General features: G+C 41.6%; 1 protein-coding gene across 1 annotated transcript; it reads left to right on the forward strand.

The window, feature by feature from the left end:
- The first annotated feature begins 24009 nt into the window (after positions 1–24009).
- On the forward strand, positions 24010–50958 carry LOC306902219 (glutamate receptor ionotropic, kainate 3-like). The gene is made up of 11 exons (XM_079470606.1): positions 24010–24083; positions 25332–25505; positions 26247–26504; positions 28071–28252; positions 31298–31351; positions 33990–34160; positions 36760–36903; positions 38855–38962; positions 40993–41106; positions 43958–44161; positions 50648–50958. The coding sequence occupies exons 3-11, from the start codon at positions 26378–26380 to the stop codon at positions 50717–50719; spliced, it is 1176 nt and encodes a 391-aa protein (XP_079326732.1). The 5' UTR covers positions 24010–24083; positions 25332–25505; positions 26247–26377; the 3' UTR covers positions 50720–50958.
- Positions 50959–68032: the final 17074 nt, after the last annotated feature.

Raw genomic sequence — 68032 nt, forward strand, 5'->3', positions numbered from 1 at the left:
ACAGTGTTAAACAATGTTTGTTTAATTGATAGACACCCAACATCGGAAAGAACTGAGGGAACAGAGAAGTGATTCACAGGAAAACAGCCTTTGGGTGTTTTTATGCGCATCCATCCAACGTTTGGCTGACTTGCATTTTAAATATTAGAAATAAGGAAAAACACATTTGTTAATGAAGGAGCCAGACGAATCTTATCGATGTGCTTTGTGGAGAATTACTGCGGCATTGCGGCATACAGAGGAAGATGTTTTCTTTCTGTTATGTTCTTAGTCTGAACAACAACATTTTCACAGCTGAAGGCTGAAACCTGCAGCCCGGGGACCTGCCTGAACCGCCGGCACGTTTAATGAAAATGTGTTTAGTCAGGAAGCAAGATATTTACCTGTTCTGTCGAAAAATAGGTCGGTGCATGCCTGCGTGACTGCGGGGCGATCGGGGTGGTTGGTGTCGACTTGCTAATGTGTTTTCATCAGTGTAAAGTTGAAGGTCTTTTTTCGTTACGGTCTGCTGTATCGACGGCGCGTTCGGAGGTTTATTAGGTCTGACACCCAACCCATCCGTGCCGTGATGCGGGGGGAGGGCAAGGGGACACTGCTGTCATGTCGGTACTCCCCGCGGCAGAGGGGCGGGCAGTAATTAATTTTCACATTTAACTGGGAGGCAAAACGCTGGTGTCCTGGGACGTGGCGCACGCCACCAACTCACATCCTGGATTCCGGGGATTAGGATAATGAGCCCCCGGAAGATCGTGTAGACAGATGGACCCATCCCTCCCTCCCTCCCTCTCTCGCGCTTTGTTTCTACTTCTTTCTGCTAAACGCGGGAGATTGCGCAGCATGCGGGAAGCGCAGCACGTGTCTCCTGCACTGCCACTGTTTCTTCATACTGGATGAAAAGATTCACTCGTGTATTGATTGTGTGATATACTGAAGCTCTTTGCTTGGAAGCTTCATATCTGGATCTCTGCTGGCCTTTCATCTACAGTGTGTGTGTGTGTGTGTGTGCGCACGTGCCGCTCCGTGTGTGTTGAAGTGATCAAGCCCATCAGACAATAAAATAAAGAATTCAAATGGAATTAAAAACATGCAACATTGCATGCAGTTAGTGTATATGTCATACATTATGAAAATGATTTACAGAAAAGATCATTGTCTTATTCTTCCTATTCATCCGTTATAACATATACATTGTTGAATTCTGGTACATTTTCCAGCATTATTTGTTTTTAAATGCAGTTATTTCAAATGTATTGATATAGGCCTTCTCATAATTGATGCAAAACAATATATTGAATAAATATTATTATTAAACAAACAGCATAACAATTATATAAATTACATTGTATTAAGTTACACATTACTGTATATATACTGTTCTTTACAGATGTGAAACTTCATATAATGTCATTTTCAATTTCAAATGTAGAACTATAGTGCTCCTCACAATTTTGCACAAAACACACACGCATGCACGCACGTACGTATGTGAACACACACACACACACACACACACATTATTTTGTGAAGTAAACAGTGTAGATACAGTATGAGAAAAAAATTATAAAAATAAAAAGGAAATTAAAAAGTAAACAACATGAATTATAATCTTAACGGACATAAAAATGAACATTATTGACTATATGAATATTTATTTGTAGGAATTTAATTGTGCCGTTATGTTAGCCTTATTACGTATGTGTGGTAGGATTTACATTAGTGACAGAAAGTGTACAAATATTTGTCTGTTGGATTGAAGAGGTCATGTATCAAAACTGTTAATAACATAAATGTTTAATGAGGATAAGAGCTGTTTTTAGGGTGCAAATATAATGAAAAACAAACAAATAACCAAAGGCTTACATAAACTGATTGCCATGACAACAGTAATGTCTGAGCTTCGCTGCACAATCTAAACAAAAGTCCATCCTCCACCAATCACAACATGTGCCTTTATACAGTATGTGTGCGTGTGTCTTCACTGGACGAGTGTTTGTAAACTGCGGTGTAAACGTGTGTGTGTTCACTGGACGAGTGTTTGTACATTGCGGTGTAAAGGTGTGCGTGTGTATTCACTGGACGAGTGTTTGTAAATTGCAGTGTAAACGTGTGTGTGTGTGTTCACTGGACGAGTGTTTGTAAACTGCGGCGTAAACGTGTGTGTGTTCACTGGACGAGTGTTTGTAAATTGCGGTGTAAAGGTTTGTTTGTGTTCACTGGACGGGTGTTTGTAAACTGTGGTGTAAAGGTGTGCGTGTGTGTTCACTGGACAAGTGTTTGTAAACGTGTGCGTGTGTGTTCACTGGACGAGTGTTTGTAAACGTGTGGGTGTGTGTTCACTGGACGAGTGTTTGTAAACGTGTGCGTGTGTGTTCACTGGACGAATGTTTGTAAACGTGTGCGTGTGTGTTCACTGGACAAGTGTTTGTAAACGTGTGCATGTGTGTTCACTGGACGAATGTTTGTAAACTGCGGTGTAAACGTGTGCGTGTGTGTTCACTGGACGAGTGTTTGTAAACGTGTGCGTGTGTGTTCACTGGACGAGTGTTTGTAAACGTGTGCGTGTGTGTTCACTGGACGAGTGTTTGTAAACGTGTGCGTGTGTGTTCACTGGACGAGTGTTTGTAAACGTGTGCGTGTGTGTTCACTGGACGAGTGTTTGTAAACGTGTGCATGTGTGTTCACTGGACGAGTGTTTGTAAACGTGTGCATGTGTTCACTGGACGAGTGTTTGTAAACGTGTGCGTGTGTGTTCACTGGACGAGTGTTTGTAAACGTGTGCGTGTGTGTTCACTGGACGAGTGTTTGTAAACGTGTGCATGTGTGTTCACTGGACGAGTGTTTGTAAACGTGTGCATGTGTTCACTGGACGAGTGTTTGTAAACGTGTGCGTGTGTGTTCACTAGACAAGTGTTTGTAAACGTGTGCATGTGTGTTCACTGGACGAGTGTTTGTAAACGTGTGCGTGTGTGTTCACTGGACGAGTGTTTGTAAACGTGTGCGTGTGTGTTCACTGGACGAGTGTTTGTAAACGTGTGCATGTGTGTTCACTGGACGAGTGTTTGTAAACGTGTGCATGTGTTCACTGGACGAGTGTTTGTAAACGTGTGCGTGTGTGTTCACTGGACGAGTGTTTGTAAACGTGTGCGTGTGTGTTCACTGGACGAATGTTTGTAAACGTGTGCGTGTGTGTTCACTGGACAAGTGTTTGTAAACGTGTGCATGTGTGTTCACTGGACAAGTGTTTGTAAACGTGTGCGTGTGTGTTCACTGGACGAATGTTTGTAAACTGTGGTGTAAAGGTTTGCTTGTGTTCACTGGACGAGTGTTTGTAAACGTGTGCGTGTGTGTTCACTGGACGAGTGTTTGTAAACGTGTGCGTGTGTGTTCACTGGACGAGTGTTTGTAAACGTGTGCGTGTGTGTTCACTGGACGAGTGTTTGTAAACGAGTGCGTGTGTGTTCACTGGACGAGTGTTTGTAAACGCGTGCATGTGTGTTCACTGGACGAGTGTTTGTAAACGCGTGCGTGTGTGTTCACTGGACGAGTGTTTGTAAACGTGTGCATGTGTGTTCACTGGACGAGTGTTTGTAAACGTGTGCGTGTGTGTTCACTGGACAAGTGTTTGTAAACGTGTGCGTGTGTGTTCACTGGACAAGTGTTTGTAAACGTGTGCATGTGTTCACTGGACGAGTGTTTGTAAACGTGTGCGTGTGTGTTCACTGGACGAGTGTTTGTAAACGTGTGCGTGTGTGTTCACTGGACGAGTGTTTTTAAACGTGTGCGTGTGTGTTCACTGGACGAGTGTTTGTAAACGTGTGCGTGTGTGTTCACTGGACGAGTGTTTGTAAACATGTGCGTGTGTGTTCACTGGACGGGTGTTTGTAAACTGTGGTGTAAAGGTGTGCGTGTGTGTTCACTGGACAAGTGTTTGTAAACGTGTGCGTGTGTGTTCACTGGACGAATGTTTGTAAACTGCGGTGTAAACGTGTGCGTGTGTGTTCACTGGACGAGTGTTTGTAAACGCGTGCGTGTATGTTCACTGGACGAGTGTTTGTAAACGTGTGCGTGTGTGTTCACTGGACGAGTGTTTGTAAACATGTGCGTGTGTGTTCACTGGACGAGATTTTTTAAACGTGTGCGTGTGTGTTCACTGGACGAGTGTTTTTAAACGTGTACGTGTGTGTTCACTGGACGAGTGTTTGTAAACGTGTGCGTGTGTGTTCACTGGACGAGTGTTTGTAAACTGCGGTGTAAACGTGTGCGTGTGTGTTCACTGGACGAGTGTTTGTAAACGTGTGTGTTCACTAGACAAGTGTTTGTAAACGTGTGCATGTGTGTTCACTGGACGAGTGTTTGTAAACGTGTGCGTGTGTGTTCACTGGACGAGTGTTTATAAACGTGTGCGTGTGTGTTCACTGGACGAGTGTTTGTAAACGTGTGCGTGTGTGTTCACTGGACGAGTGTTTGTAAACGTGTGCGTGTGTGTTCACTGGACGAGTGTTTGTAAACGTGTGCGTGTGTGTTCACTGGACGAGTGTTTGTAAACGTGTGCGTGTGTGTTCACTAGACAAGTGTTTGTAAACGTGTGCATGTGTGTTCACTGGACGAGTGTTTGTAAACGTGTGCATGTGTTCACTGGACGAGTGTTTGTAAACGTGTGCGTGTGTGTTCACTGGACGAGTGTTTGTAAACTGCGGTGTAAACGTGTGCGTGTGTGTTCACTGGACGAGTGTTTGTAAACGTGTGCGTGTGTGTTCACTAGACGAGTGTTTGTAAACGTGTGCGTGTGTGTTCACTGGACGAGTGTTTGTAAACTGCGGTGTAAACGTGTGCGTGTGTGTTCACTGGACGAGTGTTTGTAAACGTGTGCGTGTGTGTTCACTGGACGAGTGTTTGTAAACGTGTGCGTGTGTGTTCACTGGACGAGTGTTTGTAAACGCGTGCATGTGTGTTCACTGGACGAGTGTTTGTAAACGTGTGCGTGTGTGTTCACTGGACGAGTGTTTGTAAACGTGTGCGTGTGTGTTCACTGGACGAGTGTTTGTAAACGTGTGCGTGTGTGTTCACTGGACGAGTGTTTTTAAACGTGTGCGTGTGTGTTCACTGGACGAGTGTTTGTAAACTGCGGCTTAAACGTGTGTGTGTTCACTGGACGAGTGTTTGTAAATTGCGGTGTAAAGGTTTGTTTGTGTTCACTGGACGGGTGTTTGTAAACTGTGGTGTAAAGGTGTGCGTGTGTGTTCACTGGACAAGTGTTTGTAAACGTGTGCGTGTGTGTTCACTGGACGAGTGTTTGTAAACTGCGGTGTAAACATGTGCGTGTGTGTTCACTGGACGAGTGTTTGTAAACGTGTGCGTGTGTGTTCACTAGACAAGTGTTTGTAAACGTGTGCGTGTGTGTTCACTGGACGAGTGTTTGTAAACGTGTGCGTGTGTGTTCACTGGACGAGTGTTTGTAAACGAGTGTTTGTAAACGTGTGCGTGTGTGTTCACTGGACGAGTGTTTGTAAACGTGTGCGTGTGTGTTCACTGGACGAGTGTTTGTAAACGTGTGCGTGTGTGTTCACTGGACGAGTGTTTGTAAACGAGTGCGTGTGTGTTCACTGGACGAGTGTTTGTAAACGTGTGCGTGTGTGTTCACTGGACGAGTGTTTGTAAACGTGTGCGTGTGTGTTCACTGGACAAGTGTTTGTAAACGTGTGCGTGTGTGTTCACTGGACGAGTGTTTGTAAACGTGTGCGTGTGTGTTCACTGGACGAGTGTTTGTAAACGTGTGCGTGTGTGTTCACTGGACAAGTGTTTGTAAACGTGTGCGTGTGTGTTCACTGGACGAGTGTTTGTAAACTGCGGTGTAAACGTGTGCGTGTGTGTTCACTGGACGAGTGTTTGTAAACGTGTGCGTGTGTGTTCACTGGACGAGTGTTTGTAAACGTGTGCGTGTGTGTTCACTGGACGAGTGTTTGTAAACGCGTGCATGTGTGTTCACTGGACGAGTGTTTGTAAACGTGTGCGTGTGTGTTCACTGGACGAGTGTTTGTAAACGTGTGCGTGTGTGTTCACTGGACGAGTGTTTGTAAACGTGTGCGTGTGTGTTCACTGGACGAGTGTTTTTAAACGTGTGCGTGTGTGTTCACTGGACGAGTGTTTGTAAACTGCGGCTTAAACGTGTGTGTGTTCACTGGACGAGTGTTTGTAAATTGCGGTGTAAAGGTTTGTTTGTGTTCACTGGACGGGTGTTTGTAAACTGTGGTGTAAAGGTGTGCGTGTGTGTTCACTGGACAAGTGTTTGTAAACGTGTGCGTGTGTGTTCACTGGACGAGTGTTTGTAAACTGCGGTGTAAACATGTGCGTGTGTGTTCACTGGACGAGTGTTTGTAAACGTGTGCGTGTGTGTTCACTAGACAAGTGTTTGTAAACGTGTGCGTGTGTGTTCACTGGACGAGTGTTTGTAAACGTGTGCGTGTGTGTTCACTGGACGAGTGTTTGTAAACGAGTGTTTGTAAACGTGTGCGTGTGTGTTCACTGGACGAGTGTTTGTAAACGTGTGCGTGTGTGTTCACTGGACGAGTGTTTGTAAACGTGTGCGTGTGTGTTCACTGGACGAGTGTTTGTAAACGAGTGCGTGTGTGTTCACTGGACGAGTGTTTGTAAACGTGTGCGTGTGTGTTCACTGGACGAGTGTTTGTAAACGTGTGCGTGTGTGTTCACTGGACAAGTGTTTGTAAACGTGTGCGTGTGTGTTCACTGGACGAGTGTTTGTAAACGTGTGCGTGTGTGTTCACTGGACGAGTGTTTGTAAACGTGTGCGTGTGTGTTCACTGGACAAGTGTTTGTAAACGTGTGCGTGTGTGTTCACTGGACAAGTGTTTGTAAACGTGTGCGTGTGTGTTCACTGGACGAGTGTTTGTAAACGTGTGCGTGTGTGTTCACTGGACGAGTGTTTGTAAACGTGTGCATGTGTGTTCACTGGACGAGTGTTTGTAAACGTGTGCGTGTGTGTTCACTGGACGAGTGTTTGTAAACGTGTGCGTGTGTGTTCACTGGACGAGTGTTTGTAAACGCGTGCATGTGTGTTCACTGGACGAGTGTTTGTAAACGTGTGCGTGTGTGTTCACTGGACGAGTGTTTGTAAACGTGTGCGTGTGTGTTCACTGGACGAATGTTTGTAAACTGCGGTGTAAACGTGTGCATGTGTGTTCACTGGACGAGTGTTTGTAAACGTGTGCGTGTGTGTTCACTGGACGAGTGTTTGTAAACGAGTGCGTGTGTGTTCACTGGACGAGTGTTTGTAAACTGTGTTGTAAAGGTTTGCTTGTGTTCACTGGACGAGTGTTTGTAAACTGCGGTGTAAACGTTTGTGTTTTCAGGCAGACTTTGTGATGGACGGCTGTAGTTTTGCTCTCCCCTCAGACTTTGTCAGGCTCTTAATGAAACGGAGATTGGACTGCTTTCAGAGCGCTGATGAAGTCACTGTGAGAGTGTGTACACAACACATTCACCTTCTGTGTGTTTGTGTACACAGACATCTCTGAGATGCAGAGTGTAGGGACGAACCTACTGGAGTTTGACCTATTGGAATTGTTGAAAGAAAATGATCTAAATATTGTCAGTAGATATGGTTCACATGAACACGTTTCATATCGTCACTTTCCTACAGTTTTTCAGGAAATGGATAAAATGTTCTTTAAATTTCCTTCAGGAGTCTCATATTGATTCAAAGTCTATTTAAAGCATAGGTTGTTATGGTCAAGTCCTTGCTATTGCCTGTTGTCTTTTCCTATAATAAAACTTAAATTATGTTAAAACAACTGGAGGATCCTGTGATCTTTATGACAGAGCATCATAATCCCTTTTCACTCACGAGACAGCGTTTCTCAAAATGGAGGTGCGTGTGACAGCAAGTAACAGTTAACACCGCGAGTCTTTAATGTATCTGTGTCAGAGACAGATTTTCATCATTCACCAAGACAAATTGAATTTCCAGCCTAAACTCATCCCTACATCCTCCTATATTGTGCTTGTAGTGATAATTCGTTGTGCTGAACTTTGTTCGGAGTGAAGAATGAAGAGAGACATGTTCTGTTTTAAGAGGTTTGAGCTGGTCTGCATGAGTAATGTGGACCCTATGTCTTTTCATGAGGTCATCGAGGCAGGATGTCACAACTATGTCTTGTACACCACATTCAGTTGGTGGGATCATCTCTGGATTTTGTGTCTGTCGAGCTCGTCCAGGATGCCCCTCTCGCTGCATAACACAGCTCACTGGAGTGTTGAGAATGACTACACGACACACAGACAACCAGCGACCAGGTGTAGACTGTATTTCATCAAGCGCTGTCAGGTGACTCTCTCTCTCTCTCTCTCTCTCTCTGGAGAAAGCAATAATGGATGTCCATCCCGAAAGCATCCTTTACAAACCCAACACGTGTCACCCATGAAGACGATACAGAAACTTGAGAAGACAGATGGCGGGCTTCAGTTTGTTTAGAGTGTTTTTCAGCAGAAAAGCCTGCGAATGAAACGTGCATGTCATTATGTCTGTGCCTGCTGACGCACGGTTCGCTTCAGAGTCTTCTGTGAAAAGTTATTTTTAAAGATCATTATTATTTATTGAGTATGCCTTTGAGATGATAAGATCTTTTCTAGAAAGACAAGAACATGCAATTGATGCGTTTAAAGGTCATCTTGGGTTGTTTTGATCACCACTGTTCATTTCAAACATTGAGTTAGAGGTGAAAATGATCCATTTTGGATTAAAACAAGTCAGCGCTGCAGAATCTATAACACGGATGTATTGATTTTATGTCACAAACTGTGAAGAAAATCAAGTGTTTACAAATTTGAAACCAAACCGTAGAGTTCGTAGATTGTTAATTTGCAATAAAATCTACTGCGCTTTTCACATTACTGCTTTGCTTTACATTAAACACAAAAATTGAAACATAGACTGTAATACGTTCTTATTAATACGTATTACTTCAAATCACTCATAACTGATGATAACTTTATGTTCCGTTTTATTCAGAGTTCAAATACGCACGTGTGCGTATCCAGTGCAGACGACTAGTTTCACTCAGTTTCAAAATAGAGAGATGACCGAATAGACGAAAGCTACATTAAATCCAAAGCATATTAAGAAAGAGGCGGGCATTAAAACTATCATCTGAAGGCTCTTAGCTACCACCAGACAAAAAGAAAGCACTCCAAGAAGCAGCAGCAAAACGACTGACCAAGGTCAGTTTCAGCTGTAGTTTGGTCTTTGTGTGACCTTGAACTGCTTGTCACACCGGTCATCACACAAAATACAGCACACTAAAGGACATTGATATTATTTCTTGTAAAGTTACATGAGTCATTGAGGAGAGAATCCTTCACATTCATGTACATGTGTAGAGGTAGATAGAAAACAGACACAGTGAAATAACCTTTTATTAGGATTGCTTTAAATGTAGATACAGTATTACTGTACTGACTGTAACGTTTAGAAGATGATGTCGGACCACGTGTGTGGTTAAAATTCATGTGAAGGTATAGGCAGTGAATCTAGCAATAATTCTGCTTCAGTGAATGTTGATTGTTTAGCCTTTATTGTATAGGCCGGAGGAAACGCTGTTAAACTTTGCTGTCGAAAAAACTTACATAGTTCTCATATTTTTTTTCATAAAACAACACTAAATATCTAAGGTCATCTTTTCTTGTTATGTTAATTTCGCATAATTTTAAATCGTTTTACTAGAAATCAAGACAAAAATGCTTTTGGAAGAATGTCATTTTTTGCAGTGTTGTTGTGCTAATGCCAGTCATAATACAAAATACACCAAATATGATGTTGTACATTAGCATTACTAAGTGATACAAAAATGTATAGAAACAATCTAAACACAGTCTAGATTATAGGAGACATAGTCAACTTTCTGTTAGAGTAAAGCACTGTATGAGGCCAATAGAGAGCAATGTGTTAAAGGTTTCAGTCTGTCATGCTCCGGGAATCATTGATGTGATGAGGTCAGCAGATGTGTTGATCTGTGGTTTGGGTCAGTGATATTAATGTGTGTTACACTTTCATGACTTATTTCAAGAGGAGCGAACATAGAACGCATTAGAACCCATTATAATTGTACAGTTTGTCCACATTTGATCACGCACAGTTGAAATGTCATAGAGACCTGATGCTTGCCATATAACAACACCCAGCCACCAAATCCATAGAGACCACAGACAACACCCAACAAGTTATTCAATGAGGAGGTCATTTATATGCCTGGATGGATTTCAGGATGAATTATCGAACAGACCGAGTCTCATGCAGATATGTTTATGGTGAACAGCCGGTTGTGAACATAGCTGTGAAAACACTACATAACATCAACATCGTGTCAGGCGCTCTCAGCAGACCACTCAACACGGTCGGAATTGGGCCAAAAAGGCCACTAAACTCAATTTAGTGTAAAGTCATCAGCGTAACATTCAATTGACATTACAGAAATGACAGAGGGAGTTATTATTAGAGGTTTCGCAAACACTTGCGTTGTCAAACCATCACAAACACACTTGGATCATGTCAAATGATTGGCTTATTCTATGGAAATATGAAGAATATGAATATCCGCCAACATCCATTGGAAAGGGGTAATGTGCGATATATGGGCTGTGACACGTGTGTCGGCAAGGCAGGTGAGGCGTGGAATCTAGAGCAGGCAGTGTGCGGGAACAAAGAGCGGCGAGAAAAGCGAGCGACGGACCACTTCGCCTTCCATTCAGCTGGAAAATTGTAGGCATCCAAATGGCTCATAATTTCAATTGCAAGGCGCACCCTAATCTTCCCTGATTCAAACATAGATTTCTGATGCTTTTGTGCGATTCATTTCATCCCACTGTATATTTCAACCTGTGCTGCCACAAACCAACAAAGAGCCCTGATTGTTCAGCATAATAGCAGGCTTTGTAAAGGTGTTTTTCTTGCCTTTTTCCCCGTTGAATACGTCAATTTATACAGCAGCCTTTCATGCTATACATCAGTGTTATATGAAGGTCTGAGACCAGATATCTCTGGATCTGAGTGCCATGTACACCTGTCCTTTACCAGTGGCAAGGCTTGTCCACACCGGGATGATAATCGCCTGCCTCATGACTAAACAAAGGGTGCCAATTTGAGTGTGCACACAGACGCACAAAACGGCAGGTGTGAAAGCGTAATTTTTATTTTGGAGTCGTTTTTATTTTGTTTGATGCGACACGTTAAAAACTGGCTGACCGATGAGATTGCTGCTTTTTTTCACGTGCCTGCCGCTGCTGAAGTTACAGTAAAACACGACTTGGTGGCTTAAGCACAAAACTGTCTTGCCGAGCACACATTGACGAGGAGGAAGCAAGATGAAGCGGGTGACAGAAGCATAAAGTTGCGCAGCGCCACCTTGTGTACCGGGGTATTTCTGTTTTACATTAAGCGCCATCTATGTCAGGGAGTAAATTTGGTTGTCACTAGGCTCACACATGGGATTATCGTCCCGGTGCGTACAAGTCTTGAGATTTAAAACCCCTCCTGATGATGTGAAAGTAGCGATCTTAGCCAATGAAAACGAAATGAAATGGATCCTGATTAAGAAAGGAACTATTACACTTTACTTGTGTTCATCACTGTGGACTGCAGTGACACTGACATTCAGTCAGTGGACAGTTGGAGGTTTCTACCCTTCTGTCCAGAGACGTGCACAGGGGGGTTGCTCAGGTTGCCCGGGCAACTGCCCATATGCCCTTCTCGACTCACGTTGCCCTTCCGAGGTGGAAAATAAATAAATAAATCATACAATGGATGCAGAATTTCACATAGGTCTAGATAAAAAAAAACACAAAGCCTCATCCACTTCCATATTCGGGCAACAAAACTGAAAGTCAGAAGAGGAAGGGCAAACTCGGTTTACATGGGTGCAGCGCTGCATGCGACCGGCACCTGAGCTGGGCCTGCATGAGCGGCCCTAGAAGGAGTTTGTCGCGGTTGTCGGGTGATACGACTCAACGTTGTCTAGGGCGTCCGAGGCAGCCTCAAACCGGACACTCATTTGTCCTCCTTTTTTGAGTTGTGCTGAATTGGCCTAAACAAAACCCGCTTTAGAACATTTATTGGGACGCAGCAGCATAGCGTCTGACGCCGTAAGATCTCCGGTCAAACAAATGATTGGCTGAAAGAGGTGTCAAATAAATACCTGATATATCATTGGTTAAAAACGTTAACAAGCCTCCACGACGTGGAAGTGGAGTCCACTTGCTAGCTTCGTCACATCATAACGGTAACTTGCTGAAACGTCAGACTTCATTTAATCCGGAATGGACAAAAGAGCACAACTTTATATAAAAAAGCAGTAGAGGCACTTTTCATGGAGGTCGCTGTGAAGTGGACGTTTGTAGTCAAGGGACATGCTACATGCCAGCACAGAAAAACCAAAGTAACCAATGAGCTGCAGGTACATCTTCAGGTCAAATATTTTTTCAAAAAATTGTCTGGCAATGAATAGAGTAGGCTGTTTCAGAATCACTGTATCATGATATCATCAATATGATGCACACAATTGTATTGTAGTTGCCAGTACACCAGAGTCCTATGCAATAATTCTTGCCTCACTAAATGCTGAGTGTCCTCCTTTTTGGTGTTATGGAAATGGCCACCATTACGTTGTCAGAAAAGGTGAGTTTGTGACGTATATCAAACGAACGATCATCATCATCAAGTTTTATGAAATGAATTAAAATCTTCATAAATCCAGGCTGAGTTTGCCACGTTTAGCCTAAATAATAAGACAGATAGCTTGCAGACAAGCAGCCTAGGCTACAATTGTTTTGGTAGGAAGGCATTAGGCAAAACTAAGCTACATGTCTGCTGAAATCCTAAATCCTATCACTATTTTGGGAATTGTTTGAAGCCAAGATGGCCACTGAAAAGAGGCGGATTCAGGAGAGACAATTCAGGAGGCATTTTGATAGGGACATTGATGTAGGGATTTTCATGACTCAAGTCATGTTTTTCTGTGTTATTATTAGTACTAGTTAAGGTGATTGAGTGCTGTATTTCAGTGTTTCACTTCTTTATATATATATTTTAATAAAGACCCTGTTATTCTAAGTCCTTCATATAGCCTGTGAGTTGGGTTTTTGGGGGGGGATGCCCTTTTGCAGGTCAGAGCAACTGCCCCTCAAAATTCCTGTGCACGTCCCTGCTTCTGTCTATTTCCAGGATTTCCTGTCACTGTCTTCTAATGTTATCTCGGTTCAGTAAAGCCAAAGCTCGGCGAATCAGTGAAAACCTTGCCCAACTCAAAGAGGTCTTAAATACCTGGAGAAAGCTAAACCCTTAGCATCTCAAGTCAGCTGCTCTGCTAACAGCTAACTCCCCAATGCTGAATTTTGTACATTTTTAATTGGGAGCTGTTAATATTTATGAAATGATTGCATTAATATTCTTAAAATCAGAATTGTTTTTATTCTGTGTGTTAAAGACGGTGGACTGTATGATTATTACCAAACATAACTCTGAACTCTGGCTATAGAGAGATGTTACAAAAGCCAAATATTAACAATGGCATTGACTTAATAAATGTGAAATGACAACCGTGTAACTGTCACAGTATTCATAAACTATAAAAATACTTGACAAATGGTTGTAACCTAAACCTGTTCGCTTAACGCTACAGTTTTCCATAGATGTAAATATATATTAAATGAAAGTAGCAGTAGCAAGATGCCTTGGGTTTGGTTATTTATTATAGACGCGAATGTCAACCCCCGTCAGCTAATGACCAAGAGAGAGAGACATCTTAAAGTCAATTGTGGATAAAAGGCATTTTATAAATTGCTAAAAATATCTTAAATTTGCAATGATTTTGGGTTATTAATATGCAATCAATAATAGTTTATATTGTTTCTGACCAACACCAAATAGTGTCTTGAATTGCTACCAGATCGGAAATATGCTATTTAATTGTGATTTTTGCCAACGCTTTTAGAAATATCAGTCATTTTCAAGAAGAAATGGTGTTTAATGCATAACAGAACAATGTATTGGAGGTGTATTTTGTTCTGGGGCTGCTGGGGTTATTGGGCTAGTTTTGATCGGCCATCGGGCTGGTCAAACATTATCGGCTTGTGCTCTCTGTGTCGTTGGAAACGTGACCATATCTTTCCACATTTCTCACCGATGTCTTAGGCGCGTGTGTGGTTGCACGCAGAGCAATTTCAAGGGATAAAAATGCAGTAATGGTGTTCCATCAAAAATCCTCCAGCAGGCGACTTCCAGCGGTAATGAACTTGTCAGCCTGGTGCCTGTAGAGTTCTGAGTCTGATGTGGCTGTTATTATTCAATTCGGCGTTGCGTTCAGCCTCCATTCCCACCAGCCATTTCTCAAATGCCACAGCAGGCCTCTTGTTTTCCAGCAATCCCTGTTTTCTGCTTACTCCCTATAGACCCCAGGTATTTTATTGGCCCTTGTTTAAAACAAATAATGTTTGCTGTTTGCAGCACCTTGGTGAATTACCTCAAATGCTAAAGCTCCACAAAAAATGTTGGAGCAAAATCATAGTCGCAGGCGCTTTGGAAAATGATTTACAGTGTCAAAGCTCATAGGTTTTTTCTTCGCCGTGCGATTTCAGAGCATCAGTCATGAGATTTACACTGATATTACTCTCTTTCAACCCCAAAATATGGGAGGATGGTTTGTAAATTGTTCTAGCAGTTACGTGTTGTTCGTGATGATAAGTGTGATGTACTATCTCAGGCTCTGTTTTTACCTTCGGTACGTCCGCCAAGCCTACAGCGCAAATTCCCTCATTATTACCTCAGATCTCAGAGGGAAATAAACACACGTGGTATAGACTACAAATAACTTTCTTATGGCAAGAATATGTGATTGACTGTCTGTTTTTTAGTGGCCTAAAACAATGCATGTGTGCTACGCAGAGATCCTGAACCCTTCCAACAAAGCACTGCTGCGCCGGAGCTGTCAGTTCAGAAGCCGCCGTACATCTGAGATCACAGAGAACAAACCCAACTATTTGTGCTGTGCAATGAGCGTGACCGCTGCTTCTGAGAAACCGATAGAAGCTGTCGGGTTTATATGATGCAGACATTCTAAATCATTTCCCACAATAACATTTCATTACGACTCTGATCTGGTCAGATGTTCAGAATATTCACCTTTCGCTTGGTTCTGGTGGCATAGGTTGCAGAAAAGCAAGGCTGTATATTCGCTATGTTGTATTAAACACCAGACAATAACAACAAAAGTCCAGTGTACACTGGGAATGACAGTAAACACAGGTCTGTATAGTGTCCATGTTAAATATTGTGAAGCAATACGCTATTTTGAGAAAGGAAAAATATGACTGGAAAGGTTTCGAATATTTAATCAGAATGATCATTAACCATTCTTCTTCTTCTTCTTCTTCTTCATCTCATTGCAGTTATTGTTATTACTCTTTTGTGTGTGTGTTTTTCCTCTCTTAAGTGAAGAAAAAAGGCTTTGGTTTGAACAAAATACCAAGTTAATGGATGCGTCTCCTCAAAGCGCCTAATGGTGTTCCTGGTTGCCGTCCAAAGTCCGTTCAGTGAGGCATACAAAAATTATTTCAACGTTTAATGTTGGACTATATTTTACAGCAAGGGCAAGGGTCTATTAGTATTACCCTCATAGGATGCGGGCGGGGGGAGAACGAGGGTGTCCCTTGTAATCTTGCTATATTTTCGTGACTCGTTTCTCTCTGGTTTCCTCTTGAAGAGTGTTGAGAGCAGATAAGTAATACACTTGTTCAAATTGACCTCAACAGGTAATGAAACGTGTCCCTGAGGACTCGTGTGTGAAAATCCCTTTAAAAATAAATATTAAATCATGTCAATTCAAATTCATTCTGCATAGTGCATGCCTAAACGACTAGAGAAAAAAAAACTTTAATACTTAAGATGGCAAACATTTCAACTACTTAACAATCGAGTTTGCACATAACAAGTCGAGTCGAGGTCCTGCCATCCTTGCTGTATATGACTGCTGAACCCAAATAAAGATCATTTTGATGTAGGTCTGTAAAGTAGAAGCAAACAGGTGTAATCCAGTTGGTGGTCGGAAGCATTGTCAAAATCACAGCATCTTGGAACAACATGAGGGTGAATAATGATTGGTCCAATTTTTGAGATCATTATTATTATTCGTAAACAACAGTAAACTCATGAATACTATGGAACTACACACGAAACATTGAAATGAATTGAAACTGTTTTTATTCTTCTTATACATCTGAGATCTTAGTGGCTGCTTTATCTTGGTATTTTATGTTGCACAATTATATTTTTGGAATGAAAATCCAGTGTAATGCCAAGAGAAGGCATATCCATACAGCATTAATAGAGGCTCTAAACAGCTAAGCCTCTTTAGTGATTTCCCAACAGTCCTCGAAATGTAGACTCTATCCATAAAGCCTGTATGCTTAACTGCCACAGCCACTAACCGCATTGATTATAATACAGTCTCAAATGTGTCGAGCTGACCTGTAGTGAGCTTCAAAAATAAACCTGACATTTTATTGAAAACAGTTGGGGAAAACGTTAGTGCTTCTCGGTTTGTGAGTCCAGAGTGAGTTTGGGAAGAAGGAGGACCCAAGGTCATCCACTCATTGTATTTGCTGTAGGGGTGTGTGGGCGGTCATAGTAAGTAATGCTCAATTTGCATTTCGGTTGCTCCCGTCCTAGAAAGTAGCCAGTAGTGTCCCCGACATGCACTGGACCCTCGGTCCATTTGTCTGCATTAAGTTGGCATGGGAAGCATGTCTTTAGTAATAAGTAGGCCAATTTTTATATTTAGAACCGTCCTTTTGCACCTTGAAAGCAGAGTAACCCATTCTCTCTGGGTTAATGCTGTCCTGTCCTTAGCCTGTTTGCAGGTGGATTTGCTTTGGTTTCAGGATACATGCATGGACAGAACAGTGCTACGCTAATGCCATTAAACATAGCAATGTACGGTATATTCAGCCGTATATTCACAGTGACAGCAGATGTACTGTACTGCATCCTACAGACTCTATACCGTCCGTTCAGGACACAGTCGCTGCCACTGACTGGCCCTTTGTGTTATTTCAATAATAAAGTCTTTTGTAGCGCAGCAATAGTTCTCACACACAACTGTGTTGACTCTGACCATTGATTTTCAATAGTGGATCTATTCTTTAAGCTCAAAGCCAGAAGTGACGGTGGCACCGTTTCTGCAGTAACAGATTGTACATTTAATATTTCATTTTTCACGCTGCTACAGCAGAGGACCTACGAACAATTTCACATTTCGCACAACATGGATTTATCGTAAATCCCTTACGCTCTTGGTTAACATTAATGACCAGAAAGAGCAGACATTATGGCATTGTCCCAGGATGCATTTCTGTGTGCATTATAGACGGATCGAGTAGAACGGATAAACAATGTCAGCCATCTCCTTATAAAACTGGAAATGTTACTGGCTGGCCAAACTCTCTCTAAATATTAATTGCTTTCCTAAGTGTAAAATCGATAGCAATTACACAAGCCCGAGTATTGCCGGTGCTCAGTGCTTATCTAACCCTGTGATCTGCAGATCCATTTTCATCATGGGAGCGTTTGACCCTCAGGTACTGTCTAGGACTTCTGCTGTTGGTTCAGGACTTGGGAATTAAAATACCTCTTTGTGTCGCCTTAATGAAAATGATGCCCTGAAGCGGCGGGTGGGCCTATTACAATAAATCCCCCGACACACACACACACACAAAGAATGTTAAGTTATCTCACTCTCATCCACACACAAGCAGTCGTGTCTTCAGTTTTAAAGCTTTAGGCCTTTTTTATCCTGTGAAAACTAAATATTGGCTTGTGTCTCAAGTGATTTTGTCAATACCCAGCTGGATAAAATGATGAATGTTTGAACTGTAAAACTGATAGCCGAGATGGAGAAGTCTGTGTGCTCAGATTATAAGCTTTCCATTTCCGTCCATATGCTGTCATTGAAGCAGGGCTGTAACCACCGTAGACGTCGAGAGGGACAAGGCCCACCAATATTTATTATTATTTTTATTACTGCTCTGCTGCTTATGCACCGCTATGTAAATTGCCCCAGTGAGCCTGTCCTCCTCCAAAAAATGACTCCATAGGTTAATCATTTGCCAGCATCATATTAGGACCTGTAGTATTGTTATCGCCCTCTAGTTGTCATGAAATAAATTACAGTATCGTTTAAGCATAACCGTCGCCACCAAATAAAAAAACTTAATGTTTGAACTTTATCACTGCACTTTATCACTGTACTGACCAATCAAATCAAAGAAGGCGGGTTTTAGCACTTAAAATCATCAGAATGGTTGTTTGATAGACTTGAAATGCACAGAGAATGTTGAGTTTGTGAAATCCTATTAACAAATGAGATGTGAAATAGCAGTATGAATATTCTTCAATTGTCTTGTTTAGTGTTCCATGAAAGAATAAAACAGTCATTAACGCTTTATAACAGTGAACACAAGTGCACACATGTTATTGTCAATATTATTCATTAGGCAAACTCATCAAGTGCTATTTCCTTCAAAAAGATGAACTGAAGCAAGTTTCCCATCACGTGTTCACCAGCAGGCTGTGTTGACCAATCAGAATGCAGAACTGCAGCAGTCAGTTTAATGTGAGTTCCATGAATATCAGGGCCCAGATTCTGAAGGGGGTCTCATCATTTCTCTGGGTGTGTGGGGCGGGAGGGGATCCATTTTGTTTTTGGCCGGGGTCCTTTATTGTTCTCCAGAGCTTGGCAGAGGTTACCTGGCACAGGCTGGCACACGTTGAACCACCTGCATTTAACAATAACAGCATTGGATTCCATCTCTTACCTTCCTTCCTTCTTTATCTGTGGGGCATCTTGGTATATGATTATTTTGGGAAATCTGTTTCTCTTCTGTTTGTTTGTCAGCCCTGTGCTTTCATCATCAAATGTAATAGATACTGTGAGAGACTTTGAAGTTAAGGTTTTTTGTGTATGTGAATGTAAAATAGAATGTTCATATTTATTGAGCTTAGACCGGGTTCGACCCAATGTATAAATTCACAGCAGCAGTAAAGTGATCGTGGAGATGATTTACCTGTCCTCTGAATACATACTGCATACTCAAGCCACGGTCGCACTTGACTTTTGCTTCATTGACTTCAGTTCATAAACGCAAGCCCGTCCCAAAATATATTTAGCTGCGTAGCAAAGTTCAAGTTGGGTGAACTCTGACCGGGGATTCGCGTGGTGCATGAGACCAATAGAAGATCAAAATGTCACAACGTGACCTCTCGGTACAGAAATGTATAAGATTTAGGAACCACTCCCACCCATTTTTTCCCTTGTCTTGTGGACTTTTAGTTTATATGAGTTCCTGTTTCCTGTGCTGTGTTGTAGTCCTTTGTAGTTCTTTTGTTCATTGGTCCTTTGTTAATTATCTTCCTATGTGTTTCTTGTTACTTTGTTTTCCCCAATGTATTTAAACCCCATGGTTTCATAAGTCTAGTGTCACGCTGCAATTCTAAGCGTTGTCTGCATATCTGTTTTTGTTTTGCCGTCTTTTGGATTACTCTTTTTGCCTTTGCCCTGTGGATCTGTTTGCTGTATTTGGGCTGACCACCTGTGTTTTTGCATTATTTTCCTGATGTCTGGATTATGATTTTGGATTACGTCTTTCAATAAAACTGCATTTGGTTCCTTACCCTGTGTGTCTCCGTGTAGTGTTTGTGACAGATTGACTCACCACAGCATGGATCCAGCAGTAGGATGGCACCCGGCAATGTGCCTTCTCATGCTCCATCAGGGCTCTCGCTCCCCTGAGGATTACACCCAGTCTAAATGAACCACTCTGATCACAACTTTCTCAGTATGATCCTTAAGGGAGATTTGCAGACTTTGTAGAGCTGGCCCTGGCATTGAGCAGCTCCTCCTTCACTGTTGGGCAGAGGGGCAGTAGCCCTCAGGCTCCACTGGCCAAGGAGCTGGGCCAGTCGTGGAAGCCTGCATGCCCCACACTGAGAGTTGCAATCCCTGTGTTTGTGACGGCAACCAGCCCAGAACCTGCTGAACCCGTTCTCAAGATGGCCGCCAGCCCAAAGACCGTTCACAAGATGGTCGCCAGCACTGAGCCTACAGCCATCATTGCCCTGTCCAGTGGTCCGGGGAGTGTCCGTTCCTGAGGGTTCTGCCCTTGGAGTGATTGTTGCTGCCTTGTTGTGTGTCTGGGCTGTGCACTGTTCATCTTCACCAGAGGCTGTTTCTGAACCAACGGAGTCCCCAGCGTCCTTCAGTTATGTTTGGCATTGTTTTATTTTATGATGTCAAAAGGCTTTGTGGTCCGGACGGACGCATCTAGCGACCCTTGTGATACAATGTAAAATACAACACATAACAGGAAGATACAGCCACATTTGTTTGAGGCCAAAGAACAGACCCAAAAGCAATCCGTCATAAAACTCTGATCTGGACGGCTGCATACAGTGACAGAATTCAAAAAATTTGCTGCCGGAACGTCAGCTTTGACAGTGAAATGGCATTGGCTCTCATGTGTCTTGTGACTGGTTGCGTCATTATGCTAGCTTACGTTATGAAACGTCATTGGCTTTCCAGCCCCGATTGTGTCACGCTCTAACCTTGAGCATACACTTCAATAAAACACAACTGGGTGCATTCCTGGAGCGTGATCGCTTTTAAAAGACTCAAAATGCAACACCATCCATTTGTTTGCATGCTGTTTGCAAAAAAAGACCCATGTCTGACTTCTATTTTCTTGTTGCGTGTTTATGTGATTGAGAAACGTGCGTAGTTTTAGGTTTTTAAGGTATTTATAATATAGTTTCAGAGGCAAATCGTGACACTGACACACATTCTTTTGTGGATTAATACAGTTCTGTCAAATTTATCAATCATACTCAGTCCCAAATTACTGACGGTGTCATTTTTATGTTGTTGCAAATCCCCCCCAAAAAATCATTTTTGAATTAGCCGGCACTGCCAAAGAGCCCAATTCAACCTTAAAATTCTTATAACTGACCCTGATCTGAATAACAATCTTCATGTTTTTCCAAAAGCTATGGAAAATGATTCTGTTGTCAGAATAAGAAGAATAATTTAAAATGATTTTGTCATTATTCAGAAATGTTTCATTTTAAAGTATGTTATTGAATACTTACCAACATCCTGTGTCAACCTGCCCCAACACCCCCAACCCTATATCTCTTGTGTTTGTGAGAGCGTGTAAATGATTTGGCAGAAGACTGCAGAATGCTGGAGATATGAACGGCAAGCGAGTGAGATGAAATAGGAGAGCCAACGTTGTGATTAATCGCACAAGCCAGAAAACAACTCATTTGAGCATAAAATGAGATTTTATAAATGTGTTGTTACCGAACAGCTATGTGATGGAGTGCATATGACAACACGGGGACATATATGCTGATGATAATGAATAAATGAGGCTTTGATAGAGGCTGAATCTTTATTTCTCTCTCTTTATAACCACAGATCCTCTGATCGTAACAAACTAAAACCCAGTTTAAAAGCTCTCCACATGCTCCAACCATGGCCATGTCACTGTGAATGATGGAAATCAAAACTAAATTCCGTTTATTTAATTGGCTTTCGAGGAGGATTGTACTATTTCAGATCCACTTATTTTGTTCTTAGGGTGTAAGGTATAAAAACAAAATCATTTTTGAAATGCGAGTATCCTACAGGCTATTTTCCCCTATAATTTCTGTAATTTAGATTTAGGCATGATGCTTTACAACAATAGATATACTTTAGATGTATTGAGGAATAAAAGCTCTATGTAATATGTAAATTATTAGTAATTATTAGTCAAAAATGAAACATCCACGAAATGATCCTAAAGGGGATCAAAACATATATTATGGTTTGTAAACACGATTGATGGTTTAAAAGCGCTGTATTTTCCACACACTCTGCATGTCAGTATCTCCTCTTTGCTCCGCCTCTCTGATCCGTGCTGATATTTTACAAAGCACATCACTCTGAGAAGCAAGGTGCGCTGTGATTGGCCAGTTAAACAGTGTGTAGTGATTGGTGCAATACTGCAACATGTGAGGGGAAATGTAACGCCTCTTACTATATTTGGGCGTTCGCTTTTACATAGAACGCATCTTTTGTTCATTTAATATTTGCAATTTTAGGTGTTTAATACATGCATGGGCAACTTATAACACACCAAAGACACAGAAAGACACGTATTTGCACCATATGAGCCCTTTAAATGAAAACTCTTATTTCTAATGTTATAAATGTTGTTTCTGTTGAAATGTTAGAATTTAATTCTGGTCCAAAACCAGAATCAAGTTTAAATACAGATAAAGCATTGAGTGTTTATCTTGTATGTAACCAATCCTTCTGTGAATTTTCAGATTTTATCGGAACCATAATGGCGAGCAGAAATGACACATTTGTCCGTTTTGGTCTGCACACTGGCTCATTGATTTCTCCTGTGAGAATGGACAGATGGACTGGGATAAATACAGCATCTCTTCATTGGCCGGTGTTGTGCACAATGCCGCTTGTTTGCCGTAATTGTTCAGCGCTGGCAATTGTCTGTTGCTTTCTGCTTTGCCATTGTGTAGTAAAGTAGAGAACAGAGCATGCTGGGAAAGAGAGCGCGGAGAGGTTGGGCTGCACACACACACACACAGAGTCATCCCAAACACCATGAGCTGGTTGTTGTGCTTCAGTATATTTGGGTACATGGTGGCGACAGAAGCAGCAGAGCTCCGGGTCAGCTGAATCCACACTGTAAACACAGGCCTTCTCTTTCTCTTGAATGTGACGCTTAATAGTAGCGTTGCCTTGAATAACACTTACACAGGATTTTTGACCACCACCACCACATTACACTGGCACCATTTTACTCCGAAGTCAAGCATTGAAATGAAATTTTCTCATATATTTGTTGATTTACTTTTGACTGAACAAAACGTGACCCTGTACAGCTGCTCATGTCTCATGACGCTCAGTTTACAGAGAGCCAGTGTGTTCTGACACGTTCTACGATTATTCCGTAGTTGTATGATTTTTACAGTTAACATATGACCCTTCAGAATATCCTAAACCTAATAACATGCATGTGTGAACAGTGTGATCGTTTAAACGGTTTCATCTTATAGACATTTAATTAAAAAGTTCTCAAGATTTACTTTTTGTTTAATACGACATCAACAGTCTATAATGGCTCCTCAATGTTTATTACTATGACTTTTCTAGGTTTGTGAAGACAGCAGTTTAAGAGAACACACCCTTAACACACACGAGTTTCAAGTTTGTATTTATTTATATAGCACATTTAAAAGTGCTGAACAATACACAAGATAACAAGGACAAAACACACTTTCATAACAATAGTTCACAATGAATTAAAAGCTAAAGAAAAAAAGAACCCAAGAGATTCATTGGAGCACTTTTCTAATGCCGTTTCCAAACAGGTCTGTCACAGATAGCCTGTGACTTATGGCTAAAAGGACTTTTCTCAAGGCTTAATGTTTGTTGTGTTATATGATTTAACATTTACAGAAACCACACCAAACTCTTTTCCAAATGTTAACAGTTTATTTCCCCTGTAACAAACCAACATACATATACACATATAAAATACTACTGTACTCACATTGTGGGTTACCTCTCTACTGGCAAACCCATGTGCAGCGACGGCTGCCATTTTGAAAGCTTCTAATTGCCCAATAGGAAGGGCACTTTCATTGTCAGTGACATCACAGGGGTAAATCAGGGAAACTATCATTTTTTAGACATTTCTCTTTGCAATGTTTAGACATCCTGTTGTATTTAATAGTGTGATGCATAGGTTGCATATTAATAACATTTGATTAAAGTATTTGGGTAATGTGATCCTACTTTAAAATGATCAATTACTGCTACATGGTATGTTCCAGAAATGGGAGGAGCCTACTCATATAAAAGAGCTCCTGGTAGCCTTTTTAAAGGGGGATTTTCCTTGTATTTTTGGGCCTGAATATTGGCATAGCCAGAATACACAAGTGAACCGCTTATAGACTGGTAATATATTTATTTTGCTTTAAGTTTTGTCTTTTTGCATGGGAATCACTTTTGTACCAAAATAAACACCCTGGATTGTGAATTCTTCTCCATCGTCATTGATTTTACACCTTCACCGACAGTACACCCTAACAGGGTCCATCACGTCTGATGCTGAAGATGTGCTGGAAATGATACTGTACTGACTCTCTGTCGCTGTGTTTTATGGCTTAGACACGTGGAAATAACAGCAAGAGAAATTCACGGCGGGACGTTTTCTCTCTTACCGGGAGCCGATCTGCCCTCTTTATTAAATCTATTTTAGTGCTTCTGAGCAATGCACATTTTATCCTCTTAATAGTCAAATTAGTATATACTCCAGCAATTACTTAATGTACTCTAATGAGATTTCCCCACAAAACGGCAGGATTCATTTATTTTAATGCGACGGGCTCTTTCCAGGGAGTTTGTGCATCATGCCCCTTCAGAAGTCAAGCGCTGCCGGTGTCGATAATGGCGCGCGAGCCTCTTCGCATCTCATACTGGAGCTTTTCTTCTCCCGACGGAGGATGAGCACCAGGGTGTTGTTGACCTCTCTGCTCCGGTCTGGCTGAAGAACTCTTCAATATTCATGCGCTCGCGCTTCTTAAAGGCACGCATGTTTAAATACGGCCGCAGGTTGCACTCTGTTTGGAGCTGCGTTTATCTCGTACACTTACAGCGCATCAAATTCAATAATATTTGAAATCCCCAACAACAGAAAGTGATACCGTGTGAAATTGAATCATGTACTGAACAAACTTTGCTTTTCCAATATTTCTCGTTGGCTCATATCGCTGAAATAAGCTGAGAAGGTGAAGCAGGTCTAACGGTATTAATCCTCATGAGTTGGAGATTGCCCAGCGAGCTCCAGATGTTATCATCCTATTGTTTTCATAGGGTTCCATTGCGCATCCAAAGTCAATAAACAGAGTTTGCTCCTCCAGTCCCACGGTTGGTGGAATTTCTCGGCTGTAAAATGCATTTCGTAAAATCTCATGAGGTCACCAAAATAGCTTTACATCGTCTTGCAGCAATAGGTCTGTGAGTGACCCGATGGCCTTAAGGAGGCGAGATACCTTTGATGAGGCCATTTATGTCTCTCTCTCAACATCCATTATAGCCTTGAACTTGACTTTCTCAATAGAGGTTCCTCTAAATGCAAAACACCTCCAGGGGTTTGGACGTGCCCCCGGAGTTGAAGCTGATTGTATTTCTCTTGTTTTTCAGGGGGAATTTTCGAACAGACCGATGGACCCGTGGCTCTCGTGAGCTCTGAGGAGCTGGCCTTTAAATTTGCAGTTAATAATATCAACAGAAACAGGACATTGTTGCCTAACACGACGTTAACATATGACATTCAGAGGATTAATATCTACGATAGCTTTGAGGCCTCCAGGAAAGGTGAGTGATTTGACACGGTTGGACTATTAAATGTTTTATTACAAGGCCCTGTTATTTGACAGGTTCTTAGTAAATATATGGGCAAAGCTCATTTGAATGAAGTTGTGAAATCTGACTTTTGTGCTGGTATATACAGACACATATGAAGCAGAAATAATATCTTGTTTTCCTCACGATGTAAACTCCACTTTTACTGTTTCTATACAGTTCATAGTATGCAGTGTTGCCTTATACACTTCATCCCACAATGCAATTCACCTTTACTTTTTATTTGGATGATTTTAATAACCAATCCATTCTTTTCAATTGTGAATAAATAACACAAAGCTGCAATAACCTGTAATTCGTACGACAAAGTTCAAGCGTGCATGCATATTATATGGCAATCTGTACGCACGCAAAATTTTAACTTTGGCTTACGTATTTTGCAACAGTGTGTTATTAACACGCAGATTGATGAGAACAGGTATGTAATAACAGTGAATTGAGAAAAACAATAGACAATAACCAGATTTAAGAAGTGTCAACAACATTTGTAAACCGCTTTGTGATAAATGTGACAAACAGGTTTGGTTATGAACTAAAAACTACAAATGTTTATTGTGCTTTTGCTCTTTGTTCGTAGCATGCTGTTTACAGATGTATTGTTCACGTTGCGGTCATACAATCGATTCTTCCATGTGCAGTGACATTTCTGTCTTGACATTTCTTTCCGCATGACCCTCCATCTGCCGTCGCCAGCGTGTGACCAGCTGTCTTTAGGTGTAGTCGCCATATTCGGGCCGTCTCACAGCTCCTCGTCCAACGCCGTGCAGTCTATCTGCAATGCACTGGAAGTGCCACACATTCAAGTACGATGGAAACACCATCCGATGGACAACAGGGACTCGTTTTATGCCAACCTGTACCCAGATTACTCTTCTCTTAGCTACGCTATCTTAGACCTGGTGCAGTTCCTCAAGTGGAAGACAGCCACTGTGGTTTATGATGACAGTACAGGTGAGACGCATTGCCTTTAATTGTCAAGTCTGTCACTGTAAACTCTGTTCCATGATAAATCACCGCTCTGTAGCCAAAGTAGTATTGTCACCTTTAAGAGTTTATTTTAGACTCTGTACTTCAGCGATAAGACGCTGAAGACTCTTAATTTGTCTGCCGCTGTCAAAATGAATCTAGCCATGTACGCCAAACAGTTGAAATCAAAGAAGTCAAACGGCACTCTTTCTGACAGCAAGACAAAAGGAAATCGAATCAACCTGAGAAACATACTGTATCTATAAATATGCATTTAAACTAGGAAATTCATTTTGAGCAGAATATGAACCTTTCAGTTTCTGCACTGCTACCGTCACCATAGAATATTTGCAAAAACATGTAATTGTATTCAAAACAAGGAGCGCTTTTCCACCATAGCGTCGAATCGTTCTCGTTGCTTAATCATTCCACTCTGTGCCGATCCGTGCCAGCCAGGAGGTAATTGGTTTCATTTTCCATTGCAGGACTGATAACGGATATCTTTAGAATGGAAACACACTTGGTAAGACAAGAGACAAGTTTGACAACGTGCCGAAAATTCGGAGCAGTTTGCAATCGTGCCGCGTTGAACCAGACTCACGTGGAAACAGAACTGTAACCGTTTCAGACTGTGCTTAGAACGGTTCGGCGAGATGGTGGAAAAGTGCTCAAAACTTTACTTAAAAGCTTTGGACAAGAAATTAAACTTTTAAAAATCTTTACTTATTTGTGACCCTGGACCCCAAAACCAGTCTTAAGTATGGGAATATAAGGAGTTACAGACAAAGATACATTGTAATGTTTAAAATTATCGATTTTCCCTTTATGCCCAAAATCCTTAGGACATTAAGTAAAGATATTTGGTAAATTTCTTGCGTAAATATATTAAAACGTTATTATTGTGAGTGGTTGCAGCAAAATCGTCAACACGGCTACAAACTTATTTCGCTGCTGCCCGCTCAATACCCTCTCAAGCTTGGTCTCTATGTAAAGCTTCCAATTTCAGCTTTCGGGTTCATCTACTCTCCACAAGGTCATTACAGCAGTTCGCCAAAAGACAGCATTCATGTATTTCCCTTCATTAGTAATATGGGTTGCTAAGGACTTCATTTGAACAACTTTAAAGGAGATTTTTCTCATTATTTTGATTTCTTTGCACCCCACAGATTCCAGAGCTTTAAATAGGTGTATCTCACCCAAATATTGTCCTATCCTAACAATGAATTATTAATTCAACTTTCAGAAGATGTATAAATCTCAATTGACCCATAAGACTGGTTTTGTTGTCCAGGGTCACATGTAGTATATATTTCAGTTAATTTCAAGTTTATAGTAATTGCTTTCCAGTTTCCTTCAATTTATGTCCTTTTGTCAAATGATTTGTGCCACACTGCTGCATAGAACTGCTGGTTAAGTATGATATGAATAAAATGAACTTCAGTTATACTTATATCATCCAGGACAGGTATATGTTTTTAAACTCTCACAGTACGTCTTATTTACATGAAGACGGAGTGATGAAGCTATACTGACAGAGCTCTTCTGGTGCAGGATTGATCCGGCTTCAGGAGTTAATAATGGCTCCGTCCAGATATAACATCAGACTGAAGATCAGACAGCTCCCTCTGGATACCACAGACACCAGACCTCTGCTCAAGGAAATGAAAAGAAGCCGCGAGTTTCGCATTATCTTCGACTGTAGCCACACAATGGCAGCACAGATCCTCAAACAAGTGAGTCCACGCTCTGTGAAAACAAGAGTTCTGCTGTCTGCTAAGTTCACTCAGAAGTTGGCATGACAATAGAGTGTGAACACAGTGAAAGCTCTATTACATTTGGGAGGTTTAAAATTAAACATTTGGCATAATGTAGATGGCGCTGTCATTAATAGAGGTTCAGTGGCCCCCAAGAATGGTATAGTTTAGTCCACAAATGAAAATTCTCTCGTTATTGTGACCCTGCCTGTGAAAACCCACCTTAAGTTATTTTTGCAGGTTTCTACATAAAATCGTTCAACAAAATCGTATGACCTTGAGATCTTTAATATGGTCTAAGTAAGATCAAAAATAGAAATCATTGTGAAATCCCTGACCTGAAATCAAACTCGGAATGAGTAAACTATGAGAGAAGTGTCAGAAGCTCAGTGGTTAGAGAATGGCGCTAGCAACGCCAAGCTCATGGGTGCGATCCCAGGGATTGCACATTCAAATGTGTGGTATCATGCAATGTAAATTGCTTTGGATTAAAGCGTCTGCCAAATGCATATATGTGAATGTCATGCAGGGCTGGACTAGGACAAAAAAAGGGCCCAGGCATTTTTACTCAGACCGGCCCACCACAATCGCTCGGACACAACCAACCAGTACACCATCCTTGCGGTCCCTGTAGATATGCATATCTGCTGTTCCATTCCCAAAAAACCTACAAAGCTGAGAACTAAGTGCCATGGACCAGTGTACCAGTGCAAGTGGACCAGTGTACTCACTCTCTCTTGACTGACTCCCTGGTAATACCTACTTGCGGTGTGATTCGCGTGAATTGAGCATTAGTAAGGGAAGCCAAACAATCCAAAAGTGGGATGAGACAGCGGGGTATTACAGAGCTCGCGCAGCGCTGACATGTCATCTGCACGATTCAATTTCCTATCGCCAACCGATGGGCAGCGTGGCACCAACCAATCCGCTGCACTGACCAATTAAAACATATACAATGTTCATTTGGAGCCACTCATTTACATTTTACCCATAAACCTCTGCTATTATTAACATTAATAGTTGAGGTAAAATGGCTAGGCGCAAAACGTACTACAATAATAAAATAAATTACCTGAACATGTAAACTGTCCGATATAATTTCCAGGAGGTTGGCGTGCTCCTCAAGACTACGATATTGGAAGTCATTGAAGTTTCTGCTTTGTACAGGTCTTTCCGTAGCCTCTATAGTATAGAGTCTATACATATGTGCAGTTCTTCAAAGTATCGATGTAAAACACTACCGTTTACTTGTACACTATTAAAGATAATAAAAAAATATGATGCATTTCATCCTGATTTCCTTTGTTTTCTGTAGGGAAAACTGATAGACTTCAGCAGAGAAGCAATGTAAATGTTTTTAAGGAATGAGGGGCTTCTTTATTGTACATTTGAGTGTACGGTTTGAGCTGTTCAAATTGGCCGGCGCAGCGCTGGTGGTGGCGCAAGGAAACATGTCCGTGTGCGCTGACGAGTCGGCTGCGCGGCTCGGTCCATTGAAGCACGCAGATGACATGTCAGCGCGGCGCGAGCTCTGTTATACCCCACTGTCTCGTCCCACTTTTGGATTATTTTGCTTCCCATAGTTCGCTTGAGTTGAAAAATCAGATTTTGGCAGAAAATTTGCACCGCGTTTACCAACCAGGAGCTTGCTCTAGTATGGAACGTGATAATGACATAGTGAAGCCCCTCCATGACGCGAATTTCACGTGCGAATGAAGCGGGTAAACGCAAAATGTTCAATCGTCCAACTTCACGCTAATAGCGCGATTTACTGCGTTTGGTGTAAAAACTCTAAGATACTACTGACTGCATCTGACACAAGAAACAGAGTGGGAGGGGTGGAGCCTGTTAAGAGATGATTGGGCCAGCCCAGCCCAGTGTCAGTGTGGAAAATTAACCAATGGGCCGCTGTCCCTGCTTTATGGGCCGGTCGTTGGCCAATTAAAAAAATCATATTATATAATATCGGCCCCCAAGTGCATCGGCCCACCGAGCATTTGCCCGATTATGCCAGATTACCAGCCAGCCCTGATGTCATGTCCGTATCACATGTGGGCTCAGAACGGATTTCTGTTCTCTAATGAAGACCAAGTTTCAGCATGTGTTCACCTCAGCAGGTTTAACTGAAGGCTATATTGTTTGACATCTGATCTCATGTTGTGTTGCTCTGTGTGCTCTCAGGGCTCTTAATAAGTTCAGATCTGCGGTCAGCTGTCTACAACCTGTCTGAGACTGTTTCCTCCCTGTCAGCCTCAGCTGAACCTCTGGCCGTCCCTCAGGCCAATGAGAAATACACTGGACACTGAGTCCCAGAAGTCTTTAAAAGGCTGTTCGCGCTTGTGTATGTGTGTGTGTAGCCCTTTGTGTAAAATGAAATAGCTTCAGACTTCTGAACAAACTGAATGATTGTGGTCTGGAGAAAGGGAAGAGTTTAGCGTAACCTTTAGTTTTCTGCGTGACAGATGGCATGATTAAAGCAGCTGGGGAGTTCTAAATGATGATTGAGAGAAGTTTATTGGCAGAGGGTGTGGCCAATATAAAGAAAAGTCACTATATTTGGTTAAGGGAACACCCTACTGCCCATCAAAAGCCTTATGTGCAACACCATTCACGCGTCTTCTTTAGACACATTTAAATGTGCCACGGAAAGATGCTAATTATGCCAAACATAATTTGTTGCTGTGCATCTCCTTTACCAAAAGAAATGCAGATGTGCAAAGTCTGAGACCTACTGCTGAGATTTTCAGCAACAAAACAAAAGGTATTCAACATTCAATTATTTTGCGTGTGGAATAGCTCCTTTTGTACCCAACAGAAGAGGTTTGAAATGAGTACATGAGTGTGAACCGTTCCTTTAACTGGCCTTATTGCCAAGGGAATGCCAGCAGACATGACAAAACACAATAGATCAAACTGACTGGAGCGGTCTCATTTGTTAAACGTTGTTCGTGTTTGCTGGCACAAACATCACAAAGGACTGTGACATGACATACTGACCCTTCTCGTGGTCTTGTCTTCCCACAGGCCCAGATGATGGGAATGATGACGGAGTACTATCACTACATCTTCACCACTCTGGTAATGTACCACAACTTCAATCTCATTCCTTCTTTTGATACTTCCACTTTATTCTTTGATCAATGGCTTTTAATTGTAGATGAGGTTTGGATTCAGTCCACTATATCAATTTCACTTCAGCCTCAATTGAGTTTCCGGAGGGCCGGTGTAAATGTTAGTCTTTACCTCCAGCTCAAATCAACAGAACGTCTTTGAAAAGCCTCTGCAAACCACCACAGTCGTTGACAATCAAATGTCGCCTCGAGAGATTGATGAGAATCTGTGAAGTATGGAGGATTGTTATTTTGAAACCTTTCAAATTCTTTTCTGTGATGCCCTGGCTGTCAACTGGAAATGTCAAGCCCACTACTCTTGAACACATTTCCACCGGCCTTTAAAATCTCCTCATCTGTCCAGAACTTGAGTTATCACAAATTCTTGCTTATTAGCCAACACACTGTGAAAATCATCAGCCGTGTTTTCCGTGTTCAATTATGATGTTTACCTGTCTTATACTGTATATGACATTTAATACCGTACATGTATCTGTTGTTCAAGTCAGCTTTATTTATATAGCGCTTTATATCATTTTCATTGTTACAAAGCAGCAGTACAAGAAAACATTGACTATAAGCAAAACATAAAAGGTTATGCAAGTCAAAACACAGGTCAAATATCAGACAATACATGATTTTGATTTCATTGGAGGGGAAAGTAGTCCATACAGTTGCCGAAGTTCATTGTTCTGTATTTTGACAATGTTTCTCACGGTTATAGGGGTGTGGTATATTTGCACATGCAGTGTCTGAGAATTAAAGCCTACAAAACTACTAAAGGCACCTTGTTTAATCTATTATCTTTTGTAAATGTTTTTACTTTGGCTATTTCATAATTCTTGACAATCGTATTATTCCTGTGACAGACCTATTGAAGCATGTAGTGTTTGAAGCAATACCTCCTGCTTATCCCCTGATTAAAGTCTTGATTTTAAACTAAACCTGTAATTGAGCTAAAATCTCACCTAATGCATAGTACTAATGACTGTGATTCGTGTGGTAGTTCACCCAAAAATGAAAATGCTGAAAATGTCATCAGTTACTCACAATCCTGTCATGTCAAACCTGTATGAGTTTCTTTCTTCCGCAAAACACAAAAGAAATATTTTGAAAAACCGAACAACGACGGAAGCCGTTAACTTGCATTGGTTTTGTATCCATACAATGGCTGCCACTTCTGTTCGGTTAACAACATTCTTTAAAATAACTTCTTTTGTGTTATGCAGAATCATTTAGAGGTGAACAATCCCTTTAACCTAACTATTATTATTATTATTGGCATTGTGAAATGCCTACACAAATTTTCAAAGCATTTATTAGAAACGAACCACTGTTCTGACTGTAGAAGTCCCTATATTGTTTATTTCTTGATCAATGAACCAAATCCAGCAAATGTGGCTTCAGGTTTAGTGGATTACTCTTATAATTTGGTCTCGGGCCACATGAATTCCAGTAGTTTTACAAATTCAGACTGACATCTTCTCAAGCGTGCCATGTGTGATTGTGGACACTTGCTTTCAGTGTGTTGAGACGAGGCATGTCAACATGTAAAGAAAGACTTTCAAATGAACTCAATAAAATAACATCAATTATTCTGCTGTACAGAAATGAACAAATGTTACCTAGTTAATTATTTTCCCAGCTGTACGATCATTGTGACAATCCTGATTTAGGTCATTGGAATTCAGATGATGTTACTCTCACCATATTGTGATAAGCAAACTGAATAATTAGCCCTTAGTTCAATTATATTTGATATAAAATAGGTTCTGAAAAACAAAAGATGGAAACCATTGATGTTCTGGTTGGATAAAGTGCCGTTTCCGAGGCCACGTGCATTTCTTCTAAGACATGCAGCACCACAGGGTGTTAATGAAACGGTCTATTTTGTCGTAGCAGAGTTCTCCGCTGCTGCTGCTGCCCCCACCTACCCAACGTGTTATTGTGTTTGGCAATATGTGGGCTGATGCTCAGAATAACAGTAGTGTGTGTGTGTGTGTGTCGCTGTTGTTCTCTAGCATTAATTACACTAAGCAGAAGCTCTTTCAATGAAATGCTGGCTTGCTCATTTAGCCATTCATTGTCTGCGAGATAGCCTTGCCATCTCGCTCTGACCCCAACTAAAAAGATCTTACGCTTAATCTTAATGCCATTTTACACACCAGCAATTTCATTTTCTGTAGATTTGGTCGCACATTGTTAAACTGAAAATGTGTATTTTTAACATGCCGCACTGTTCAAATGGGCGACATCGCAATACATTTCAGTGACAGGGTGGCATTCAGAGCCGCGTGAAGTGTATACGGTTGAATTCACCGGAGAGGAGCAAGGGAAGCTGGATTACAGAGGAAATAAGTGTTTCAATCTGACTCCTGCCTCGCTGTCTCTGGTATCATACATGCAGAGGTCTGCGTGCTATGCTTCATCTGGCTGTACCCAGGCGGTCTGGAAAAGCATGGTTCTCTTTTATTTTCCCTCTCTCTGTCTTTTTTTACCCTTCCGTCTATCTGCTGCTTTTATTAGGTAACAAAGAGACGAGAAGCCTCTCAGCCAGCGGGATTCAGGCTGGTTAAATGACGTCCTCTCTCTTTCTCTGCCTCCAGGATCTCATGGCCATAAACCTGGAGCCATATCGCTTCTGCGGTGTCAATATGACCGGCTTCCGCATCCTGAACGTAGAAAATCCTCAGGTGGCCTCCATTGTAGAGAAGTGGTCCCTTGAGAGACAGATTCCCCCGAAACCCGACTCTGGCCTCTTGGAAGGGATCATGACGGTATGCTTCTATTTTCCACATCATGCCATCAGCCAATAGCTAACAAAAAAACAAACATCTGACCATTGAGGTGTATTGTCGAGATTAGTCTTCTGTAATGATATTCGTTACCACTGTAATGTGGGACATGGTTATATTTAAATACAGTAATTGTGCAGCAGTCTTACATTGATTTCCTTTCTTACTGTTGAATATTTTCATACCACAAAGACTGGTTTCATTTGTATGGCTTCAATCTATTTCACTGCTGTAAAAATCCTCCCACGCAGAGCTGCACAATCTCGGATGGTTTGGTTGTGGAGTGGATTTGAGTGTTACTATGGCACAAAGGTTGCTTTGAGTGGCCTGTTTTTATTTCTATATGAGCCGTCGTACAGGTGGGCAGTCTGACATGTCTTTGTCCTCTGTACACAGCTAAGAACAGCATATTACTCCTAGGGTACTCCGGAGGTTAGTATTAATGCATATAGCTATAATAAGAGTGGACGTGGGACGTCTAGATGCTGTCCAGGGGTCCCAATCTGAAAGAGAATCATGGATTGTAAGGTTGGAGTTTTGAACACTCAATGAGTTAACAACAATTGCCTTCATATCAGCACAACCCTGTGGCATAGTTACAGGAAGCCAGTAGCAAGGTCCACTGAACAGTCTGCACATATTTGGAAGGACAAAGCTTGAGAGAACTTTACTCTTCAGGGCCTAATCTCTCCAGGAGGTTGTCAGGATGAGTTAGAGGTACAGCAAATGGATGTTGCTGTGAGTTTGATCTTGCTTCACATACTGTACACTGTCCCTCGCCAATGCTCTGGGTTAAAAAATGAGTTTCCTCATTTGACGAAAGTCAATGCTGTATGTACAGTTGTGGTCAGTTGTGGCCTGGGGGTTAGAGCGTTGGGCTTGTGATCAGAAGGTTGCCGGTTCTAATCTCAGTGCCAGCAGGTCATGACTGAAGTGCCCTTGAGCAAGGCACCTTACCCCTGATTGCTCTGCAGTAATGTGTCACTGTAAAAAAAAAAACTACTTGTAAGTCGCTTTGGATAAAAGCATCTGCCAAATGAATAAATGTAAATGTAAATGTACAGCGCAGTGCATGTGCAAGAAGCAGAACTGGAAGATTTGAAAATGTACTTTACATTTACATTTAGTCATTTAGCAGACGCTTTTTTCCAAAGATGAGGAAACATTGGAAGCAATTTTAACAACATAGGCAACAAAATACATAAGTGCATCAAAACTAGTCCAATTAGCAAACACTTTATGTTTGCCAGTGTGGATTTTTTCTCTTCGGGCTGACCCAGAGGCATTGACTACAGAAAGAAGTGGTCCAAAGATACTCTAGCTGTTCTTCATGTCGCGGTGAATGGTGAATTCTTTGTGTTGACTATGAAAGTGTTCATGTATCATAAAATCTGGATAATTGGAGAAGTCACTCAGTAGTTAGTGGCTTGAATCTCTTCTGTTGCTTGTGCAGTTGAGACGTGCTGTTCGGGTATTGACAGAACAATGACCTATAATTCATAATATAATATAACAAAACATGAGAGGACGATATTAACTAATATTGGTAGGAACAGGTGTTTTGATGATGATATGTTTTGATTTATTCTACTTTTAATTTGTCAATGGGTGGACAACTTTTGTGGTTTGTGCGCACAGTGTCTGCTTGCAGTTAAATAATAAAAATGTGGGAGCTCGACCATACATATTTCTAACAGCCTAGGGTCTTCTTATTACAACAAATATGAAGTTATTAATAATAAATATTGATTTGGGGTCTCAAAGGCACTTTATAGTGATATTGACCCACCCATCAGGGCAGCACATGGAGGATTGACCTAAATAGTCTTCCTAGCCTCTTGTCTTTGAGGGTGTAAGGTAGCCCTGTACTCCAGGTGAATTTCCACGTTTCATGTTGTGGTGCAAGGTCACTACACAATCTTATAATCATTTGGTTTAGCGAGACACGAGTAATGAGACCAGACAGTGCAGTTTTGAGATTATGCGTGGATTACCAAGCACTCACCAGGTCTGATCCAGGGTCTCCATGAGAACTTGTGATGGATTTTGGTTCGTGAGACTAACACGATCATATAAACATGTGGTAAGAAAACGTGAATCTCCAGCTTTATTTCTGCGTTTTTTTCCTCCTTGAGGACAACGCCATTCTCCGTTTGAACAAAATACTGTTGATCAATGTCTGTTTAGCAGTTTCCTGTAATGTGGGCCCTTTGTGCAAAACAACGAAACAATGAGACGCTGTGGTGACTTTGTATTATGATGCATTGCACAGAAGCACTTAACACATTGGAATCTGCTTGAGCCTGTGATTCCTTGCCATCTTAAAACAATTGTAATGACCTTTAAAGAGTATAAAGCATCAATTTACAGCATTCATTATGCAAAGATGATGGATTCCAGTGTGTTGATAAGGGAATGAAGACATTGACTGTACAGGCATGACATGTAAATGATGCCTGTGGTTCATACACAGTAGATCCAGATCCTCTTTCACCTACAGTGTGTGCTGATGATGGTCCTGTCGGCCGATGGGGTCGCCCTGTTCCTTACTGCTGACATATCGCCGCCCTGTTTATTCCAGACAGATGCTGCTCTGACGTACGACGCCATCCACATTGTGTCGGTCTCTTACCAGCACGCGCCGCTGATGACTGTCAACTCGCTGCATTGTAATCGTCACAAGCCCTGGAGGTTCGGCGGACGCTTCATGAGCTTTGTTAAAGAGGTAATGACATTCGCCCAGAGCCCCGCTGCCACAAACACTACACACCACAGAGAAGACATCATTTTTAAGAACACATTATCATCTGCTGAACATCGCTGACGCTGCTGCTCACAGTGATTCATCTTTAAGCTGCACGTTATATACAGGACAGTTTGGTACGCTCAAAAATGCCTGAATGTCATCGCATTAGATAATGTACGTATACATACTGCATACAACAAACAAAAGGCATATGTTGTATATACACTACTTTTCAAAAGGAAGACAGGAGGAATGTAAACAAGGTCTGTCAACAATCAGGGCATGCCATTATTGAAAAATCCTTTAAATCATTTTATATCACTAACTAACACACACACTTTTCTTCTATTGGCAAAGATCTGTGGCATTCTGTTTTTTCACAGTCTGTCATTCAGTTAGTCAGACTCCCCCCAACACCCCCACGCTTCACACACACACATGCACACAAACTGAAACCATCAACCACCAGGTGGCGCTGCGCAGACAGATCCTGTTTGAGTTCAAGTTCTGCAGCATGTTCTGCGGTGGTTTCGTGTTCATACAATGAAAGTCAGTGGTGTTTGGATATCAACGTTCCTGCAGAAGAAAGAATGTCAGACTGGTTTGATATGACAAGAAGAGGAATCTCATTTTCGAGTGTCTTAAAGAGTAAAGCATTCTTTGTTTGTAGATGGCAGTTGCTTTGACGTTCGTACAATTTTAAGTGTAGAATAAGTGTCCAAATAAATGTTTTCTGCAGTGTTCTTCAAATATGATGTTTGTTTTAAACAATCCATTTTCACGATAAACATCTCCAGTCAGCATCCATTTGACCTGCTGAAGGATGAAGTAGATTCCAGTACGTTTGTGTTTGGTTGTTCATTTCATTCCTAAACTCCCAGTGTCCCACTTTCTGATGTGAGTGGAATAATCAGCTCTTACTTCAACTCACAAGAGAGACTTTCATGGAGACACATAATAGCAGATTAGAGTTGTTGAACATCTCTGCGGAGAGAAGAGTAAAAGAGGGCCGAGGAGTTGGCGTGGAGAGCGCTGTGTCTCTCTCTGTTTGGCATAATGGGGAACACACACGGTTATTTCTCGCTCTTGTTCAGTATATGGAAAGCCGAGGTGTTTCGTTTGGAGGAGGTTATGGAGAGTGTTGTACAGTATATCAGTGTGTGTGTGTGTGTGTGTGCGCGCTTGTGTGTTCTCTGGTTAAAGAACAAGGGAGGAACCGAGAGGAGTACATTCAGTGTAATGTTTTCTGTCTCTCCAGAGATCGTTGCGATGGTCTTTAATTATGACAGAGGTCTGGAGGGAAAATGTGTTGGAGGCAGCGAGATGTAAAATGTAATTAAAAAGGAAATAGCAGCCCTTTGTGTGTGTGTGTGTGTGTGTGTGTGTGTGTGTGTGTGTGTGTGTGTGTGTGTGTGTGTGTGTGTGCGTGTGCGTGTGCGTGTGCGTGTGCGTGTGCGTGTGCGTGTGCGTGTGCGTGTGCGTGTGCGTGTGCGTGTGCGTGTGGAAACTTGTGCACTGGCAAAATGTAGAGTTTAGGATCTGTCTTCCTTTCTGAATTGAGTTGGCCAAACCCACCAGACGCCACACTCCTCATTTACCTTCCATTCAAATTCAATGCAGTCACTTAATAGACTTTATTACTTCAGGAAGCCAATATTAATAACATCATGTTTTACGTATTCTGTCTATTTCTTTGCCAATATCTAGAATCATTTCTCTAATTTCATTCAACTAAATTCACTACTGCAGGAAACAAAAAGCAACATTTTCATGTGGATCAGTGACGTTTCCTCCACAGTGACAGTTAATATCAGTGTATATAGTCCAGGTGCTGTGTGTACAGGTAAAGCTGCACTGAAAGGTCTTTTAAATTGTTTTAAATTCCATTCAGGTGTATTTTATTCTCTTGTTGTGTTTTCTTTGAACAAAGTCTCATTGGGACGGGCTGACAGGACGGCTGAGCTTCAACAGAACCACGGGTCTGCGCACAGACTTTGATCTGGACATTGTGAGTCTTAAAGAGGACGGCCTTCAAAAGGTAAAGCTTCACACAAACACATGAACAATAACACAGCTTTCACCCTCTTCATTTCTCTTTTTAAACCGCAGTAGGAATAAAAGCGGTTTTCTCTGGCTAAATAATGACACTTTTAAATAAAGACGCATTTTGCTGGAGTTGTCTATGGTGCCAGATACGAGAAAGCTGCCAAAATACTGAAATGTAGCGATGCGAGTGATTGTTTCTCCATTTAAATAAGCCTCTGCTGCATTAAACTCTTTTGTACCTTGTCTCATTTGGTGACCATTGCTGTGCAAATAAAGAGCAATCTACGTCTTACATTTAATTGACCTCCTAACAAGGAAGCAAATGAGGTGTTTAAACATAAGCATAAGTTAGTGGATCATAAAGCAAATTGGATTAGAGCACAAAGTAGAGTCAATTACAATCCTTTGTTAATGACCGACTGAAGTCACAAGGCTCTCTTTTCAAATGCCTGTCTGCGTGTTTTATTGAGACCATTTGTGGACGCAAAAATTCAAGTTGTTTTTGTTGTTGTCAAGACTCTCTTTGAGGTGCCAAACACCTCCACACAATCTGTACTTTATCATTCCCAAAATAGTCCCCATAACTAATCTCATGTGCTGCATATTCTCTGAGAAGATTGTTCTGGGAGGACACGATGATGAAAATTGAATATTAACCTGCATCTTCGATTGGAATTAAGACGTTCCTGGAAAGAAAAATGGCTTTACAAATGCATTCATATTAAGGAGGATCCTGTCGGCATCCTAAATGAATAACCGTAGCTTCCCCCGATAATGGCTTTAATGAATTGAGTTAATTGCAGTCAATTTGCAAGAATGCTACATCACCCTGTAATGTGTCTCAGCTCATCTTTCTGAATTCACACGCCTCCACACGATCCAGCTAATACACGTGTCAAATCAAAAGCATATGTCAGGCTTTGCATCAGGTGCTCGCTGCACCTGAAGAACTTTGATATGAGCGGGCTCCACGCGCCCCCGGACAAAGATGAATCCCGACAGCCATGAGGTTATTTACACTAATGATTTGTTGAGGAGTGACTCTGCAACATGCAGGACTTCTTTTTTTCTCGCTGCAGGGATTCGTTTGGGTAAAACTAGTGTCATTTGCTCCGATTTGATTGGGTTTCATTATGTAGACAATGCAGCCACATTGCCCTGTTTGCTCGTGTCGCGTGTGAATGTTAACTAATCTGAGCAAATGGTCTCAGCTGTCCCTGGAGGCACAACCATATTCTGAGCTGAAACGACTGGTCCCAATACAGATTGAAAGAAATGAGCATGCAGGATAATATGTCGCTTGATTTCATGCTTGTTTGGTTTAGCAAAAGAATATATTATACATACAGTATAAATACATCAATTATATTATATAAAAGAATATATCATTACAGTTTGCTTTCTTTTCAAATATCCATGCACAGTATATTTGTCAACTACCATAAGTTTTTTAAACTTGGTAATGATAAAAGTGTAATTGATTTGCTTTATTGAACCTAGTAAAGGTAAGAAGAAAAAACTGTATTTAGATGTTTCAATACGCATGTTTTGGTCGAGCAGTGTATTTATAGCGTTATAGTACAAATGTGACCTACCAATGGCACTCTGATAGTTGACCTTTGATGGATATTTGTCAAGTATTAGAGAAAGTACTGTTACATGAGAAAAAGTACGTCACCTTTAATAAAGTCGCAAAACAGCGTTACAGGTTTCAAATTCCTGCCAACGTTAAGATTGTTTTTCCCCCTTTGTTTCTTTTTTCTTGCTAAATTGAATTGAGAAGCAATCTCCTTGGGTGGAATTGCCCCTTTCTCTGATGTTAATGTATTCCGAGTGTATATATATATGCAAGGGGCTAGCTGCTCACGAACACAAGTACAGACCCATTGGCATAAAGACAGAGGAGCCAATCAGCTAATGCTTCAGGACGAGCTCGGCACAGGGCCGCTAATGCGCTCCGATGGGTCACGCAGGTAAGCCAAGCCAAACGTGCTCTGACTACATCAATTTTATCTTTCTCAGGTGGGCAAGTGGAGTGCATCCGGGGGTTTGAACATCACCGAGGTCTCCAGGCAGAACGGCATGAACATCACAGATTCCCTTTCCAACCGCTCGCTGCTGATCACCACTATCCTGGTGAGGTCGCTGACACACTCCATGCGCCTTTTTTGCTCTGTGTTTCACCATCTTTTTGCTGTTCCTTTTCTTGTTTCAGGTCAGCGTCCAGGCCGCTTTTCATGTATTGAAACTCTCATTTCGTTTCCCCTCAGAAAAATGCCAAATAGCTTACTGTCCCTTTCAGTGTTTCAGTCCTTGAAATAAATTGACCTTGTCGCTCCCTGTTTGATACCAAGTCTCACCTTCACCTTTGGTTTGTGACGCAGAATTAGAGACACATATACTGTAACTCGTTTGAGTCACTTGAATGAAAGCGAATCAAGACCGAATAGCAGCCCGAATCTCATGCCCTAAAATAAAGTGCGCCTCAGTCATCTCTGCAGTTTTACGAACACCCCAAGGGCTGCATTTATGCATGTCGCAGGAATGTTTCAAGAACCTTGCGACACTTATTTTGGACAGGCATATGAGTTATCAACATGGATAAACACTGTCATTAAATGTGGATTGAGCAGCAAGGCTGTAATTACAAGTTCAGTTGTTGATGGGATATAATCAAAGCTTTTCTGGAAGCGAGGGGTCCCGGCCTCGGGGGTTTAATGCAGCATGAAACGCGTGTGGTAAACCAGGTTCAGTCTGACGAGAGGAACTGACCCAGCACACGTACTAATTAGCACAGTTAAGAACGCTGGAATATTAACGACCGTTATTCCATCACAAACAAACAATGCCTGCACACACGGCTGCAGAACTCTGGTTAGAGTCACAATGTTGCATCAGCTCTCAGAAGTGATGTCTGATGTTTTTGAAGACATTAATTAGCACTTCCCTGCCACTTTTCATTTCGTATTTCACTCCGTTGGCTTCTTTTCCCTTCTGTTTGGGATGGTAATGCAGGCAAATTGGTGGACGGAACGTTAAATGTCGATTTGCCACCAAACCTCAGGGAATTTATCCGACTTTGGAACAGATGGTTACAGCTGAAGGTTTTCTTTGCCATCGTACTATGATAATTGGACAACTTGGAAAAAGTTTCTACACACAACACTCAACAGTGAATAGCATGCTATTTAGAAATAGTTTGAAGTGGAATTTATAAAAAGCCCTGCTGGAGAAAACAAATGGTCCAAAAAACAAACAAATAGGCCCAGTCTTAAAGGTGAGCAACACTAATGAAAGTGTTGAGTGGTTCAGGTCTTCACAGGGTAGATACCCTTAGTGTATGTATTTCAATTCATGTGAAGAGGAACACTTCTCTTGTGGTTTTAGGGCTGGACAGACAGATGAAGGCTCATGACGGCAGTGTTAATCTCTGGCTGCTGTCAATATACTAGCAAATTATGCTTGATAATGGAGTTATTGTATTATTGTCTCTCTACATAAAGAGAGGCGTCCTTTTAACCCCTCAATATTGGAAAGGAAGCAGCAGTATTTTAAACAAAGACTTTTGTGTAGTTGCTGAGGAGACATTCCAAATTGGTCTACAAGGTCATGTCTATTGTGAGAGGGCAATGTTTCTGACATCCATGTGTTTTTGAGGTCATTTTGGGATGTATATCTGAACAGATATAGGATGAAATATAAACAGCAAAAGCTTGGTATCTTGAAGAATATAATGGTTTAGTAATAACATCTGACGCTTTTCTTTATGGCAGTGCATACAATGAAACGGGTGGTGTCATTTGAAATTAAAACATACTCTAGATTAGTTTTATCTGTTCCACTTTGATTAATGCAGGATACCTGGCGGTCTCTGTAATGTGCTAACACATGAGAAGCTGCAGAAATCTGCAGTCACCTCAGACCAGTAAACGTGCTCTTGTATCCTCTGCTTTGCCCTACATTTCTTTCAGCGGGTTCTTCCCAAAAGCCACACAATATGGATGTGCATTATCATGAAATACTCACCAGCTGTGACACAGTTTCAGGACAATCATCCTCCCTCTGTTCAGATTTTTGGAATCAGTGGAAGGGGAGGAGATCTTATTTTCAATGTCAACCTCCTCTATACCAGGACAACTTGTTTCACTGAGTTCAGAGCTTCTCAAACCTGATCCTGGTCCAACACCAATGTTTTGACCCTTCTAAAAACACAAGCTTGTGCTCAGAAGGCATGGCCATCCAGGGCTTACTCTTGTGCAGAAATATGTTGTACTGTATCTATTGTGTTCCACAGTTTAGGGTAAACCTACATTCTAGACAGTTCCTTTCCAGTTCTTACATTGACAGACTGCTTTTCAGCCCTTTTGTACACCCCTGTGCCACATACGTTGTGTGTATATTACGTTCTGGGGATGACCTTGTGTAACAGCACTGTCATTTCCAAACCCATGCAGGATCTACCGATGTTTAGGATGCTGTAGGTATTGTTCTTCAGAATGTAGGCAGGGCTTCATTTCTGAGAGCCAAGCATCTCTAGGGCTGCGACCTCTCTCTCTCTCTCTCTTCCGCAACTCCCTGGCCAACATCTGAAACCTCCTGCCAACCTCCTGGACTGCACAAGCCAATTCCAGAAACATTGTGTGGTCTTTCATGTGTTCAGCCCAGCATTCCTTATAGTTGGACACACAGTTGTTGTCTGTTCTATTTGGATGGGGAGTGCTATAATTGTGTGGGACTTTTGGAAATGTTTGCTAAAAATATTACATCCGGTGTATTAATTTAGAAATGAACTGCTTCACACTAGACTGTACACGCGAGCTGTATACTTCAACGTCAGCCAACTGTTCTGTGGTGTAATGTCAAGCGAGTCTGTGTTGTCTTTGAAACTTCTCTCAGTGTACCTTGTGTGCGCAGTCGGCTGTCAGAGGACATTACTCTCATTCAGTTAGAAAAACCGCTTCTCATTTGACCCGTTGTATTGGTACAGGAGGATCCATACGTCATGCTGAAGAAGTCTGACAAGGCACTGGTTGGCAATGACCGCTTCGAGGGCTTCTGTATCGACCTGCTGAAGGAGCTGGCCAGCATTCTAGGCTTCTCTTATGAGATCCACCTGGTGCAGGACGGCAAGTACGGCTTTCAGGATGATAAAGGCCAGTGGAATGGGATGATAAGAGAGCTCATGGAACATGTGAGTATGTACAGAACTACAGCGCTTCAACAACACACACTGGACAAAATATCATGTGACCTAAATCCAACATTCAAGTGCTTTCTACTAGTAAGTGTCTGTGTTTTCTAATGCACACACAGTTCTTCCCTGTGTCGTTTATTCATCGTAATGTTCATTTCAACATTTACAAATCCATTTGAAAAACAATCAATATCTGTTAACAAGAGTTAATACAAAATTAACAAGAACAAAAGGCGCTGTAATATTGACCAATTCCACTTATTGGTCAGTTAAAAAGTTTAAGGATAAGCATGTCTTTTATCATTCGTGCCGTTTTTTCGCAAAGCCATAACAAAATGGTAAGATGACAAAACAATGCCATGAAGTGAATGGATGATTCACTGTAATGCAGCTGATAAAAAAACACCCTCTATCTGTAAAGGTGACAGCACACACACGCGCAGTCACGCGCGCACACACACACACCTGGATCACGGCAGCAAGTGCTGCTACAGCAAAGCGGCGTTAAACACGCGCACTCACAGCTTCATGGAGTCAGCAGAAGCAGACAATGCAGCCCAGCCCTTTCTCTCAGGTGTCTCTTCCTGTCGCCCTTTCGCTGTCCTCAGCCTCTCAGGTCAGCCGCAGCCTCGGGCTGGAGAGCAGTAATAGCTTAAGTGGCATTTAGTGGAGGAAGTCATATGGTGGGAGTCAACGGTGAGGTGCTGCAAGGGTTGGGAGAGGTGACTTACTGCGGCGGCACTTAATCTTGCTCGCGCTCCGGCCAGATTGCACTCACCTTCAGGGGAACAAAAGGATTATGGCTAAAAGACTCCAAAGTGGAGACGGTGTAGGTTTGATTGGACAAACTGTGGAAAAGCATCAGAAATGGGATTCATGCGATCTTTTCAATTATTCTATAAAAACACTGTTTCATTCCACTTTATTGTGCAGACGCCTCACCCTTAATATTATATAATCAGACTCCCTAATTGCTCAAAGCCAAATTTGTGCTACACTCCAAAACATTGGGTTAAAATAACTAATTTCTTGTGTTATTGGTAGGGGTGTAAATCTGCATGCTGTTTTTGACTGCTTTCAACTTGGTGAACTGCAAAGTGTGTTTACTGGCACTGTGACTAACCCTTGCCATTTATTTAAGAAAGGTTGACAAAATGTTTTAAAAAGCTTTCTTATGAACCTTTTTCTAAATAATAATAATTATGAAATATTCGTTTTATGAGCTCTAATATTCAACTACAGTATTATTGAAAAAAACAATGTTTTATTAAATTTTCAAAATTATTTTCAAACAATTAGTAGAAAATAAAATTTTAATTACAAATATTTGTTGTTATTTATTTACTTCCTATATATTCATATTTATCACAATTCATGTTATATTCAAATAAATAAGACTTCTACTTTTTAAAAAGTAAATTTTCAGATATTTTTGTTAGTTTATTTTTTATAGGGAGCGCAATCTAAAATCTTGCCTAGGGCACCAACAGAGGCTGGGCCGGCCCTGGGCTTAACATCTTGGGGTTTTGGCTTCTCCCTTCGCAGAGTAGTAAGTTATAAGCCTAGAGGTGATCCCTGCTCCGGAACATCGAGACATTGCGCTCGAAGGACAAACCACTGCCTACAATTTCCCACTGAATGAAAACTAAGGTTTATCCAAAATGACACCAAGTTTGTCTGTATGTGCCTCTACTGAACAAAAGTCACTAAAACTAATGAAATAGTTGCTAACATCTCAGTTACGACTGTGACCTCTGTTCCCTGATGGAGGGAACAAGACGTTGTGTTGAGACAGATAGGTGTTTGAATTTATCATCACTGATTGTACTTTTAAAAGGCCAGTGAACTTGGTGAATGGCATGGCATGCCAGTCTCAACCCTGTGCATATGGGTATAAAAGGAATGGCGTGCCCATTCATTCACATTTAAGGCTGAGGAACCTGGGGGGTCTCTCGGTCACTGCAGCAGACGGTGAAGTGTGTGGCATGAAGGACACAATGTCTCGTTCCCTCCATCAGCGAACAGAGGTTACAGACGTAACAGAATGGGGTCCCTATACAAAACGCCACGGTGCTGAGCCGGTTCACGACTTCCAGCGGAGTGGCATTGACTGGCCTGGACCAGTCAAAAAGATGCAGATGTCTGCCGGAGAGGCGCCCTGAGCCAGTTAGCTCTCACTGCAAGTGGGCACGAGAGATCTTGAGTGATGGCGTCCACGATCCAGTGCACCAATCTCTGTTTGGAGACCACTCTCCCCCCGCTTACTCCTCTCCTAGTGGCTCAAATGGGGCCCTTCCCAGGACAACGAGAACTGAGAGACTTACCGGCAACAAGTGTGTGATGTGCGGTGATTGGCGGCCAAATACACCTTGAAGGTGGAAGGGGAGAGGACAGCACGACACCGATGGCACAACTCTGCGAAGTTCAGCCACAACCATTGTGGAGATGGCGGAGCGGTGCACTGCAACCCGATGCTCACCTAGACACCTAGGTCCGCTACCGAAACGCCCAGGGGAAGTCGCACACAAGAGGGCGAGTCCACTGCTCTGCGTCGTAGAACTCCAGTAGGATCAGAGCGATATTTATAGCTCAGCATTTACTGCCTCGCAGGTTCCAAAGAATAAAAGGTGAATGAATGGGCACGACATCTTCCTTTTATACCTGTATGCATGGGGCGGAGACTGGCATGCCATGCCATTGGCCAAGTTCATTGGACTTTTAAAAGTACAATCAGAGATGATGGTTTCTCTAGTTCAAACCCCATTCTGTCTCGATAAAACGTCCTGAGACTGACAGAAAGGCAACTTAGCAACACTGGCGAGACAAATTAGGAATGAATGGGAAACCGTGCAGCCGTGAAAACAGCGAAAACTGAACTAACAAGAAACACACTTTTATGGACGTTACGTGAGGAATGGGGACACAGAAAGTATCAAAATAAAGGTACCTCATATCGATATTTTACGTGTGGCATTGATGCATCGTATTGTTAGAAAATTCATCGCTAGATTGATCCTTATTGATGTATTGTTACACCCCTAGGTAATAGTATATGTTACTGATGCTGGTTTATAATGTGGAGAGTATTAAAGCGACCGTTCATATTGTAAATAAACCAGCATCAGTAACATTAACATTATTATAATGTGAATCTATTAGTCGATATTATTAATCACGGTGAATAATACTTCTCATTACTGACATTGGGTTTATTTACAATATTATAACATAATAAGCTGCACATAAACACAATTTTGTCAGCAAATATTTACGATATACCAGAAAAATTGCAATAATATCATATTGTACTTTTTTTATGTGACATGGTTACATTTAAAACAATGGAAAGTGCTGCAGTGCAATGGGATTGACACATTCTACAGTCACCATCTCTTTCATTCACACGCACACCCTTCCTCACTATTCCTCACTAATAACTACATTTAAAGGAAGTGACGGTTTGGAATTTATATTGAAGGCTTGTTTAACTGTTGTGCTGGGCTTGAATTCGTGGTGGAAGAAAGTAGTTCCCCACTTTCTCTAAAAACGTAAGGGTTTTAAAGACGCTCCAATGTTTTTTTCTGATTTATCTATAAACTTGTGCCGTCAAACTGTTTGTATGAATGCAATATCACTGTCGTAGTCGTGTGATAGTGCTCTTATATCAGCGGCTGTGATTGTCGCCTTTGTGCCTCTGGCTTAATCACAGCAATCCTGATATAAAAACAGCACCATACTCCAGCGATAGATTCATATATATTTCACATTCTTGTTTTTCCCAGAGAACAATTACATAAATGCTTTTGTTATTTATGAGGAGGGCGTATTAAGATATGGAACTTGTAGGATGTATTAATGAGACCGAGACCTCTAGCTTGTCAAAAGATCAAGAGAAATTGATTCCTCATGTCATCACCCCTTTAACCTAAATAAAGCCTTCGGACGTGTATTTATTCCTGAAAGGTCAGAGCACCAACTGCCAGTCCTTAATGAAGTTGTCAAAGATGATAAACAAGCTCACGTATGACGGTTTTTAATCCTTGCTTTTCTTTAACTATGGCCTTGACAGAGTTTTCCAGCTTCCTTTCTTGTCAGACGTCTTAAGACTGGAGCTCAATGCCATGGATTTGGCTGTGCAGTATACTTGAGCCTTATCAGATGGCCTGCACAGTATCCAAGGTGCGCGGCGTATTTTTAGTGCACTCATTTTGCGGCTGAGCGCCCTTCTTGCTGCTGTCTATATAGATAAGCTGATCTAGAATCAGCAGACCTGAAAAGCAAACTAAGAAACAAGCTCTGGGACCTGACCTCGGTCCGCCTCACGAGGCTGGGCTAGATAGACTGTTTTCATGTGAGTAAACTTAAAGCTTTATCGCTGAAGAAGGGTTTATGGACTTGATGATTTCTCAAGCCATTCTCTTCAAACGTTGCAGCTTGAGCCTTTCATGAAAACAATTTAGGACGCAGAAAGACATTTCGGAAAGTGGTGAGATTTCAAAAGCTATTTCCATGAATTTAGAACGCCTTTTTCCCACTGATGCCGCCCGCTCGTCATAAGAAGCCGCAGGAAACACAAGCTTGTTCACAAGTCCTTGTTGTGAGCTTATACGGGGAGCAGAGCGGCGGTTATTAATGGCCCTTGTCAAAGTTATTTATCAGCTCAATTTATTTTCATCAGTAGTTTTTTATTAGCTCTTACAGAATTTTCATTACTTGGGCATTGTTTCTTTAAACCCCGAGTGTGTGTTATTGCTGGCGTGACACGCGCGTGGAGGGTCATCCATTGAGAGCTCGTAGATTTCAGAAAGTCGACAAGCCAACGCTTTTGTGGTTATGTGCTTGTTTTCAGCTGATAAAGTGCCATTAAATCACGAGGTGATACATTTTAACTGTCACCCTGCGTGTTCACATTAATCATTGTTTCATAACTGAATTACCCGACGCTCTCGCCCCGCTACATCTATTTAACGCCATGGTGCTCTTGTAGGTTTATCAAAATAAGTCAGATCTCTTCATTTGTCTTTTTGCCTCACAACGTCCCAACTTTAAAGAATCTCTCAGAATTTTTTATTCACATCTCAGTTGGAATTTAGGTTGCAAACGGAATTGTAAAAACGCAGAATTGTACATTTCTATAACTGCTTTGCAGCCTTTGAATTACACCTGATAATATACAAACAACATGTCTTGTGTTGCCAGACATATTAGGTGGAAATATTTATTTCAAGTATCGTTTCAAGGAAACACCAGGTCTCATTGCACAAATGTTATATTAAATGATGTTCTTTGGTCGCAACAAAATAACTTTGTAACAGTACCAATGAAGTGGAAATTATTATTTTATTCCAAGAATTGTTTATTTTTTTAGCTTTTTGTTACTGTGTGGTATTAAAGGTTGTTTTATTTGGACCATGGTGATAAAACACTTCACTTGCTCTACAATGTTCCCACAATTTATTCAATATGTTTCATAACCATCAGAATCATGTAAGGAAATGTATAATCCAAATAAACAAAATATATTTGCTGGTTATATCCAAACAAAGATATCCAGCAACAGAAACAATGATGTAAGTCATATAGTTATTCCGAATGTCTTTATTTAGCTATGTAAGCTGCCATAAAAATGTGCAAAAAGGTAAAAAATGTCCACGCTCTCCTTCAGTGCAACATTTGCTAGTTGACTCCTGCATCAATTTATAAAACAGAGTTTACCGCAGAAATGCAAGTTCAAAAACTCATATCCAACAGGTCATAACACCACAAATTAGATTAGACAAAATCTATAAATACACTTTAATACAGAAATATCAATAAATGCCAACCTGAAATTCATAATCGATTCCATGTCAACATTAATGTTGTTTTAAGTTATAAGCACTGTTATGTATATCATCACAGTTTATTTTGCTCTTTTGTTTCACAAACTGTCCACAGTTGGCTCTGCGAAACTAAAGGTCACTTTGGAGAAAGGACTAACTGATACAACATGACTTATTAGACTTGATTGAGTTATAATTGATGATCTCATTACTCATCCAGCCCATGCCAGTGTTAAGAGCTGCCTTAGCACGTCATTTCTTTCTGGTAAACTCATTCATCTTTGCTCGGGCCGATAAACCGGAAGGTTAAACCAGCACTGCCTCATTGTCTCGCTGTACTTACTTGGACTTGGTCTATGTAGGGCTCTTTAATATATTTCACAGCACTTTGCCAAGCTAAATTATTTCCATTACAACCTAACAAGAAAAGACAAAGTGCATCAAGGATTATCACAGATGATATTGACATCTCCATTTACCATGAGGGAATAGTGACAATGTGTCTGTGCTGTAATGACCTCACATGTCTTTGTTCTTATGAAACATCTCAAATCTGACTGGTTGAGCTACATTTTAACAAGTTGTCGAACAATCTGTGTGTTTATTTGTTTACCGTCAAGATGAAGATCAGTAAAACTGTTGGATCTGTTGTTTTTTTCAGTTTAAACCTACAATTGAAAGCCACCCGCATCGAGAGAAAAAGCCATCAGACTGTCACTTCACAGGATGTTAGAATGGGCTTATCAAGAATATGTTATTTTAATAATAATACATTGGCATGAAAAACACACTTCCACTTTTACATGGTTTTTTTTTCAATAAAGTTACTGTCAGTTCAAGGTTCCCCATTGTGTTGATCTACAGCAGTGGTTCTCAATCTTTTCAGATGGAGTACCACCTTTCATGAAATATGTCGTTCCAAGTACCACCTAATGACTGCCATAGAAAATCACATGAATAAACACTTAAATTAATAGCAGAGCTGTGAATCTTTCTCTTTACACCTCATCCTTTTATTCTAATGTATTATTAATAAAACAAACACAGCAGCTTTCAAACTAAAGAACATGCTTTTCATGTTTTTTGAGTTAGTCTGCAGTAATAGTGGACACAAAACACTTGTCTGTAGTGCACAGTAAACAGGGTATACTACATAACTCTGTAAATGACTCTTATGGGGGATTTATTAACTGTGTAGGGACTTGCAACAAGACTACAAACCTGTATTAAAGACAAACAATGTAGAAAGAATATTGAACACAGAAGATAAATAAATACACGCATACTTAAACATCAAGAGAACAGCTGTATATAACAAACAGAGACTTACATTAGACTGCACGGATCGTAAAAGCAGTGTGTCAAAACAAAATCGCTACAGACGCTTCATTGATTTAGCCCAGAGTAGATGCAGACTTGTGTTGAATTAGCCATTTACAGCAATAACAACAGCTGTAAGCAGTGGTTCAAGTAGAGAAATGCATAAGAAACTTCATTTCCAAACAGCTCATCTGAGAGAGAGAGACCCACAAGCGCCTGTCTGCTCCTGCGCGCTCTGTGTTTGAGCTATCCGTCACGCGACTGAGTTACATCCACCAATGAGAAATAAAGAATCATTCATACAACTATATTAAAATTGCACATAGGCTGAGATGTATTCTGTATAGACATTTGAAATTGTATTAAAAACACGAAATGTAAATTCATATATAGAGTTTTACATTTTCTCCCGTGTCACACACCACCGGGGTCTCTTCAAGTACCACTAGTGGTGCGCCTTTCACAGTTTGAGAACTGCTCTACAGGTCAAGGTTGTCAGCCATTAGAATCTAATGAAAAAGGGTTGAAGTTAAAGCTAGTTCTGATGCTTGATTGTGAAACCAGCCTAAAAAACAAAAACCTGGTCATGTTTTCAGCTAGGGCTGCAGGTGATCTTTGTGGTTTTGGAGAGCTGCAGTAGGAGAAAGGTTGATCATGTTAATGAGATTGCAGGTTCTTGCAGACACACTGGACTTTTTCATTCTGCGGTTCTTTATAGTTTTGCTCTGGTTAGTCACACGCTGCTTGGCCGCAACTTTTATTTTAGCCAATAAAGGCTGTCTGGGCTTCTTTTCATAACCACCTTCCGGAAGAATGAGACCAAACCCCAAACTGCAGGAAAGGCAGAACAATACACAAAATGGCAATACAATTCATCGTCCAACCACGTGGACGGGTCGCAGCAATGAAATGTCAGAGGAAGGCAAGGAAATGAAACAAAATGAAAAAGATCGCATTCCGAGGAAAATGCTTTATTTCACGCTGGCTGTAATGCCATATTTTGTAAGAGCAAAGTCGAAAACCCCAGTTTCATCATGTTAGGGGGAAGGAGGCGGTGAGGCGTGCACCCAAGCAGCTGGTTTCATTAACCTCCTGTCCAACCCTGGAGAGAAGAAAGCAGGGTAAGGCGATGTAAATGGTGACCTTCTAAATATGCAGCCAGACATGAGCGAGTGAACGCCTCCCTGCTCTTGCGATTCATAGAGAGGGAGGGAATGAAATAGCAGACAGGAAGGAAACTAGGCCACTTGTTTCAACAGTTAAGTCACCTTGGCAATACTGACTTTCAGCCCCGAGGGTATGAATTTGCCACGTCACCATGTGTGAATGGCTGCTTTGAATGCTGTCACGTCTACAATGCCCACAGGAGAGATTCTTCACAATTCTGGCCGTACGTTCACGTTTACTCATTGGGTGATTGGCATCAACCGACATGTTTTGGCTAGTCTTAGGACAGCTGTTATGATGTGCCATTCATTTTCTATTTGGATTAATAGAATTAATTGGATTAATAAACTAGAATCAGTCGTTGGGTGCCCAGTGAGTAAGGGATGCCATAAAGGATGCTACTGCCCCATATCACAGGGACTGTATATAATGTAGAGTTACACAAGGCAGAAAATATATGTTGAAAATATCTGCTGCCCGACCTGTCCATCAGTGCTAATCATCAAAGGACAATCATGTCAGCCTGTCATTTTAACAAATAAAACTAAATGTATATGTAGCTTACAGCAGAAAGAAAAATAGCAGAAAAGCTCAAAACCAGCGAATGTAAATAACACACAAGATTTGTATGATTGCGCCTTAATGTTTCTCTATATCAAGACCATTTACATGTGCACGTTTTGTTAAGCCAAGCTTAACAAAGCACTGGCAGGAATGGAAAATAAATACAAATATTAATTTAATTAGTTCAAAAATATATTGTGGTGAGGAAGGCGGGACGAGAGCCGTGAGACGGGGCTGGTGGCATGAGTGATAGCTGTGAGCGCACAGGTCCCGCATATCTCACGAAGGAGATCGGGAGCTTAAGAGGACAAGCAGCAGAACTGTTGACAAGAGAGGATCGGGCCCGAACATGTGTTAAGTTTGTGTTTATGTTTTATGGGGCTGCCGGTTACTTCCGGGTTTATTGTTTGTTTAATCAAAGTTTTATTGTTTAAATGTCCGCCGGTTCCCGCCTCCTTCCTTCCCTTATATGGATCTTGTTACATATATATATTTTTTGGTGTGTTCTAAGTCTAATATGTAATACACAAAGGAGCACATTTTTTTTCTCAATAACTAGAAGCAATACGTAGGTGCTACCTTGATGACAGTTTATAAAACTAAAGAGCTTTTTTATTTCAGTCACTTTGAATTACACGTAAAAAAATGCATATTCAGTTCATGTGTTCAGGAGTGGTGTTCATGTGTTTTGTGGGCTCAGGAGTGGTGTTCAGGTGTACATGTGTTCAGGAGTGGTGTTCATGTGTTCTGTGGGCTCAGGAGTGGTGTTCAGGTGTGCATGAGTGGTGTTCATGTGTTCTGTGGGCTCAGGAGTGGTGTTCAGGTGTACATGTGTTCAGGAGTGGTGTTCATGTGTTCTGTGGGCTCAGGAGTGGTGTTCAGGTGTGCATGAGTGGTGTTCATGTGTTCTGTGGGCTCAGGAGTGGTGTTCATGTGTTTTGTGGGTTCAGGAGTGGTGTTCAGGTGTGCATGAGTGGTGTTCATGTGTTCAGGAGTGGTGTTCAGGTGTGCATGAGTGGTGTTCATGTGTTCTGTGGGCTCAGGAGTGGTGTTCAGGTGTACATGTGTTCAGGAGTGGTGTTCATGTGTTCTGTGGGCTCAGGAGTGGTGTTCAGGTGTACATGTGTTCAGGAGTGGTGTTCATGTGTTCTGTGGGCTCAGGAGTGGTGTTCAGGTGTGCATGAGTGGTGTTCATGTGTTCTGTGGGCTCAGGAGTGGTGTTCAGGTGTACATGTGTTCAGGAGTGGTGTTCATGTGTTTTGTGGGTTCAGGAGTGGTGTTCAGGTGTGCATGAGTGGTGTTCATGTGTTCTGTGGGCTCAGGAGTGGTGTTCAGGTGTACATGTGTTCAGGAGTGGTGTTCATGTGTTCTGTGGGCTCAGGAGTGGTGTTCAGGTGTACATGTGTTCAGGAGTGGTGTTCATGTGTTTTGTGGGCTCAGGAGTGGTGTTCAGGTGTGCATGAGTGGTGTTCATGTGTTCTGTGGGCTCAGGAGTGGTGTTCAGGTGTACATGTGTTCAGGAGTGGTGTTCATGTGTTTTGTGGGTTCAGGAGTGGTGTTCAGGTGTGCATGAGTGGTGTTCATGTGTTCTGTGGGCTCAGGAGTGGTGTTCAGGTGTACATGTGTTCAGGAGTGGTGTTCATGTGTTCTGTGGGCTCAGGAGTGGTGTTCAGGTGTACATGTGTTCAGGAGTGGTGTTCATGTGTTCTGTGGGCTCAGGAGTGGTGTTCAGGTGTACATGTGTTCAGGAGTGGTGTTCATGTGTTCTGTGGGTTCAGAAGTGGTGTTCGTGTGTTCTGTGGGCTCCGGAGTGTTGTTCATGTGTTCAGGTGTTCAGGAGGGGTGTTCATGTGTTTTGTGGACTCTGGAGTGTTGTTCATGTGTTCAGGAGTGATGTTTGTGTGTTCTGTGGGATCAGGAATGGTGTTCATGGGTTCTGTGGTTTCATGAGTAGTGTTCAGGTGTGCATGAGTGGTGTTCATGTGTTCTGTGGGCTCAGGAGTGGTGTTCATGTGTTCTGTGGGCTCAGGAGTGGTGTTCAGGTGTACATGTGTTCAGGAGTGGTGTTCATGTGTTCTGTTGGTTCAGGAGTGGTGTTCGTGTGTTCTGTGGGCTCCGGAGTGTTGTTCAGGTGTTCAGGTGTTCAGGAGTGGTGTTTGTGTGTTCTGTGGGATCAGGATTGGTGTTCATGGGTTCTGTGGGATCAGGAGTGGTGTTCATGTGTTCTGTGGTTTCATGAGTGGTGTTCAGGTGTGCATGAGTGGTGTTCATGTGTTCAGGAGTGGTGTTCATGTGTTTTGTGGGCTCAGGAGTGGTGTTCAGGTGTACATGTGTTCAGGAGTGATGTTTGTGTGTTCTGTGGGATCAGGAGTGGTGTTCAGGTGTTCTGTGGTTTCATGAGTAGTGTTCAGGTGTGCATGAGTAGTGTTCATGTGTTCAGGAGTGGTGTTCATGTGTTCTGTGGGCTCAGGAGTGGTGTTCAGGTGTACATGTGTTCAGGAGTGGTGTTCATGTGTTCTGTGGGTTCAGGAGTGGTGTTCGTGTGTTCTGTGGGCTCCGGAGTGTTGTTCAGGTGTTCAGGAGGGGTGTTCATGTGTTTTGTGGACTCTGGAGTGTTGTTCATGTGTTCAGGAGTGATGTTTGTGTGTCTGTGGGATCAGGAGTGGTGTTCATGGGCTCTGTGGGATCAGGAGTGGTGTTCATGGGTTCTGTGGGATCAGGAGTGGTGTTCATGTGTTCTGTGGTTTCATGAGTGGTGTTCAGGTGTGCATGAGTGGTGTTCATGTGTTCAGGAGTGGTGTTCATGTGTTCTGTGGGTTCAGGAGTGGTGTTCATGGGTTGAGGATTGGTGTTCATGTGTTCAATGGGGTCAGGAGTTGTGTTCATGTGTTCAGGAGTGGTGTTCAGGTATTCTGTGGGTTCAGGAGTGGTGTTAATGTGTTCTGTGGGCTCAGGAGTGGTGTTCATGTGTTTTGTGGGCTCAGGAGTGGTGTTCATGTGTTTTGTGGGCTCAGGAGTGGTGTTCATGTGTACATGTGTTCAGGAGTGGTGTTCATGTTTTCTGTGGGCTCAGGAGTGGTGTTCATGTTTTCTGTGGGCTCAGGAGTGGTGTTCTGTGGGCACAGGAGTGCTGTGCATGTGTTCTATGGGATCAGGAGTGGTATTCATGTGTTCTGTGGGCACAGGAGTGGTGTTCATGTGTTCTGTGGGTTCATGAGTGGTGTTCATGTGTTCTATGGGATCAGGAGTGGTATTCATGTGTTCTGTGGGCACAGGAGTGGTGTTCATGTGTTCTGTGGGTTCATGAGTGGTGTTCATGTGTTCTGTGGGCTCAGGAGTGGTGTTCAGTTGTTCATGGGTTCAGGTGTTCTGTGGGCTCAGGAGTGGTGTTCATGTGTTCAGGTGTTCAGGAGTGGTGTTCATGTTTTCTGTGGGCTCAGGAGTGGTGTTCATGTGTTCTGTGGGCACAGGAGTGGTGTTCAGGTGTTCTGTGGGCACAGGAGTGGTGTTCTGTGTGCTCAGGAGTTGTGTTCAGGTGTTCATGGGTTCAGGTGTTCTGTTGGTTCAGGAGTGGTGTTCATGTGTTCTGTGGGCACAGGAGAGGTCTGCATGTGTTCTGTGGGATCAGGAGTGGTATTCATGTGTTCTGTGGGCTCGGGAGTAGTGTTCATGTGTTCAGGAGTGGTGTTTAGGTGTTCTGTGGGCTCAGGAGTGGTGTTCAGGTGTACATGTGTTCAGGAGTGGTGTTCATGTGTTCTGTGGGTTCAGGAGTGGTGTTCGTGTGTTCTGTGGGCTCCGGAGTGTTGTTCATGTGTTCAGGAGTGGTGTTCGTGTGTTCTGTGGGTTCAGGAGGGGTGTTCATGTGTTTTGTGGACTCTTGAGTGTTGTTCATGTGTTCAGGAGTGATGTTTGTGTGTTCTGTGGGATCAGGAGTGGTGTTCATGGGTTCTGTGGGATCAGGAGTGGTGTTCATGTGTTCTGTGGGATCAGGAGTGGTGTTCATGTGTTCTGTGGTTTCATGAGTGGTGTGCAGGTGTGCATGAGTGGTGTTCATGTGTTCAGGAGTGGTGTTCATGTGTTCTGTGGGTTCAGGAGTGGTGTTCATGTGTTCAATGGGGTCAGGAGTTGTGTTCATGTGTTCAAGAGTGGTGTTCAGGTATTCTGTGGGTTCAGGAGTGGTGTTCATGTGTTCTGTGGGCTCAGGAGTGGTGTTCAGGTGTACATGTGTTCAGGAGTGGTGTTCATGTGTTTTGTGGGCTCAGGAGTGGTGTTCAGGTGTACATGTGTTCAGGAGTGGTGTTCATGTTTTCTGTGGGCTCAGGAGTGGTGTTGATGTTTTCTGTGGGCTCAGGAGTGGTGTTCATGTGTTCTGTGGGCACAGGAGTGCTGTGCATGTGTTCTATGGGATCAGGAGTGGTGTTCATGTGTTCTGTGGGCACAGGAGTGGTGTTCATGTGTTCTGTGGGTTCATGAGTGGTGTTCATGTGTTCTGTGGGCTCAGGAGTGGTGTTCACTTGTTCATGGGTTCAGGTGTTCTGTGGGCTCAGGAGTGGTGTTCATGTGTTCTGTGGGTTCATGAGTGGTGTTCATGTGTTCTGTGGGCTCAGGAGTGGTGTTCAGTTGTTCATGGGTTCAGGTGTTCTGTGGGCTCAGGAGTGGTGTTCATGTGTTCAGGTGTTCAGGAGTGGTGTTCATGTTTTCTGTGGGCTCAGGAGTGGTGTTCATGTGTTCTGTGGGCACAGGAGTGGTGTTCAGGTGTTCTGTGGGCACAGGAGTGGTGTTCATGTGTTCTGTGGGTTCATGAGTGGTGTTCTGTGGGCTCAGGAGTGGTGTTCAGGTGTTCATGAGTTCAGGTGTTCTTTTGGTTCAGGAGTGGTGTTCATGTGTTCTGTGGGCACAGGAGAGGTGTTCATGTGTTCTGTGGGCTCAGGAGTGGTTTTCATGTGTTGAGCAGTGGTGTTCATGTGTTCAGGAGTGGTGTTCATGTGTTCAGGAAAGGTGTTCGTGTGTTCTGTGGGATCAAGAGTGGTGTTCAGGTGTTCTGTGGGCTCAGGAGTGGTGTTCATGTGTTCAGGAGTGGTGTTCAGGTGTTTAGGAGTGGTGTTCATGTGTTCTGTGGGCTCAGGAGTAGTGTTCATGGGTTCAGGTGTTCTGTGGGTCAGGAGTTGTGTTAATGGGAATTATCCAACAATGAAATAAGAAACGTTTTTTCATGTTAAAAAACTAGTAAAACTTCCGGAAACCTGTACGAACACTGGGGGAGTGTATCGAGCACAGAAATACTACATCATACGTCCAGCTAATTTTTTGACAAGTTGACCATGTGAAGCATGAAAAGACAACATGTTTAACAGTGTAAAGAAGTCACAATGCATGAGACACTGTGTCACTCCACCTTTAATAAATTACCTAAAAATATGTTGTTTAAACACAATGTTAGGACTTTAGAACAGAGTTTGGGCCATGATGTTTGTTTCACACATTTTTATACAAATGTTTGCTTCCTTTCCTCTAGAGAGCCGACATGGCTGTGGCTCCTCTCACCATCACCTTTGTCCGTGAGAAAGTTATCGACTTCTCCAAACCCTTTTTGAACACTGGTATAAGTATCCTGTACCGCAGACCCAACAGTACCAACACTGGCTTCTTCTCTTTTCTTAATCCTATGACCCCCGACATCTGGGTCTACATCCTGCTGGCTTATTTGGGGGTCAGCTGTGTGCTCTTTGTCATTGCCAGGTAAGCAAAAAGCCCCTGTTTATTTGCATGTGACCATTAACCTAAAGTCCATATTATCCCACACCCTTAGTGCTAAAGCAAGACATGGAGATCACATCAACACCATGATGCACTGCAAAATGACATTCTTACAAAGCATTTTCTGTCTCGTTATTAGTAAAAAATATCTCAAACTTCTTAAATCAATATACAATTACCTGACAAGAAAAGGGACCTAAGATATTTAGTCTTGTTTTATGAAAAATAATAATGGTAAAACAAGCAAAACATCTGTCCACGGGGTGAGAAAAATCTACTTGATTTAGGTACTTGAGAAAAAGGTCAAACTAAATTCAAGAATCTTTTGCTTGTTTTTACTATAAACATACTTAATTTTTATATTATTTTTCATAAAACAAGACTAAATATCTTAGGTAACTTTTCTTGTCAAGTAATTGTCATTTTTTGCAGTGGGGTATGCGCTTTGTCCGGTTAATTTCATATACACATAATATTTCAAGGTATTTTGGCCCCGATATGAGGTGAATATAATAATTGCAAATCAAATCTAATCCACATCAAAAGAAATAGCAGAAAAGCTTAAGAGCAGTGAACAGGAAATCTTGTAATGATGGTGTTTATTGTGGGAGATCAGTGGGCTGCATCACTGAAGCTCGTACACGTTTACATAAGGAGAATAGAGGCTCTTTATTGCATTCTTTTCATGAAATCGGGCTGCTGATTTCATTACTTGACAACTGCTTAGCATTTATAATCATATGGATCTTTGGATAATTGGTAGGTTACCTTTGGTTTTGACATAGAACTGAATGAAGAATAATAGATGGCAGCTGCTAGTTGCACTTTAAGTGAACCTAAACCTGCACCGCAACTCAACTTTTCAAATATTTTCTTTATTTTATGGAAAAGAAATGCCTTTAAGATCTGATGTGTTATTGTTACCTCTTTTGTAGCCACAGAATGCTTTTATTATTTCATCATTTTGAGTTTTGCACTGTTCTAGAAAACGATTTAAGTTTGATTCTTTGAGACACCTGTATGCATTGGATACACGTAATATGTTTGTCTGGCCATATTCGCAAAACATGTACATCATTACCCATCATGCCTAATACAGACTGGTTCAATGGTTCATTGAGGAATGCAACGCTTTAGTGATTGTCGGTTGGATCTTTTTACTGTTAGGCTCTCCAGAGTTTACATTTACATTTACATTTATTCATTTGGCAGACGCTTTTATCCAAAGCGACTTACAAGTAGTTTTTTACAGTGACACATTACTGCAGAGCAATCAGGGGTAAGGTGCCTTGCTCAAGGGCCCTTCAGTCATGACCTGCTGGCACTGAGATTTGAACCAGCAACCTTCTGATCACAAGTCCAATGCTCTAACCATTAGGCCACAACTGACCCATTTCCTTAGTTTGTTTTCAAGCGGACTGAGACCACCTTGTTCAGGGTAGAAAATGAAATGCTACAATTGAGCCAGGTGCGAGTCCACTGTTGGGTAGTAATGTGTTCCTTGTAGCGTGTTACAGCAATAAAGATGTCCCAGCATTGAGTAGTATAATGAATTACAAATCAAATTTCAGTTATATTATGACAATAACTTTTCAAAAATAGCTGGTTATAACCAGTGGCGTCACTTCCCATAAAGCCAAGGTATGGCAGACTCTCATCCAATCTTACAACTGTACCTCAAAAAGAGGGTCTCGCGTATATTTTTTTTCCACCCTGACCCGATCATACATGCTGCTAGTGCAACAGCCATACTCACCTATACTGAAGCACAACACGCTTCAAATATTCCACTGATGAAAACATCATATTGGTTAAAAACAAATGGAAAAAGATCTGATATGTGATCTGAACATTTAGAAGAGTGAGTTCGGCAGATTCTAACTTGCTTTATTTGTCACAAGTCTTACTGCTGTTTTTACACTCTTTTCTGGGGGAAGGTGCAACCTACATTTGTCGTGCTTCCAATGCCCATACCCCTGCAATAAATACTGCCATAAAATATTACTTTGAATCCCCACCATACCCAAAGGACACCCCTGGTAACAACGTTGCTTTAGTTATAGCAACTCCTGCTGATTTAGGTCATTCATTGTGAAGCTGTTGCAAACATGATGCGACGTCAGCATCACAGCAAGCTAACCATCAGGCCAAACTAAACTGTGCCCTGTTGCTAGGAGTCACATTCAAGACTAAATAAACAGGATAAAAACATGGATGTGCATGAGACAAGCGACTGTGAGCTGAGTCACAAAAAGGAAACCATCCTTTGGATATGTTCGGATCTCTGTGTTTAGATGTGTTCAGACTCTACAGATGCACATTACGATGGGAGTTAGAGGTGAGTGGCGTTGTGAGGTGTTTATCTAGGGTCGTAAGTTCAATATTGAAACTAAGTTGTTACGCGTGTCCTGTTGTTTGCAGATTCACTGAATTCACCAGTCAGCAAATGTGAAAATCACACAGATAATCAAATTCATATCATGATATGTATAAATGTCAGTGTTTTCTCCAGCTAATATTGAATCTGCGTGTTCTGTGTCTCTAAGGAAATGAGAGCTGATAACAAAAGTGTTTAAATGGCAGTAACTGGCTGCAATGACTCGCTGGTGTGAAAACATTTAAAAAAATGTTCTCAGTTTCAGTGCTTTCACAGCTACTTTACTTTGTCCTTGTAGGGCAGCACATTCTGAAGCAAAAGAAGTTGTTTAAAAGATTGTGTCTTCTCATCATCTATCGAAAAGTAAAAGAAATAAAATATGGAGTGTTGAAGGAGCATCATAAATATAGTGATATCATTCATTTAAAATGAGTATTGAGTAATAAATAAATAAATGTCACATCAGTTTCAGGGTCTTGTAATGTGAGCAGATAGTGTCTTTAGATGTTATACAAGCTTCTCTGTGACAAACTCTTACAAATAATGACTGTGCCACTTAAAATACTCTCAAGTGGGTTGTAGGAAATCCTATTTCAACAGCTGCATTTATGATCCATTTCGGAATGGATCATGATTTTAGTAGTTGATCTGAGGATACAATATGCAGCGGCAGACCAGCTCTTCCGGATATCAATATATTAGATAAATGTTTATCGTTGGGCAGTAACAATAGCCTACAGTATCAGATTGTAAATATGTGATTTTTGTGGCCAATAGCAGTATTATTATGAAATCTATTGAAATGAGATCAATAAAAACACAATGCTCATCGGTCCAAATGAGTCCGTTTGAGTTTGTTTTTGGCTGCTGAATGGCACTGAAATATGAGGTTAGAGAGGCAGGTGTGCAGCACACGTTCTACAGTCAAAGGTCTTCGGGGTTTCCCATGTTAGCAAATAGGAAGAGACAAACGAAAACAATCGAATGATGTTTTCTGTCATTTGAAGTTCTTATCACAATGATGTACTGTATGTGTAAGTGTTTGTTTTTTCTAAGTTATTTGAGCGTTTGTGATTTGAGTCTTTGCGGGATCATGACCTTGATACCACTCTTGCTCCAAATAATGTCACCGGTGTAAGATTTCAGACAATGTTTCTGCCACCATTTGGGTTGGAGACACATATCCAAGTCCATGGTCAATACGAGTATGTTGAGAAACTCCTACTTTGCAATGACAAAATTCAAGACATTCAGTGGTGTATTTCAGTGTCGGTAGTGATTTTTAGTTTAGGAAGTCATGTTCACACAGGTGTTCTAGCGGGTGTTTTAAGTTGAATCACATTACTTGGTTCTTTTCAATATATTCAATCTTCTAATGTAAGATGAGTCATCTTACCAGTTTTGTTTTGACCGCCCCAAACTTAAGCCATCGATTGAGCCAATGTTAATGTGACAGTCATCAGAATCATGTTGGATAAGCACCAGAGACAGAACCGAACATCATCTTACACATACATGTACATGATCAACTGATTTCGCTTCTCTCATTTGTTGCTTATTTTATTTTTCCTCGACTGTGACATTGAATTGTCTTCCGGCATCTCTGTCTGACAGGGTTTGAGAAAGAATTAGCGGTGGAAGGAGCGTGGAAGAGTGACATGTAGAAGAATTTTACAAACTTTTTCCAGGCAAAACAACGAGTAACGGAGTGTGCAAATGAATCTAGTCATGTGACGTGTGCTCTTCTGGAGTTTCCACTGTCGTGCTAACAAGTCCCCTGACAACACGCGTCTCTTATCTGGAGACATCGGCTTTGAGACTGTAGATGTTAAAGGACAGGTGTTTATAAAGGAAATTACAGACATCTGTCGGCCCTCAGAGTATCCAGAGTTAATAATGTTGTAGTTTAACAAGCTGTTGGAATGAGCTTGGATTGTGTGTGGTGAATGCTACACTCAATATTGTGATGTTGTGAAAGCCTCAAACATTCATACATACATAGAAAAGGAATAAAAGCAAAACATGTTTAATAATGGTAATGTAATGTCCTGTATCATCTCACCGGCTCTGAAGACACTGCACTGCAAAAAAGGAATTTCTTACTTAGTCTTTTTATTCTTTTTTCCCAGTAAAAATGTCTCAAAATGATTGAATCAACAAGTGTTTTCTTGATGAAATTTCTGTGAATTTGTGCTTAAAACAAGCAAATTTTGAAATTCAAGATAATTTTTCAGATTTATTTGGTTGTTTTAAGCACGTAATTCATTGAAATTGACTAAAAACAAGACTTATTTTCTTAGGTCAGTTTGCTCATCAAGAAAATACTTATTGATTCAATAATCTTTTGACATTTTTACTGGAAAACAAGTAAAAAAGAAAAAAAAGCGTGGCTCTTATTAACACACCATTGGTGGTTGCTTGTGGATGAGCCCACCTCCACGTTGCTTTGTGATTTATATTTTTACATCGGGTGACATTTTGATCGTTTATATAAATAATAACACGCATCACGTCAACAACCTGCATGATATGCACTGACAACGGCGGTATAGGATCGGTTATTTAGGTTTATTTGGCCTCTTGTGAAGAAGGTCTCCTGCCATGCACCTGTTTGGTCAGATTGTTTTTAGGGCAGACCAAAAGGGGGGTTAGTGGGATTGTTTATTTTCCAGAAATTACATGCTTCAGCTTCAAGTTAGCTGTAGAGGACCAAATAAAAGCCCTTTCTCCTCGTGCCATAGGTTCAGTCCATACGAGTGGTACGACGCCCATCCGTGTAACCCAGGATCCGATGTGGTGGAAAACAACTTCACGCTCCTCAACAGCTTTTGGTTTGGCGTGGGCTCCCTCATGCAGCAAGGTACAGTGCACACGTGCCTCTAGTGCCAACTCAACACACTTCATGAAAAACATAACAAACAAAGCAGGAAACCTGACAACCAGGTGACGCGACTGTTTTCCACCCTTTACCTGTCAACGCGTGCCGATTTCAGACTGCTCTGACAGGAGGAGGAAGTTTAGTCATCCTGCTTGTCAGTGAGGCGGGAATGAGGCCTGTCAAACATCTGTCACACACACTGGCAGGTTAGAGGGATAACAGCACTGTTTGTTTCCAGACACTCGCTTGCCATCAGAGACCTTCAGCATTGTGAGCTTGAGCTTGGGATGAAAGTCGACAGAAGACTGTCTGTCGACTGGAGCGGATGCACAGCAGGCAGTCTCTGTGGTTTAGAGTCTCTGGGCCAGATGTCCCATTTATATACATTGCTTGTTTTTGCAGGTCAATAGACCTCTCACTTAAGTTACGTTTACCCCTGTAGGGATGGAAATGACCAGTTGTGTTTGAGATGGGGACCTGCAGTCAGACACGCGAGCACCCTCTCCAGCGATGGGTTCTGCATGCATCTCATCCAGGTCCTTCAAAAGACAGACCGGCATGATACCAGTCAGGATGCTCTGTAACATGAATATTTTTACTTACCTGCAAGTTGTGTCAAATCTGTATAAATTTCAAAAGCAGACATTTTAAAGAATGTAGGATAGCAAACACATTTGGAACAACTCGAAGGAGAGGAAATGATGACAGAATTTTCATTTTTGGGAGAAGTATCACTTTAAACCCAATTCTCAAGTAAAACTTGATCTGTTTGTATGAAGTACAACAACATTGATATCCAGGAAAGTTTCAGCATCACCCATTAGTTAATAAACATAAACATTTTCTCTTTCCCCCTGTTTTCAACATGTTGTGTGTCTCCGTACGGAGGTGTCAAAATGCAGAATTAAATGAAGAAGGAATGAAGAAATTGTACACAGTTTAAAGAGCCCTCACAGGCCAAAAGAGAGACTGTACTTAAGTTGGCCAGAGACAAAAAAGCTGTGATAGCTGTCAGTTCTTTATCACTGCTGTAGGAATGACTGATGATGATGCAGTATTCTCACACATTAACACTCCGAGTAGAATGTGAATAACAAGAGGAAAATTCATGTTCTTTTCTGGACATAATATTAAGAATGAGATTGAGACTTTTCAGACAGCGGTGGAGATGAAATGCAGACTTCTGTCTCTTGAGAAAAGATCTGAGTAATCTCATCTGCATCAACCAGGTCTCAAACTCTGCTCACTTGTGCCAACATATACCAAAGTGCTGCACATTTTGGATTTCTCAACTGAAGCTTGGGGTCATTTGGTTCAGTATATTCAGATCTGAAAACGGCGATTCAATTCTTTCTGTGAATTCTGAAATGCTTCGAACTCAGAGAACCAAGTGATATCCCTATCATTTTCATTCATTTTGATAACCGATGAAAGAAATAAACCTACCTGAGAGATTAGATCTCTGTGTCATCTCATCACTGAAACTGATATCTACATCAGGTCTCTCCAAAAAAAATACTCTATTGATTCAAGAAGAAAATGTGATGTTATCGTAGCGAGACGGCGATACGGCTGATAAAACTAGGCAGGAACGAAATAAATGTTTTCCCAGAGACAGTTCTTGTCATTTTTCTGACGTCAGGAGAAAGCTTCTTCTTTACACCAGCACACAACTGTTCAGCCGAACGGATAAAAGCAGAAAAACACATTTTTCATGTCTGTCCCAAACTTATTCAGGTTGGACATGGTCTGCTTAACAAAAGAGATTGTTTTATTCTACAGAATCTAAATTTTTCATGACAAATAGTCTGTATATCCCTTTTCTACCTTAACAAAAATGATGCCTGGTTGCTCAGGTTTGATGGTTTTCCAGGGGTTTTGGTTAAACCAGTTGTCTATTTATCACTAACTGAGGGCAAAAACCACTTCTTATTCAGTGCCGGTCGCGCATTATCATGTTTGTTTAACACAAATATAAGACATCTCTATTTGGTGCTATTGTTTAAAACACAAACCGATAGTGGAAAGGTTAAGCAGCTTGGTGAATACTGAACAGTAGCCTCCAGCGGCGAGCTTCTTTCTTTATGAGATGTAGGTGGGAATGTTAAGTGCAGGTAATTATTCTCTTTGGGAAATGGTTAAATTCAACCGTGGTGATGTGAAAGAAATAGCAGGACAGGGAAAAGCAGGTCATGATCATTAATATCACTCCGAAGCCAGCCCTTGGAGAATAAGCCACAGCCGGACACAGTTTAACAGCTCCGCCTCCTTCACGGAGATAAGCAGATGTTTGGCTTTGACGTCTGTCAGCCGTGAATCTATTTGTCGTGACTTCAGCATTTCCTTCCAAGCTCGCACACTGAACAGTGATAAATGAACGTCCAAAAGCAGCACTGCAAACCAGAGACCCTCGGACTGATGAGTGCCTCCGATTGCAGCAAGACAAAACATCCGGATTTGAAAAATTACTTTGCCAGCTGGAGTTTGTCAACTCAGATCTGAATAGAGCCTCTGCATTTGTGTGTGTTCAGGATCATTATGAGTGGTTCATTCCCAGTGAACTCTGTGTTTTTCGTCATATCCGACTGGGTTTGGTTTTACCTTTCTGTGTCTCTAGGATGACTTGCAAACAATACTTGACGTACCCAGTGACTCAAATAAGTGTGCTGACATTATTGCAATGCCATCAATGCCAGAATGCCGAATTTCACACACATGCTAAACCAGTGGTTCTCAACTTAATTTGGTCTGTAAATCCCATACTTGTGGGATGAAAAAAATGTATGACAATAAAGTTCCAGTAACATTGACAACCAGCAAGTGTACTGAATGATGTGTTTGTTTTCTGCTCAGGGTCCGAGCTGATGCCCAAAGCTCTCTCCACCCGAATCATTGGAGGCATCTGGTGGTTCTTCACCCTCATCATCATCTCGTCCTACACAGCAAACCTAGCCGCCTTCCTCACCGTAGAGAGAATGGAATCGCCCGTGGACTCAGCTGATGATCTGGCCAAACAGACCAAAATAGAGTATGGCGTCGTCAAGGATGGAGCCACCATCTCCTTCTTCAAGGTACATACAGTCTATATCATTTATTTCTTGCTTTCCACCTTGCCGTGAATTAAGATCATGTCGAGTTCAAAAGCATTACACAGTATCAGGAACATTTTTAACCACCTCGGAGGTCTTTTTTTTGCTTGGATAAGTTCTACAGATGTGTTTTGGTCCCCTACACTCTTCATCCCTGCTCAGGGTTAACTCTTCAAATGGAGTAGGGATGAGCCTTGCAGAATACAAATCAGGCCAATATTCAGAGGAGAGTGCTCTCTGGTGGAGGGAGGAATGAGTCTTCCGTTCCAATGTGAACTGAATCAGCTTTTAGGTTAATCTTCTTTCACTGACTGTTTGCAAAAAAGTCATCTTTCATATTTCGAAACCCTGTTTGTGGAAAGTGTTTTTTATAAGAATTTGTTCTTTTACTTTACGTAATCTGCCAGATTACTGAGATTATGTTCAGTAGTTTATTTAATCTTTCAAACATGAGATTTTTGTCATCAGTACTGAGAACCACCACTGAATGCTAACAGAAGAATTTGAAAGACAGCTGTAACAAACTTTTTCAAAAAGATTCAACTTTCCTATTCTCAGGCACTCAGAACAAAAATCAATACAATTCCACAAAAGATTTTTTTCCAGTTAGATCTTAATTCCCACTGTAAAAGCAAATTCTCCCGCTTCTCCTGCGTGTTTGAAGTTTTCCTTTATAATGATTTTTTTATTCCAAAGTTTCAGCTTTTGCCCGCAGGGTTTTACTTTTGACTGCTTTGAGTTTTGCTCTCAGAAGCCGTAAAGCCGAGCAAAGGAAAATATAGCGCAACTCCTCCAGAAATGTTCAACTGACAGCGACACGAAATCTCGGTGTCCTTAGACTGCTGATTACATATTTATGAATTCTGTTAAAATATAGCCTGCTTTAGCCATTTC

The sequence above is a fragment of the Barbatula barbatula genome, assembly GCF_947034865.1.
Source record: "Barbatula barbatula genome assembly, chromosome: 12".
Lineage (NCBI taxonomy): Eukaryota > Metazoa > Chordata > Actinopteri > Cypriniformes > Nemacheilidae > Barbatula > Barbatula barbatula.

What these genes read in the sequence shown, in the direction of transcription:
- LOC306902219 (XM_079470606.1), top strand. Translation starts at nt 26,378, where the DNA reads ATGGACAACAGGGACTCGTTTTATGCCAACCTGTACCCAGATTACTCT. An exon ending in TCTTGGAAGGGATCATGACG is followed by an intron (nt 34,161 to 36,759) that starts GTATGCTTCTAT and finishes TGTTTATTCCAG; the next exon opens with ACAGATGCTGCTCTGACGTA. An exon ending in TGCTGATCACCACTATCCTG is followed by an intron (nt 41,107 to 43,957) that starts GTGAGGTCGCTG and finishes GTATTGGTACAG; the next exon opens with GAGGATCCATACGTCATGCT.